The following is a 63,320-nucleotide window of genomic DNA, read 5'->3' as shown; positions in this document are numbered from 1 at the left end:
TGCACATGTGAAAACATTCAAGTTCCACCCAGCAAATTTCGATTATACACTACTATACTGTTCAGTATAGTCCCCATGTGTTACATTAGATCCTCAGATCTTACGCATCTTACAGCCAAAAGTCGTACCCTCTCACCAACCCTCTCACCAACCTCTCCCTATCTCCTCCATCTTCCAATCCCCTGCCATGTGGATGAGCCTGGATGACATTTTGCTAAGTGAAATAAGCCACACAGAGACAAATACTGCATGGTATCACTTACATGTGTAAATTAAAAAAAGTAAAAAAAATGCTAGAACCGGGAAGTAGACAAGTGGCTGCCCCTTCCTTTCCTTAAGACATTTCTTTAGCAAACTTCTCATTATAAATTCTTTCTCTGCCCCCTTTGAGATGCACAGAAATATGAGAAGTCTACATTGCCTCTTGCTGGTGTTACCACCTCTGAGCTGTAAATGCCAAGGGAGATAGCACCCCATCCCTTGGTCTCCACGCTGTGATTACCTGCCTATCCTAGAGGAGCTCTAAGTTTCATTACTTTTTTGGGGAAAGACTACTAGCTCACACAAATGGTCACCCCAATTACCAGGTAAATTTAGGATGAAATACACGTTATCAGATGTTGCTGTCAAGTCTCATACAAGTCCTCGTACTTTAAGACCAGGTATCATGTATCTTGAGAACAGGCATGTAACTTGCTCTATCTTCCGGCTTTAAGAGAAGGGCGAAATTTCTATCTGCCTTTGTGTTCTCTTCAGTGGATTGCCTGTGACATACTTTGCAGTCTGGCTTCATGCTTATTCAAGAGTAAAACTTTCTCTTAATTTTGTGCAGAGGTTTTCTGGGTTGGCAGGAGCTTTTGTTTTTAATTATTTCCCCCAACACTGTATACTTACAGATGTCTGTGCTTTACTTGTGATGAGCACTGGGTGAAATAAGTGTTGAATCACTAAACTGTACACCTGAAACTAATATTACACTGTGTTAACACAAATTTAAATAAAAACCTAAAAAAAAAAAAAAGGACATCCGTGCCTTACACAGGTTACATTTCCACAAAGAAGAACCAAGGAAATCCAAGATTGCAAGAAGTACAAGATCACGGTGCTAAGAACCGCACAATGAGTCAGCAACAGCCTTGGGCACCTGAGCCTTGCCTTGCAGAATTACGTCAATAACTCCCAGGCTGGATCAGGAACAGACTGCCAAGATTTTCGCAATTTCATAGCCACACGGACAGAAAGTTCATAAGGTTCTGCCTAATATTTAAGTGCCTACTTCATGACAGTTATGGAAGGGAAAAAAAAAAACCCAGCCCTGCTGCAAGCTCTCCAGTTTAACAAGGAGGACACCAAGATTTGGTCTGCTCACCATTTTATTCCAACACTGCCCAACACACTGCGGGCACCCAAGTATTTATTGAACAGCGGTTAACACAAGGGGAAGAGTATTCAACCTAACTTAGCCTCAAGAGTCAAGAAGAAGTCGGCAGTCACCCTCCAGTGCAGCTGTTCCACTCCTGGGTGTCCACGCCCAAAGAACTGAAGACAGATGAGCAAACGCTCGTACACAGACGTTCCAAGCAGCACGGCTCACAAAACTCAGACGGTGGAACACCGTGCATTGACACGTGAGGGCGTGAAAGGTGGTGTATCCATACGGTGGACTATTATTCAGTCATAAGATAGAAGGCGGCAGGTTCAGATCCATGCTACCGTGTGGATCAATCTCAAACACTGTGCTCAGTGAAAGAAGCCGGACACCGCAAGGCTCCATGTTGCATGCTTCCGTTTATACGAAATGCACAGAATAGGTAAACCCATAGAGACAGAAAGCAGATGGGTGGCTGCCAGGGGCTGCGGGGTGGGAGAAGGTGGGGTGACTGCCTAATGGGTTCGTGTTTCATTTGGGGTGATAAAGGTGTTTAGGGAATTAAAGGGGATGATTGCACACGGCTGTGAATGTACTAAGTACCCCCAAAATGTACACATTGAAATGATTGTATATTGTGTGAATTTCAGCTCAATTAAAAAAAAAAAACTATGAAAAAAGTTTGATGAAGAAGAAAGCATTTAAGATGCATTAGCGGAAAAGTAGAGTGTGGAGTAAGAAGGACGTTCCGTCTTAGGCTGAAGAAATGTCCCCAGAGTAAGAACGTGCCAACGAAAGGGCATGCAAATCACACTTGATTTTTTCTTTTATTAAGTTCAATTAGCCACCACATAGTACATCTTTAGCTGTTGATGTCGTGTTCACTGATTCATTAGTTGGTATCACAGCCAGTGCGCATCACACCACGCCCTTAATGCCCATCAGCCAGTCACCCCTCCCCCACCCGCCTCCTTTTCCGCAACCCTCAGGTTGTTTCCAGAGCCCAGAGTCTCTCATGGTTCGTCTCCGTCTCTGATCTCTTCCCATTCAGTTTTCCCTCTCTTCCCCTACAGTCTTCTGTGCTATTCCTTATGTTCCACATGTGAGTGAAACCATATGACAATTGTCTTTCTCTGCTTGACTTATGTCACTTAGCATAATCCCCTGCAGTCCCGTCCATGTTGATGCAAATGGCAGGTATTTATCCTTTCTGGTGGCTGAGGAATATTCCATTGTATGTATGAAAGACTAGGTCTTTCTGATGTGCATCAGGGCTGTTTAGAATCGGGTGAGCAGCTTTAAAAAGACAAGATTTAGGTCTGCTCTGCCCCCATGTCCTTAGGAATGTGGATATAATCAGTCTGCGGTGGGGCCCCACTCACAATATTTTCATCTGTTTCCCATGTAGACTGAAGGTGCTCCCAAGTCTAAGCGAAGGGTTCTTTGTTGCTCAAATATCTGCCCCCCGAGCACAAAGGAGCTGGAAGCAAATGGAACATCAGAAATAGAGAAGCCACTTGATCTACCCAAAACCTCGGTCCCACCAGTGGTTCATTCCCTAGATGCAAAAAAAGAAACCCGTTAAGAAGTTCTGAGTCTAGGCGCACCTGGGTGGCTCAGTCTGTTAAGCACCCGCCTTCGGCTCAGGTCATGATCTCAGGGACCTGGGATCGAGCCCACATCGGGCTCCCTGCTCAGCGGGGAGTCTGCTTCTCCCTCTGCCTCCTGCGTCTGCTCCTGCTTTCCCTGCTTGTGCTCACTCTCTGTCTCTTTATCAAATAGCCAAATCTTTAAAAACAACTTTCCGAGTCTGTCTCTACCTCTCCCTGACACACCCTGAGCAGCAAACCTCAAGGACCCTTGGCTCTGCTCAAAGTTTGCCTTCATCCCTCAGCCAGAGGACAACCCCTGGGATGTGCAATGTCCCTAAGCTCAGTGATCAGGAGGAAGGGGAGGGGACAGGAGATCTACACACACACACACACACACACACACACACACACACACAGTCTTGTCACTATGTCTGAGACAAAGTACTACATGTGGGCTAATTGAATTTAAATTAAAAAAAAAAGCAGACACCTATTTCTACAAGAAAACCAGCAAAATGCGGACGACAGTAGGTAACCCATGTTCCTGATAATCCAAGGATTGATATCTTTCAACTTCCTGCTCACGACCCGAGAGGGAATTTCAGGCAAGAATCAAGACAGAAGGTAATGGCAGCAGATACTAGACTAGCAATGCCAGTGCAGTAAATAAAAGTACAGGAGTGGTGTTTGAATTCAAGGAAGTCTGAATTTCAGGTAAATGAGGAAGGGTACTTGGGACATACTTAGATGAAAAAAAGCTAGGTGTTTATCTCCAATGTGGCTCCACATGATGCCAATTCCAGTTGAATTTGATTTTCAGATATGCAACAAATATTTGGGACATACATACAGTAAAAATATATATGTTGTTTATTTGAAATTCCAGATGGTGCCAATTCCAATTAAATTTTTAGAATAAATGTTTCTTGGAACATAGACAAAAAAATTTTGTTGTTTAGCTGAAATTGTAATTTAACTGGACATCCTGTGTTTTATCTGGCAACCCTATCTAGACTCAATATCATTGCTCCCATCCCTTCAAGGACGGCAAACAAGGAGGTCGTCAACACCTGATTTGTCCCTTCACTAAAATTGGTGACTCTTGTCCTAAAAACGTTACATATACAAGACTGGACTTAAATTCAGGAGGCCCACCCTAAATGTGATTTAAAAAGCACATTGAAGTGAATGTCACATCAAAGACATTGGAGAGATGGTGGGGGATGGCAGGGAGAATAAATAGGAAAGAGGAAAAAAAAATCAATGCTCAGTTACATCCATCATGGTCACTGAGCAATCAGTATTTAAGATCCGCTGCATTAATCACAACAGCCAATATGTTGGAACTGAAACATCAGTGAATGAAGAAAGTGTGATCACACAGCCCCACACAGCCCCACACAGCCCCACACAGCCCCACACAGCCCCACACAGCCACAGCAATATTACCCAGCCTCAAAAAAAGAAAAAGGAAATCCTGCCATTTGTGAATCTGGAGAACCTTACAGTGAGTGCAATAATCCAGACACAGAAAGACAAATACTGAGTGGCCTCACTTATACGTGGAATCTGAAACCATGAACCTCACAGAAGCAGAGAGTAGACTGGTGATATCCAGGGGCTGGGGGAGGGGGAAAGAGGGGTTATGATTGAAGGATACAAAGTTGTGGTCACCCTAGATGAAGAAATTCTGGAGAGCTAATGTACAGCATAGGACCTATGACGAACAATACTGTATTTTGTGCTTACAATATGCTAAGAGGGTAAGTCTTAAGTGTCCTTATCACAAAAATAGTAAGAAAGAGGATGGGAGGAAGCTTCGGGCAGGAATGGATAGGTTTATGGCCTTGACAGTGGGATCATTTCACAGGTGTATACCCATCCCCCAATGCTTTGAATTGTACACATTAAACATTAGCATTCACATGTCAAAAAAATGCCAGTATACAGAAGAGTGGTCACAAATCCAAGCAATGAAAAATGATGAGGTATCAAAGAAAGTAAAAGGATTATCTACTTAAAAATATCAATTTTGTCAGTCTTAAAAATAAACCCCAAAATATCTCAAAGTTTATACACAATATTTATGACAAAAAAAAAAATCTGCATTCCCCTCAGAGCTTGGCCCAGCCAGGACAACAGTGATCTCAAGTCCCAGGGAGCACTGAGGGCAACACAGGAGAGGCTTGAAGCTACTGGTCTGCAGACTTGCCTGACAAGGACATCCTTCAGAACAGACAGCTATTAAAACCCATCCCAAACAAAAGCAAAAATGAACTACTGGGACTTCATCAAGATAAGAAGCTTCTGCACGGCAATGGAAACAGTCTACAAAAGGAAAAGCCAACCTACAGACTGGGAGAGGATATTTGCAAATGACATAACAGATAAAGGGCTGATATCCAAGATCTATAAAGAACTTATCAAACTCAATACTCAAAAAACAAAGAATCCAGTCAAGAAATGGGCAGAAGACGTGAACAGACATTTCTCCAAAGAAGACATCCAAATGGCCAACAGACACAGGAAAAAATGCTCCACATCACTTGGCATCAGGGAAATACAAATCAAAACCACAATGAGATACCACCTCACACCAGTCAGAATGGCTCAAATTAACAAGTCAGGAAACAACAATTGTTGGCGAGGATGTGGAGAAAGGGGATCCCTTACACTGTTGGTGGGAATGCAAGCTGGTGCAGCCACTCTGGAAAACAGTATGGAGGTTCCTCAAGATGTTAAAAATAGCGCCCCTATGACCCAGCAATTGCCCTACTGGGTATTTACACCAAGGATACCGATGTAGTGAAAAGAAGGGCCATATGCACCCCAATGTTCATAGCAGCATTGTCCACAATAGCAAACTGTGGAAGGAGCCAAGAGGTCTATCGACAGATGACTGGATAAAGAAGTGGTTCAGGGGCGCCTGGGTGGCACAGCGGTTAAGCGTCTGCCTTCGGCTCAGGGCATGATCCCGGCGTTGTGGGATCGAGCCCCACATCAGGCTCCTCTGCTGGGAGCCTGCTTCTTCCTCTCCCACTCCCCCTGCTTGTGTTCCCTCTCTCGCTGGCTGTCTCTCTGTCAGATGAATAAATAAATAAAATCTTTTTAAAAAATGGTTCATATACACAATGGAATATCATTCAGCCATCGGAAAGGATGAATACCTATCATTTGTGATGAAGTGTATGGAACTGGAGGGTATTATGCTAAGTGACATAAGTCAAGCAAAGAAAGGTAATTGTCATATGGTTTCACTCATATGTGGAATATAAGAAACAGTGCAGAGGATCATAGAGGAAGGGAGGGAAAACTGAATGGGAAGAAATCAGAGAGGGAGACAAACTGTGAGAGACTTGATTCTGGGAAACAAATGGAGGGCTGCTGGAGGTGAGGTGGGTAGGGGATGGGATAATTGGGTGATGGGCATTAAGGAGGGCACGTGATAACACTGGGTGTTATAGCAACTAATGAATTGAACACTACATCTGAAACTAATAATGTACTATAAGTTGGCTAATTGAACCACGAGAGACTGTGGACTCTGGGAAACAAACTGAGGGCTTCAGAGGGGAGGGGGATGGGGGAATGGGATAGGCTGGTGATGGGTATTAAGGAGGGCATGTATTGCATGGTGCACTGGGTGTTATACGCAAATAATGAATCATGGAACTTTACATCAAAAACTAGGGATGTACTGTATGGTGACTAACAACGTAATAAATTATTATTTAAAAAATAAGTTAAAAAAAATCCCAGCAGCCCAAATTCACAGGACAGCACTGAAAGTGGTTGGGAGCTCTTGGGGGAAAGCCCTATGAGGTATTAACAAGGAGGAGAAAGATCCGTGGGAAGTCTGAGCTTGGAACAGCATCAAACTAACAACCACCAGGAGCCGGAGACCACTGCACTAGAACTGGCAACACAGCCTTGACCGAGCAGATTGCATGAGCTTACAAACCAGCCATGAAAATGCATGTTTGCAAAGCCTTCGTGCATCTTATCCACTTCTCTACCAACTCTCCTGTTAAACGCATACCATCTGCTGCTGCGAGTACAGCCAGTTCTCGTTTGCAGTCATTATGTCCTATCAAGTCAGCAGGAACACTGAATTAGCAAATACTAAACCATTGTTCCTGCAGCAATACGGGGTTAGCAGCCTGTAAGCGTCTGGTCACAGCATTTCTGTCAACCCATCAATGCATAACCTTGTTTTTTGTGTGTCTCCATTTAGGACAGCTTATTCGACACATACCGTTGATTCTTTTATACTGACCTCAGGGCCCACAGGACTGAAGGACAAACAGCTAACACAGGTGTTTCTCTGTAGGGCACAGCACCAGTCTCCTGGAGCTGAGGAACACCAAACAGCACTTTAGCAGTACGCACAGGGCACATTAACTAGTCCTGAGATCTCAAAAGAAAAAGCACGAAAATGCAAAAGACAGGGCACCAAACGGACCAGCTAGAAGGACATCTGTATAGAGGATAAGAACTAAAACAAGAAGGCAGAGCACTGGCTCATCCAAGCCCAGCTGGGAGCATTTCTCGAATCTTTCACGTTCTGTGCATGTCCGAGAAGGACCAGGAGAAAGCACAGCAAGTATTGATTTGGCGGCAGGGGGAGTTAGAAATGCATTTTAACGAACAGATGAACTCACAGATAAGGAATCCGTGAATAACGGGAAATGACTGTAACTACTATTACAGTGTGCTGAGTCTGAGACGGGATCCTGCAAGGTGCCACAAGATCACAGCCCATAGAACAAGCAAGCGAGAGAGGAAAGAGAATTGCAAGAGGCTTGAAGAATCCATCAGATTGAATCGAGGAGGGTGGAAGAAGATACGGGGCACAGTGGTCAGTGAAAACCAGAGGAGCAAAAGCTCTGGAGGGAGAAGATACAAGACTGGAGGAGGAACCCGGCGGGAAGTTCTCCCAGAACTATGCAATCTCCTGGGTCTAGAAATCAAGAAGCTTCGAGTCAGAGGACCGAGCAGCAGCCGACTCCTGCTGCTGATTAAGAAAATGCCAGTAGCAAACTCTGCCAAGCTCCCAGGAAACCACCATTCTAGTCCCTGCCTCTAAGTTTGACTCTTTTAGATACTTCTTAGACGTGTAATCATGCAGAGTTCGTCCTTCCGGGGCTGGCTACCTTCACTCAGCGTAACATCCTCCAGGTTCAGCCACACAAATGGCAGGATTTTTTTTTTTTTTAAGGCTGAGTAAAATTCTATCTCACGTATATCCCACAGCCAAGCAGCAGTTATGCGAGAATTAGTTCTAGAGGTTTGCTGTAGTGTGCAAAGTACATACAGTCAACAACTGTACATTGTGCGCTCAGAATTTTGCTAAGAGGGTACACACAAAGGACACCAACTTTTGGACCTGATGGGTAATCTACTACCTTGATTGTGGTGATCGTTCTGAGAGCGTATGCCTTTGTCCACGCTCATAAAATTGTATGTGCAGGTTTTTTTTTTAAATCAGTCATACCTCAATAAAGCAGATCTTTTAAAAACACACCAGCAAGATCCAACAGGGAGAGGAACACTAGAGAAAGAAGCCACAGAGAGAGGAGACATCACTTACCGATCCGACTTCTAATCTCACGGAGCTTCCCAAACACCCCAATTCAGAGAACCTCCCAGAAGTAGCCAGCTGCACCCCCTCCCCTGCCTGTGATTGGCCCCCCGGCCCCTCCTCAGCCTATCAGGTCTCTCCAAGCTCCTAATTTGTGGCTTCCTTCTGACTCCCTCTAGCTAGCTTGAGAAACAACCCAGGACCCAGCTGTCACACATTATCTCTGACACCTTCTCCAGGTCCAAATCATCACCAGCTGGGAAAGGGGAGTCACAAGTGGGTTTCTAGTTAAAACCCATGCTATCCTGGGGCGCCTGGGTGGCTCAGTCGTTAAGCGTCTGCCTTTGGCTCAGGGCGTGATCCCGGCATTCTGGGATCGAGCCCCACATCGGGCTCATCTGCTGGAAGACTGCTTCTTCCTCTCCCACTCCCCCTGCTTGTGTACCCTCTCTCACTGGCTGTCTCTCTTTCTGCCAAATAAATTAAAAATCTTTAAAAAAAAAAACCCATGCTATCCTGACGTGAATGGAATCTTCCACTCCAGCCAAAGGCCGTTGATGTTCCTGTCCTACCATCTGAGAGGTCATGTAGAACAGTGAAAGATAAGAGGAAGAAAGAGCCCATGAGGCCTTAAAATAAAACCACAGAGGCAACCACATCTAGTGACCATTTCTTCTCCCAGTGCCAGGAAAACCACCTGTGACAGCATTCCCTCGTACATGTGAGGGCTTTTCCACTGAAGTCAGGAACACGACGGGACAGTTTGAATGCCACTGCTACTTAACATCGTCTTGGCGGCATTAGCAGATTGAAATCAAGATTTTAGCTAACCATTTTAAGTTTAAATTAGCAATCTTAAATTGGAAATTAGGAAGCACTTAGAGAAAGGTGTAAGAATTGGAAAGAAATAGACAAAACCGTATGTGCAAATGACTTGATTGTGTATCAAAACACCCGAAAGACTCACTGGAAAAACTACTTCCAACATGTATATTTATGTCATTTTCCTACATGCTCTGTCTCTGGGTCTCTCTTTGATGGGGCCTGTTGCTTTCAGACCCAGATTGGGTCCTGGTGAAACGGAGACCCTCCTTTTGCTCAGTAAAATTACACTCCAGGTAGGGGAGACGGACAGGCGTACAAGATCATCCAATACATTTCTCCAGATGTTTTCAACGGGAAGCTACACACTGGGACTGTCTCCAGTGTCAGCCCTCTGTGAGTTTGGGAAGTTCTCCAAAACCGTAATTTTCTGAAGTGGCTTGTTCTGAATCTAAGGGGTAGGGAAGCATTTCCTTCTCAGATTGAAAGCACCTATGGGGAAGAAGCCTTGTAGCCCATTACCTGCGACCTGGGATGCTAAATGCTTTCAAAGCTGCGCAGTGCAGGAAGATGATAGGACGGTAATGTGCCAGCCCCAGCCAATGGAAGGCGTGATGTTTACTGCCTGGATCCCCAGAGCCTATTAGGGCTGGGGGCAGGGCAGACCAAGCGCTTTTCTTTCTGCTTTGGGAGATGTACTTGACGGGAAGGAGCCAGGGAGCCTAATTCCCTTTGGGGTGAGTGTTGTATTTTTTTCTCTCCTGTTTCTATCATCCGCAACATCTCACTTTCTTAGAGTTACAATGACAGACACCCAAATTCACCACGTCAGTAGGCTCGTATCAAAAATGCAAAGCAGAGCTAGAAATTCACCTTTGAAAACAACCAGCTCTGTTTCATTGATAAAATCCTTACCAATCTCTGAAACCCAGTCTTCCTGTCCCTGAAGTGAAGTCATAAATTCTCACTCTTTTTTCCCAGCTCTCAGTAGCTGAGGGCCAAGAGACTGTCAGAGCCAGCACAATCCTGAGACGGGAAAGGAGTATCAGAGGGTCTCCAGGGGGTCCAAGGTCTATGGTAGCCATTAGCTGATAAGATTTAAAAAATAAAACAAAACAACAACAACAACAAAACACAAGAAAGGTGTAGGCACAAAGAGGAGAGACAGCTAAGATTAAGAAATGCCTCGACACCACCTCCCCCCAGGTGTTCTTTGCAATAAAGATCATTATCAGTTCAGCCACATGTTCAGCTCGGCGTCTAGGGCTGGGAATGAGACTTGACTCCGACTGCTGGTTTCTGTCACAGCTTTGACTAATTTAGTTAACCTACGTAAACCTCATTTTTCTCCTTTGTAAAACGGAAGAGAAAGGATCTCTGTGTTAGACTGGAGTCACTATGCTGTGCATTAGATTGCCCAGAACTTATTCATCTTGTAACTGAAAGTTTGTACCCTTTGACCAAAATCTCCCTATTTCCCCTAACCCCAATCCCAGGCAACCCCTGTTCTACTCTCTGGTTTTATGTGTTTAACACTTAAGATTCCACAGGAAAGTGAGATCATATAGTATTTACCTTTCTGTATCTGGTTCATCCGTAGTGTTATAAATGGCAGGACTGCCTTCTTTCTAAAGGCTGAATAATAATCCATCGTATATAAACCACATTTTCTTCATCCATTCGTCCATTGATGGGCACTTAGATTGTTTCCATATCTTGGCAATTGTGACTGATGCTGAAATGAAGATGGAGGTGCAGATCTATCTTCAAGATACGGATTGCATTTCCTTTGGCTGTGCGCCCAGTGATGGGATTGCCAGATCATAAAGTAGCTCTATTTTTAATTTTTTGAGGCGCCTCCATACTGTTTTCCATGCTGGCTGTACCATCTTACATTCCCACCAGGGTTCCCTTTCCTCCACATTCTCCCATGTTGTGTTTTGTCTTTCTGATAACAGTTCTTATCAGGCGTGGTATGTCCGTGGTTTTGTCAGCATTTCCCTCGCTGGTCGTGATGCTGAGCATCTTTTCACATATCTTTTGGCCATTTGCACATCTTCTTTGGAAAAATGTCTACTTAGGGCCTTTCTCCATTTTAGTGGGGTTTTTGGTTCAGTTTTTTGTTGTCGCCATTTGTTTTTATTTTTTCGTTATGAGTTGTTGGAGTTCTTTATATATTTTGGATGTTAATCCTTATCAGACCTATGATCTGCAAATGTTTTCATCCATTCTGTAGATGGCCTTTTCAGGTTGTTGATTGTTTCCTTTGCTGCACAGAAGTCTTGTAGTTTCATATAGTCCCATTTGTTTGTTTTTGCTCTGTTGCCTGAGCTTTTGGTGTTATACCCCCAAAATCATTGCCAAGATTGATGTGAAGGAGACTTTCCCATGTTTTCTTCTCGGAACTTTACAGTTTCAGGCAATATATTGAAGTCTTTGATCTCTTTGGAGTTAATTTTTGCATACAGTGTAAGATAAGAGTCCAATTTTGTTCCTTTGCATGTGGGTATCCAATTTTCCCAACATTTATTGAAGAGATTATTCTCTCCCCGTTGTATGTTCTTGGCTCCATTTTCAATTACTAGTTGACCATATATGCATGGATTTATTTCTGGGTTCATGATTCTGTTCCATTGGTCTGTGTCTGTTTTTACACCAGTACCATACTGTTTTGATTGCCATAGCTTTATAATATAGCTTGAAATTGAGAAGTGTGTTGCCTCCAACTTTGTTGTTCTTTCTCAAGATGGTGTTACCTATTCAGGGTGTTTTGTGGTTCCATACAAATTTTAGGATTATTATTACTATTTCTGTGGAAAATGCCATTGGAATTGTGATAGGGATTGCATTGAATCCATGGATTGTTTTGGGTAGTTTGGACATTTTAATAGTATTGAGTATTCCAATCCAAGAGCATGGGATCTTTTCATATATTTCTGTCTTCATTTTTTTTTATCAATGTCATATAGTTTTCAGCATACAGATCTTTCACCTCCTTGATGAAATTTATACCCACATATTTTATTCTTTCTGATGCAATTATAAATGAGATTGTTTATTGAATTTCCTTTCCAGATATTTCATTGTTAATGTATAGGAACACAACTGATTTTTGTGTATTTATTTTGTATTCTGAACCTTAAGTGAATTTGTCTAACATTATTTTTGGTGAAGTCTTTAGAGTTTTCTATTTGTGAGATAATGTCATCTGCAAACAGATAATTTGACTTCTTCCTGACTTGGATGCCTTTTGTTTTCTTTTTTCTTGCCTCTGGCTGGAACTTGCAGTACTATGCTGAATAGAAGTGGGCAAGTGGGCATCCTTGTCTTGTTCCTGATCTTAGAGGAAAAGCTTTTAGCTTTTCATGGTCGAGTGTGATGTTAGCTGTGGGCTTGTCATGTATGGCCTTCATTATGTTGACGTACTTTCCATTCACACCTAATTTGTTGAGAGTTTTTATTGTGAAATGATGTTGAGTCTTGCCGAATGCTTTTTCTGCCTCTACTGGAATAATCATATGGATTTTATGCTTCATTCTATTGATGTGTTATATTGTATTTATTGATTTCTGTTGAACCATCATTGCACTCCCAGGGATAAGTCCCATTTGGTCATGGTGTATGATCATTTTAATGTGCTGTTACATTCAATTTGCTAGAATTCTGTTGAAGATTTTTGCATCTATGTTCATCAGATATTAGTCTGTAATTTTCTTTTCTTGTAGTATTCTTATCTGGTTTTGGTATGAGACTGATGCTAGTCTCATAAAATGAGTTTGGAAAGGTTCCTTCCTCTTCAATATTTGTAAGAACTTGAGATTAGTATTATTCTTCTTTGAGTGTTAGGTGGAATTCACCAGGGAAATCGCCTGGCCCTGGGCTTTGCTTTTGGGGGAGATTTTTGGGTGCTGATTCCATCTCCTTACTTTTAATGATTTTTTCATGTTTTCCATTTCCTCATGATTCAGCCTTGGTAGTTTGTATGCTTCTAGAACTTTATCTGTTTCTTTTTCTTTATCCAGTTCGTTGATGTGTGATTGTTGACAGTGGTCTCTCATGATCCTTTGTATTTCTGTGGTACCAGTTGTAATGTCTTCTCATTTATTTCTGATTTTTGAGTGCCCCCTCTCTGTTTTTTTCATGGTTATTCTAGCTAAATGTCAATTTTATTTATCTTTAAAAAAACCTCTTAGTTTCATTGATCTTTTCTAATGTCTTTCTGGTCTTTATTTCATTTATTTCTGCTCTGATCTTTACTAATTCCTTCCTTCTGATAACTTGGAGCTCAGTCTGTTCTTCTCTTCCTAGTTCCTTGAGGTGTAAAGTTAGGTTGTTTGAGATCTTTCTTTTTTCTTAATGTAGGCTTTTTTGCCCACCTATCAGGAATGACAGAATCCAAGAGTGTAGGTGAAAGTTGAGTGCTTACTTAAGCAGCGGTGGTCATCCACAGGGGCCTTCAAAGGTCCAAAACCATTGCAGTGAGTCAAAGGAGATAAAACATTGAGTTGGTGCCCAATACATCATGACTTAAGGGAAGTATACAGGAAGTTCTCAGATGTTGGGGATAAGATTTAAAAGATGGTGACAATGAAAACTCAGAGAAGCAATTGTATGTGGCAGCAGGTTGGCCAAGAAGTGAGCCCCTCTCCTGCTGGTAATGTCATTGTTTTCTTTCTTCTCCACATTCGACTTCTTGCCCATGATAATCACGAAGGAAGACAAAAGGAGGATGAGATGGTGGATGGAGAGGAATAACATGCCTCTGATTCCAGGCACTTTTTATAAATTCCCATTGATCCTTTAAAATAACTGTGGCATAGATGTAAGCCCCAAATAGTTGTTAGCTATGATGTGCCAGCCACAGCTCCAGATGTACCTGTGGATTTGTCTCTTTGAAGGGGGGGGGGGTAATCAGAAGGGCGAAGGAAGCAAGAGAGACTATGGACTCTGAGAAACAAACTGAGGGCTTCAGAGGGGAGCAGGGTGGGGAATGGGATAGGCTGGTGATGGGTAGTAAGGAGGGCACATATTGCATGGTGCACTGGGTGTTATATGCAACTAATGAATCATCGAACTTTACATCGGAAACCGGGGATGTACTGTATAGTGACTAGCATAATATAATAAAAAAAATTATTATAATAAAAAAAAAGATTTGTCTCTTTGAGAATCCTCACACCCCCATCAACAGGTATGCTCTGGTCCCAGAATCAAAGATCAGAAAAGAGACACAGAGAGGTGCTGTGATTTGGCCAGTTACCTTGCTAATACATGCCATCAAGAAGAAAAACTACAAAGTGGATCTGAGTCCAAACACTAAGCCTGAATACTGGACAGGCCCCTAGGTGTTTCCACAAGAGAAAGAACCTTGGGGGGAAGGAGCTAAAGAGAGTACTGGTACATGGTATGCTCTACCAAATATGGGTTAGATAAATCTGTCCTCTTGGGTGGGTTTTCATCTTATTTTATTTCCGTGTCTCCACAGGTCTGGTCTGTTCTCTCTTCCAGTTGGTTGTCTTTATCACTGGCACTAAGGTTCTAGGTCTTGAGTGAAGATGAGTGATGTGAATCTGAAGTCTGGCCCTGTTTCCTGCTCTTCCTCCCACTCTTCTTGTTCTTCCTCCAGCTCTTCCTCTCGGTCTTCCTCCTGTTCTTCCTCTTGCTCTTCCAGCTCTTCTTCTTCTTGTTGTTATTTAGTCTCATCCTTGATGTCCTCTGCCTCCTCCAACTCCCCTTTTGAAAATGGGGTCATGCTGTACATGGTCTATTTAAGCAAGGAGGAGCTACAGACATTTAAGCAGCTTTTAGTGGATGAGAATCCCAGGCCTGGCTCTGTCCAGATCACCTGGGACCAGGTGAAGACAGCCAGATGGGGAGAGGTGGTTCATCTCTTGGTGGAGTTCTTTCCTGGACGGCTGGCTTGGGATGTGACTCATGACATCTTTGCCAAGATGAACCAGACAGAACTGTGTCTTCGGGTACAGATGGAGCTAAATGGTGAGTAATAATCTGGTACACAAAATGGGAATGGGGGGATGCCTGGGTGACTCAGTCAGTTAAGCAGCTGCCTTCGGCTCAGGTCATGAGTTCAAGTCCCACATCAGGCTCCTTGCTCAGCAGGGAGCCTTCTTCTCCCTCTACCTGACACTCCCCCTGCTTGTACTCTCTCTCACTCTCTCTCTAGCAAATAGATAAAATCTTTAAAAAACAAAAACAAAAAACAAAACGGGGATGGGTTTGAGTGTCAAACAACTAAATACTTCACTGGCTACCCATACTGGCCACCTGAACAAGAAGGCAAATAATGGAGTATGATGATGACTCTGTCCCCAAAAGTCAAAGACCACCGCGTTAGCATAGTTTCAAAACACTTAACCAGATACTGCTTATGTGGTATCTATAGATACGTTATCTTCATTATTTACGGATTCCATGTTTGTGAATCTGCCTACTGACTAAAATGTATTTGTAACTCCAAAATCAGTAATTGTGGCACTTTCATAGGCATTTACAGACATGTAGGTTGGAGACAAATCGGACACAGAGGTTCCCAGCTGCCGTTGAATAAAGCAGTGCTCTGCCTTCTCACCTGTGCACTCATCCTGTAAACAAGCGTCCCTTCCAGTCTATTTGGTGCCACTTTTTTATGTTTCTGTGTATCTTTTTGGCGATGTCGCTATTTAACCTGTCCCCCAAGCATAGTGGTGAAGGGCTGTTTAGCGTCCTAAGCACAGAGAAAATATATGTGTTGGGTAAGCTTCATTCAGGCACAAGTTATAGTGCTGTTGACTGTGAAATCAGTGTTCATGAATCAACAATATATATTGAATAAGATTTCTTTAAACAAAAAATGTACGTAGACCATGGTTATGTATTGAAGAGTCAAAAATGTTGTAAGTGGGGGCTACAGGAATAACCCTGTATTCACAGGGGAGCAGTACTGGCTAATCGAATATTCACAGTAATTTTATAGAACATAAATAGCATGAGTAAGAAAAATCAATGACTATATATGTATGTGTGTGTAGATATACGCATGAATATTTTCATATACATACATATAAAGGTGTACACACATAGATATATGTGCACATACATAGATGTTAAAGTCTGCATGTATTTTACATATACATATGCATGTGTGTTTGTGTATATTGCTCCCTCTGTGTTTGGCTGAGCTATAGATTTATGTTATTGAATACGTCTTTAGTACATTCTAAAGCAGCACCATTTTCTCACTTCTAACATCATGTGGAGTCTAGGCAATTTTCTTCTCCCTTGACTAAGATGGTGAGAGAATGAAACTCTGAGATGCTGTGGCTGCTCCTATCCTGAAAGGGCCTATTGCTTCCACGTGGCTTTCCCTGTCCTGTCAATCATTCCAGTGCAATAGTCTCCTTTCCTGTCTCTTCCAGACATTCTACCCAACCTGGAGCCAGAGGACTTGAACCCAAGAGAAACGCCAGTGAATCTGGAGGAAGGAGAATCTGGTATGTGCTGGCATTGTGACAAAGCCAGGAGGAAAACGGGCTGTAGGTTGGGGTGAGAAGCTTCGTTCCTGGGGCAAGTTAGATTATAAATTAGTATGTCAGTGTCTCTTCTATGAATCAGAATTTAAGAAAAAAGAGTAGCTGTGGACGCATCTAACTCAGAAGTCCAGCCACCAGCCCAGCTGGAGGCATTGAGTGATGTCAATGAGACATCGCTTCTGTCCTTCTCCTAGCTCCCTCTTCTTCTATGGGCCTCAGCCTTGAGTGGTCTCCCCTACCACAGTGGCCATCTTGGCCACCAGCTACCTTACACATACATTGTACCTCCTTAGCCCCATCAGCAGAAAGAGGAGTATTTTCTCATTTCTCCAGCACTCATCCTAGAACTGACTCAGCTGAATGAACTGAGTTCACGAGCTCAACAATGAATGAAATGATGAAGCAGTCTGGTTGGTTAAGACTGGACCACATACTTCAGAGAGAGCTTGGTGGTAGCGCCAGCCACAGCCCAACAAACCAAGGGTGGCAATGGGTGGTTCTCCACAGAATCGTTGGAGTGCTTTTGCCAGAATGGGAATGGTTCGTAGGCAAACAAATATAGCAAATACCTTAATCCATCCTCTTCCCCACTCCACCATCCTGAAGCATCAAAATTTGGGTTCTAGAAAGAACCGAAATCATGTTCATGTGAATCGAGTTTGTACTTCTCAGTCAGGTTGTGTGAAGAGACGAGGTCAAAAAGAGCTGAGGGTCAAGGGCAACACTCAAGTCTCTTATGAAAGCACACAGGAAGTGGGATGTGGGATCCCCAGTTCCAGCCATAGCACAGTTAGACTTCACCTGTTCAACAAACACTGGGAGGCTGATGGTTCTGACACCACAGTCTGAGCCAGAGTTGTGAACTCTACTTCAGCTCGGAGATGGCAGGATGGAGGCTTAGAGATTCTGTGACTTGCTTACCCCCTCCTACAGCTTGTCAGTAGGCAGATCTTCAACGCGTAGTAAGCTTCCTCCTGTCTATCAGCTGGAGGTGGAGGGAATGAAGTTGGAGTCAGGCATCATGTGTAGTTCGTAAAGTATCCTGTTGAGGGGAGGGGAGAGACAATCACAGGTTGAGATAAAGGCCGTGACAGATCCTGTTAATTCCCTACCCCACAGCTCATGTGCTGACAGAATCCAATTCATTTAGGGATAAAATGGAGCCATCCCTAAGGGAAATACTTTTTTTCCAGGTTTCCTTAAAGTTGGGGTTAACCATCCGATGGCGCTAGGCCACGAGATGTAAGTAGAAGCCTCCTGAGTGCTTCTGTTTGTACCGATGGAAGTGTACAAGAGCTGTGAGCGTGTCCCTCCTCCCCACGATTCTGCTTCAAAGACGAATATAACTTACGACATAACGATAGCATAACCACAACAGCGATCTCCTAGTCATGAGGCAAGAAGTATAAAGAACGTGCTCACAGAAATGTGGTGTTACTTGGCCCTGAAGCTGCAGAACCACCGGGCCTATTTCAATAGCTTTACACAACCCCCCCCCATACTTCTTAAGTAAAAAGCAGCCCTTCTCTGTTTAAGCCCCTTCAAGTTGACTTTTCTGATGACTCGCAGCTTTTTCATTGGTGCAGCACTGTCAGGAAAAGAGCGCCATGCACGCAGGCGTGTCATGGGGCTCAATGTAGATGTCAAGGCTAGTTTTCTTTTTGTTCGATCGGTTCTCATAAATAACTCTGACACTGTACCCTGTATTTCTCCCATCTTGTTAATCTAGATAAAATACAGGAGTACAGACTGCACATGATGGATGAGTATTCCACGATACGGATCATGACCACTTGGTTTGGGAGCCATGTAGACTTCTTCTACCAAGACATAGAGAGACACGAGAGATTCTTACCATGTCTTTTTCTTCCGAAGAGACCTCAAGGTAGACAGCCCAAGACTGTGGTCCTACAGGGAGTTGCTGGGGTTGGAAAAACAAGCTTGGCCAAAAAGGTGATGTTGGAGTGGGCAGAAAACAAGTTCTACCCCCACAAGTTCTGGTGTGCTTTCTACTTCCATTGCCGGGAAGTGGTCCAAGTGGATGAGCAGAGCTTCGAGGAGCTGATTGCCTGTAAGTGGCCCAGGGTACAGTCTATCGTGTCCAAGATTATGTCCAAACCAGACCAACTTCTGCTCCTCTTTGATGGCTTTGAGGAAGTCACACTGACCCTCACAGATAGACCAGCTGACCTGAGTGACGACTGGAGCCAGAAATTGCCTGGGTCTGTCCTCCTGACCAGTTTGCTGAGCAAAAGAATGCTTCCTGAAGCCACCTTACTGATCACGCTGAGGTTCACGTCCTGGAGGAAACTTAAGCCCTTCCTAAAACGTCCCTCTTTTATAACACTTACAGGGTTTAGTATGGCGGAAAGAGCCAAGTACTTCAGAACATATTTCAGAAACAAGAGGGAGGCTGATGAAGCCTTGAGTTTTGTCATGGGAAACACAATTCTCTTCTCCATGTGTCAGGTCCCTGCAGTTTGCTGGATGGTGTGTTCTTGTCTGAGACAGCAGGTGGAGAGAGGGGCAGACCTTGCACAGGCATATCCAAATGCCACAGCTGTATTCGTCCAGTATCTGTCTAGCTTATTTCCAAGCAAGCCTGGAAGCCTTCCCAGGAACACTCATCAGAAACAACTGGCAGGTCTGTGTTACTTGGCTGCAGAGGGTATGTGGAACATGCGATGGGTGTTTGACACGAAAGACCTTGAGCAGGCCAAGCTGGATGAGACCACTGTTGCTAATTTCCTCCGTGTGAATATTTTTCAAAGGGTGGCAGGTGACAGAGACCATTATGCCTTTGCCATCATAAGCTTCCAGGAGTTTTTTGCTGCCTTGTTGTACGTTCTGTGCTTCCCTCAAAGACTCAGAAATTTCTGGGTGTTGGACCGTGTTCAGATCACACGCCTGATAGCATATCCCGGAAGAAAGAAAAACTACCTTGCTCAGATGGGGCTTTTCTTATTTGGCCTTTTAAATGAAAAGTGCGCTTCAGCCACAGGGAAGTCGTTTGGATGCAAGCTGTCCCTGGGTAATAAGAAGAAGTTGCTGAAAGTGGCAGCCCTGTCGTATGAATGCAGCCCACCAACCCTGCACCACGGCGTCCCACAGCTGTTCTACTGTCTGCATGAAATCCGGGAGGAGGCATTTGTGAGTCAGATCCTAAGTAATTGTCAGAAAGCTGCTTTGATCATCAGCAAGAAGAAAGACATGCAAGTGTCTGCTTTTTGTCTTCAGCACTGTCAACGATTGCGGGAACTAGAACTGACTATTACCGTGACCGTCACCCAAGTGTGTGCACTCAACCCGGATCCCCTCCATTCCACTGAGTGAGTGCTCTCCTCTCTCCTTTGCAGCCTGTGCTTCCCAGGAACCTTGCCTACCATCCCCCAGGCATTCAGGGTGACCAGCTATCCGGAGGCGGTCCCTCACACATGGGACTTTCAGGATTAAAACCAGGACAGGAGGTGCTCCTAGGATGCAGATTTCCATGCTAAAACTGGGAGAATCCTGGAAAAGCAAGATGATTTGTTTACCTTCCTTATCTCTGTTCTGCATGGCCTCCCCTCCCTTATATGTGGGCACCTTGCTTCACCTGTCACCCCCACTTTTGTGTATCCCCAGCTTGTTAGTCTCTAGGGAAGTGCTGTCCAAGGGGACTTTTTGTGATGCTGGAAATCCACTAGCTATGTGTGACTCCTGAACACTTGAAATATGGCTAATGTGACTGAGGCACTGCATTTTAAATTTTATTTAACTTTAATTAATTTAAATTTGAATAGTCACGCATAGCTGGTGGCCGCCATACTGGGCAGCGCAGCTCCAAGGGAGATTGCCTTTCAGTGTAAAAACATCGCTTCCATCTTTAACTAGGGAAAAAAGAACTGAAAACTACATGTCTTCATCAGGGGACTGTCACATCTCCCTCCTTCTTTTCCTACCAAACACCTTGAAAACACTCTTTCTATTCACTGTTTCTTCCCTACTCCCCCACTGTGATCTGAAGTGGGTGTTCTGGATTCCTGGGCAAGAGCTTGAGTTTTCCAGCTCGTCCAAGGACCAACTAACCGTGTGTCTTTGGACAAGGTTGCCTAACTTTTCTGGGTCTCTGTTTTTTCATGAGTAAATGATTTTAAAAATATAGTAAAATAGTACATACCCCGCAAGGTTTTTGTGAAGATTAAATGAGATAATATGCATGATACACAAAACCTGTTCCAGCCTCTAGTTCCTACCAATAAATAGAAGCTATAATTACTAATGTGACTCTTATTCCAACCACTCAACTGAAACTCCCTCAGAAGAGCTATACTTAAACAAATATAGCAGATTTCTTTTTCTTAAGAAGTGACTACTCATTTTTTCATACAGTTTTCATACTGGTTAATATTTATTTAGCCTTTGCCTTGTACCAGACACAGTGCCAGGTATTTTTACTGTATGTGAATTATTCCTTTTAACGTCACCATTGGACACCATGAAGTGATGGAAGTCTGATAGTTCGTAACTCATCCAAGGTCACACAGCTGGTTGAAGCTAAGACTTAAGCTGAAGTTGGACCTCTGGTGGCTATGATAAGGAGCCAAAAATCTAGACTGACCCCTGGGATTGGAGTCACAGGAGGGAGCACAGCCCTTTCTGCTGCAAAATTAGAGTGCTTCCCTCATTCCTTAGTTGCTCTGTGTAAAGGAGCCACAATCTCTTCCAGACACATGTTCTTTTTCCATGAAAGCCAGCATAAATCTTAAGCACGCTGCTGGGTTGCTGGCGGGTTTATTTTAAATATCATGTATTAGTCTGATATATGGCTAGATAAATAAAATGGACCTCTCCTGAAGTTAGGAGACATCTAGGTTCTGCTCTCTGGGTCGTCACATCCAACGATGCCCCATCTTCCTCCGGCACATGTGAGTTTCTCCAGGGCAGAGGTAAGCAAATTATTGCCTGGGAGCCAAACCCAGGTTGCTGTGTGTTTTTGTAAATAAGTTTTAATCCGATTTCAGCCATGCATGCCTGTGCATATGTTCCACTGCGGCAGAGCTGAGAGGTTTCCACAAACTGTTTGGTCTATGAAAGCTGAATGTATTTGCCAGCTGACCACTTACAGAAGAAATGTGCCGACCCCTCCGCTAGGGTATATTCTTAGAAAAGGAATTGCCCAATCACACGGTGCCCACATCACATCTTTACATCACCGAAAGCACCAGATTGCTCTCCAAGCAACCTCAGTATCTCGTGGGTGGGATGACGGCACAGGACAGACGATTCCATGTCTACTTTGAAGTTGCATGAGCAACTCCAAACAGCTCAGTGTTGCATATTGTTTTTCCCAACAAAGACCTCAAGAGTCTAACCATCTTGATATAAGTCTGAATAATCTTAAAATCTAACATTAGCAGAACTCTTAAAAGGTGAGAAATTTCCTTTGTGTTGGTCAGTCTGCTGATGACTTTTGGGGAAGTTCTTAAAGGGAGTTGGTATATTTATCCCAGCTTTTCTGGAGCTATAATTGACCTATAACCTTGTGTACATTTAAGGTATATGATGTAGTGATTTTATATATGTACACATTGCAAAAGGATTATCACGATAAGGTTACTTAATATATCCATCACCTCACCTAGTTACAGTTTGTGTGTATGTGTACGTGTGTGTGTGTGTGTGTGTGTGTGTGTGTGTGTGTGTGTGGTGAGAACTTTTACTCTTAAATGGCTTTCAAATATACAACACGGTATTGTTATCAATAGTCACCCAGCTGGACTGTACGTCCCCAGAATCTGTTCGTCTTATAACTAGAGGTTTGTACCATTTGACCATCTGTATCCTCTTCCCCCACTCCCATTCATGGAGTTAGTATTATTTTTATGTGTTTGCATTTAAAATGGGTGTAAAAAGCACATGGCTTTATTTTATGGGATTTCATTTTAAACAAAAATGGCATGCTAGTGTAAGAAGTATTCTGAAATTTTCTTTTTTTTCATCTAATAGGCCTTAGAAATATTTTAATGTCTGTGTACACTTTCTTCGGGTGGTGTACTAAAGTCTTCTAGGTGTCCTGGAGATTATTAAACCAGTATCCCCTTCATTTGCTTGGCAGTCATTTCCAACTGTCTAATACAAACAGCATGAAACAACAATCCTCACGGTGTCTCTTGGCCGGCCTCTGAAAAGACTGCCCTGGGAAAACTGAAAGGGAAAATTAGCAGGTCCTTCCAGAGTCAAAATACATCCCATATTGGTCTAGCTGTGGATTTTCTTTTCCTGCACTCACCGTGCTAGAAGAGATTAATTTTTCCCTTATTCTGCTCCTACATAGACTTTTTTCTTTTTAATAATTTTATAAGCAAAGAGTAAGAATATAAGATACAGATATAATTCAATCTCTGTCCCCATAGAAATCCTAAGTGATTAAAACAACAACTCACTTTCTTCCTAAGTCAAGGGAAAATCTAGGCATCCTTATGTAAGGCCACAGGTCTTCCTGGAATAAAATGAGAAATCTTGCAATGATATTCCTGGGAATTTTTTTTTTAAATGAGAGAGTCTTACTGGAGTCGTAAAGGTGGTCTGTAATCACAACCAGGGTCAGGAACATCAGCCCTGGGTTTACAAGTAGGTTTTCTCAAGTTCGGTCTCTGACGACGAGTTATGCTCTGTTTTCTCCCTTGCACATAGACCAGAAAGCAGCGACCAGTGTTTTCTCTGGTGGCAAGACTTCTGCTCCGTGTTTAGGACACATGAGAATCTGGAAGTCCTGGCTCTGACAAACACTTCTATGGAGACCGAGTCAGTGAATGTTCTTTCTGCGGCTCTGAGACATCCTGGGTGTAAACTGCGAAAACTAACGTGCGTATAAAACAGCCCCTGGTTGGAAGGAATTGCATGGAAAGAGTCTGTTTCCCATCCCGTTTTTCTACCCCCTCCCTGCTCACAGAGACTTGCAGAAAGCATCCGTGTGTGTCGTTCCCCCTTTGCAGTCTTACTGAGACAGAACAGACAAACAGCACTGTGTGAGTATTAAGGTATGCGGTGTAATGACCTCACATGCATTTACTGCAAAACGATCCCCGCAGTAAGTTTAGTTAATGCTCGTCACCTCCTAGAGCAGCTGAATGTTTCTCTTCCTTGTGGTGAGATCGATCACCTCTCTTGGAGACTTTCCAATACACCACCCAGCCGTGTGACCCTCTGTCTCAGGCTGTACGTCACGTTCCCAGTACTTTTGCGTCTTATACCCGGAAGCTTGTACCTTTCGGCCACGTCACCCAATTCCTCTGACACCAACAGAAACTGATCTCTTTTTCTGAGTGTTGGGTTTGTTTGCTTTTTTTGGTTCCACATATCAGTGAGATCGTTTTTCCAGAAAGAACGTACAAATGGAGGTTCCCCATTTCACAGATGAACAAATTGGGGCACAAGGTAATACAGTTGATACATAAAATACAGATTTTTAAAAATGTTTTTATTTAAATTCAATTGACCAACATATAATACATCATTAGTTTTTGATGCAGTGTTCACTGATTCATTAGTTGTGTAAATCACATCACCTGCTGTCCTTCATGCCCATTATATGTGTCATCACATCACCTGCTGTCCTTCATGCCCACCACCCAGTCACCCCATCCCCCCCCACCTCCCCTCCAGCAGCCCTCTGTTTCCCGAAGTCAAGAGTCTCTCATGCACGTCTTGGCTCCAGAGTCCGTTCTCCTAACCACTACACCATGCTCTCGATCTCTGGTTTTTAAGATCCAGAAACCCAATAACTCATCAAAATTCCATGAAATAGCCCACTGGACATCATGTGGCCCCTAGCCAGTGTCTGACCAATTGTTTCTCCTGTTACTATGACGACTATTATTAGCTCCCACGTACTGAGAGGCTACCGTACATCTGTGCAGAGCCAATTACAGGGGTCGTGTGTATTAATTCCCACACCCATCTTAAGGAAAAGGCATTATGCACTCTCTCTTGTGGACCCGAAACCGAAGTTTAGGGGGTAAGTGACCTACAGAAGGTCACCCAACCAGAGGCCACGGTGAGCTGAGGACCCGGTTCAGACCTCACAGAAAGGCCCTCAATTCATAGATGAATTGAATCTAGAGCTGATTAGGAAATGGGCAGATTCTGGTCAAAAGGTACAAAGTTCCAGGTGGAAGATGAGTACGTTGTGGGGATGTGGTGTTCGGCGTTGTGGGGATGTGGTGTTCGGCGTTGTGACTGTAGTCGACAGTCCCGGATGGTATACTCCAAACTTGCTGAGAGTCTGTCTTGAGGGTTCCCATCACAAAAGAAATGATAACTTTGTGAGGGATGAAGTGTTACCCAATGCCAAGGCAGTGATCGTTTTGCAATATATTAATGTATCAAATCAACATGTCCAACACCTTGAACTTACACATTGTTTTGTGTCGATCACATCTCAATGAAGCTGGAGGACAAACTAGCCACCTCGACTGTGGTAATGGTTTCACGGGTGTATGCATATATCCAAACTCATCAACTTGTAATCATTAAAATATAATAGATGCATTTATTGATGTACTGTTTATACCTAAATAAAGCTGCTTTTGAGAAAAGGACTAATGAGCTGATGAGATCTTATCGTAACGAGGCACTGCTTACCTCCCCAGCTTCAGATGCCTGCATCCTTCCATGTTGAACGAAGACTTAATCCAAGTTTTGACTGAAAACCGGTATCTGAGATACTTGGAAATACAAGGCACAGAAGTGAGATGTGAGGCCATGGAGTTTCTGTGCACAGCCTTGAAATGCCCCCAGTGCTCTCTGCAGTGTGTAAGGTAAGACAAGCCCGGGATCCAGAGATACCCTGGCGCCCAGACTGTTCTTTCAGAGGTGGGATTACGTGTGCAGTGTTCCTGTTACCTTTCTTCTGATCTTGTTGCTGTTAGTTTTACTCGGCTTTTTTTTAAGGTGTACAGTGTGACGATTTGATATACATACATTGAGAAATAATCACCACCATCAAGTTCATTAACACACCTACACTTCACGTGGTTACCATTTGTGGGGAGGGGCATTTAAGATCCACTCTCCTGGCAAATGTCAGGTATATACCAAGGTCCTGTCCACCACAGCCACCGACCTGTGCATTAGATCCCCAGAACCCACGCATCTTACAACCAGAAGACCATCCTCTCCCATTTCTCCCACACCCCTGCCTTGGCGACCACCATTCACTCTCCCTCTCGTGCTCTACAACTTGACCATGTCCTAGGTGTGTCTGAGGTCGGGAGACTAGAGCCCCGGCGGTGAGCTTCACCACCTCGTCCTGGCTCGCTGGAGGTGATTGCTAAGAATGCAGGGAGTTTTGTGAGCTGATTGTCAAACAGCATTATTGAAAAGTTAAATCATACAGACTTAAAATTATATCATATGAGAAAACAAAATTTAATAGATCATCAAAACTCATCACCTCGTAATTTCTTTACTGTACTATTATCAACGCCAGGGTGCAGCAAACTCTTTCTCTGAAGGGCCAGATAAGTATTTCCAGCTCTGTGGGCCACACAGTCTTTGTCCTGGCTTTTCAACGCTGCCGTTATAGGGCTAAAGTTTCCATGGCCGATAGGTAAATGAACGGATGTGGCTGTGTTGCAATGAAACTGTATTATTATTAATTTATTATCTGCTAATAATACCACTTATTAACCCCTATTAATAATTTATTAAGAATTATACAATTTGTTAGTAACTCTTCCACTATATAATTTGCTGATGTTTATTATGGGCACTGGGATTTGAATTTCATTTAATTTTCATGTGTCACAAAATATTCTTTTGATTTTTTTTTAACCATTTAAAAAGTTTTTTTAAGTTCTTAGTCCGCAGGCTGTACAAAACCAGGTCGCCAGGAGACCTGGCCCACAGCCAGTTTGCCAACTCCCAGCGTGCGTTCCTGAGGTGGTTGCGTTTGTGCGGTGGGGTGTTCCTGCTGCACGTTCAACGACTCCACGTCGGTAGATCAGCCACCGTGGGAATGGTCACACTAGACACCGGCAAACACCACACATCAGGGCTTCTTTCTCCAGCATCAGTTTAACACTTACCAGCACCCAAGCACTTCGCATCCCCACCAGCCTTTCTGTGTGTTACGTCGTGCAAACGAAGCTTGTGCAAACTCTTGTTTCCCACCTGCCAGCTCTGGTCCCTCACACCGGTCAGAGCTGCGTGGAGCCTGGAAGGCTCGGGTGACCAGACCTGGAGGTGGTTCAGCGCAGTAGTGGGTAAACGTTGACCTCAGATGGAAGCCTAGCTTGACAAGATGGCAGCTGTGATCTCATGTGACTCCAATCTCAGTTCTTTGTCTTGAAGATTGTTTGACAGATAAATGTAAAAAGAAATTGTATTTATTTCAAGGGCTGAATTGAGTCCCTGGTTCATAGATAGAGCCCAGTTGTAAGCCGATGCCAGTTGGTTATGGCCCCAAGTGTCTATTATTTGATACTTTGTGACTGAGATGTTGAATTTGATCAAGCTTACCAGCTGGAGAAGATGGAAATCCTCCCTGGAGTCACTCTTGTGTGAAGAACAAGGATGTGGGATGGTAGGCGGGATCTATGTGGCTACACGGTACCATTTTCCCCAGGAGCTCAGGCTCGGCATTTCTATGTGGCCTCCATAGGTTGGAAGACTGCTCGGTTACCCCTAAAAGTTGGGTTGATCTTGCCAGGGATCTTGGAAGTAACAAACACTTGAAGACACTAATGCTAAGAAGTAGCTACCTGGAGACATTTGGGGATATTGCCTGTCAGTGGCCCAATTGGAGAGGCTGTCGTAAGTTTTTGTGTTGTTGTCATGACTATTGTTCACTGGTTTGGTGAATTGAGTGCTTCTGGGAGAAGAGCAGTAATGGAGGAATGTGTGCCAACTTAAGTCTCGTGGCTGGCGTAATTACATAGACGGGTCCATGAAGAGTCGAGGCAGGAGAGAGAGTCTACGTAAAAGTGCACATTTATACCTAATACCCTGGAATACTTGAGCCGGATGTATCTGTCATCCAGCTTATGACCTAGAACCTCACCAGTATTGTTTTCCTTCCTCACAGGTTACGTGGATCCCTGCCCCACCCGTCATGGTGGCGGTCTTGAACTGGGCTCATCAGGCCCCTCACATGTGTATTCTTTTTTTTTTCTTTTTTTTAACGATTGTATTTACTTATTTGTGAGAGGGACACAGAAGGAGAGGGAGAAAGTGACTCCCTGCTGTGCAGGGAGCCTGATGCAGGGCTCGATCCCAGGACCCTGAGATCATGACCTGAGCCGAAGGCAGACGCCCAGTGTACTGAGCCCCCCAGGCGCCCCTCACACGTGTATTCTTAAACAGAGCACCACACAGTTTCGCGTTGCTTTGAATTTCACATAAGTGGCCTCAGATAGTGTGAGTTCTTTTTCTGACCAACCTACACTTTTGTGCTTGGTTGTTTCAGAAGCCCATCCCTCTTCCGTGCTGAATGATAACAATTGTGTGACTATGCCACAACGTAGATGTCCGTCCTCCTGCCGCTGAGGCTTGGGCTGTTCACATGCACACACGCACAGGGTACACACACACGGTACACACACGCACACGCTGTGAGGAGCTCTCCGGAAGTGGGGTCTCCGGGTCACGGAGAACATCCAGATTCTATTTTACCAGCTTGCGTCCACCGTCTTTGCACCACTTTGTAATCCCGCCAGCAGGTGGATGCCGCTTCCTGTAACTCCGAGTCCCCATCTGGCCCTCGTTACAGTCTGTATTCTCCCCACTGTCTTTGCCAGTCTGCCGAGCAGGGGATGGTGTCTCGTTGTTTTAACCAACATTTCCTTCATTACTATGAAAATGTTTCCATGACCTTAACCATTCATCTTGGTTTCTCTACTATGAATGCCTGCCCCTGTCCTTAATGCATCTTTTTAAAGCATATATATATATTTGCGTAAGCATTTATTTTTTAAGCTTATGAAAGGCTGTCTCTCCCAGGCCACCCCGGTATCCGTTATGTATTCCTTAGTCGTTGGTGGTCTCTTTCCCGTCCTTCTAATCCCCCTAAAACTGTTTTCCGGACCCACATCTCCTTCACCCCCCTAGCCTCCCAGGAAGGCTGCTACCCTCTTCTTGAGGACTTGGAAGCCCTAAGAGGTGGTAACAGAGGTGTGCTGAGGCTTTCACACTGAAAAAGGAAAGCCCAGATGGCAATGTTCATCTCTCCGTACCGGACAAAGAAAATCTGGTCATACACATGAATTAAAGTGCATTCCATCTGTGTGTTTCTGTCCCCCAGATTGGAGAATTGTGATCTCACATCGCTTATGTGTAAAAGTCTTAGCTCTTCCCTCAAGAGTAATGGGATGCTGACCCATCTGAGCTTGGCAGAAAATGCCTTGAAGGACGAAGGAGCAAAAGAGCTTTGCAGTGCCTTATGGCATTCTACGTGTCCTTTACAGAGGCTGGTGTGAGTCCCAAAATATCCTCTTCTTAGGGATCCCTGGAGTAGAACAGAATGACTGAAGAAACCTGTTGTGTGTGTGCACATGATCTCAATCACGAAATTTTTAAATGATTTCCCTTAGGCATCAGTGTGTGTGACACTGTGATTTATAACCTAAGAAATGTATATTTGGTCTTCTTCCCTGTTTCTGGCACAGAGCTCCCCAAACCCTTGGAAATACCTCAGTGGTGAGAGCTATAAAGGTGTCTTTTATTATGTTAAGGAGGTGGCTTTTGGAAAGCACCCCAGGATGGGGGGGTTGTTGCCCCAAGAACCAGCCTTGTGATTAGAGGGTTAGAACTTCAAATCCTTCCCCCTGACCTCTGGGGAGGGGAGAGGGGCTGGAGGTGGAACCAGTCACCCGTAGCCAATGATTTAATTAATCGTGCCTGTGTAATGAAGCCACCATATAAGCCCCAAAGGACGGGATTTGAGAGCTTCCAGGTGGGTGAACACGCGGAGATGCGGGGACAGCAGCTCAGCTGGAGAGGACACGGCAGCCCTGTGTCTTCTCCCCATGCCTCCCCATGTGCATCTCTCCCATCTGCTGTTCCTGAGTTCTACCCTTTTCGAGTAAAATGGTAATCTAATGAGTAAACGGGTTTCCTGAGTTCTGGGAGCTGCTTCAGCAGACTAACCGAAGGCAAGGAGAGGGTCATGGGAACCTGACTGGTGATTGGCATCCTGGGTTGGAGAAGGCCCTGGAACGTCGCGGTTACAGAATCAGAGCCTGGGCTTGCGGCTGGTGTCCGAGGGGAGTGAGGTGGGGGATGCAGTCCTGTAGGGCGGAGCCCTGAACCTGCACAATCTGATGACCTGTAGACGCTGCCAGAATTGAGTCAATTTCTCTGGCACTATTGTGTCTGAGAACTGTTTCTCAGTGTGGGGGACCCCCCTATAGGTGTTGAAATGGGACTCAGAACACCAACGTAGGGTGCTTCTGTCTATTACTAACAGAAAATAAACTCAGACGGTCTTAAACCGTAAAGAAGTTTGCTAGGTCATAAAACCGGAAATGGAAAAGTGGCACAAAGTATCCCCTGCACCCATTACTCTTTCAGCTTCCCGATCCTGGGATCGAGTCCTGCATCAGGCTCCTTGCTCAGCGGGGCGCCTACTTCTTCCTCTGCCTGCCCCTCCCCCTTATTGTTCTCTCTCTCTCTTTCTTTAACAAATAAATAAATGAATAAATTCTTTTTTTAGAAAGAAAATTACGGTAAATGAAAGAAACCATTTTTTTTTTTAGATCTCTTTGAGATTTGGATTTCAATTCCTTTGGATTAATATCCAGATAGTGGTTGCTCGAGTTGGGAGTGGGCTGGGGGAAGAAATTAGGAATTAAAAGGGTACAGGGTTCTCATTTTTGGGGTGATGAAAATGTCCTAAAATTGTGGCAAATGTGCACCTCTATAAATGTACTAAAAGGTGTTGATTTGTACAATCTAAATGGGTGAATGATATTGGTGACGTTAGTAATATTCTGATAACGCTGTTATGCCAAAAAAAAAAAAAAAGGCAGGAAAGGAGTAAAATCTAAAGGTGTTTTGGTTGGTTTCCTTGACACGTGTTTCTTCACAGGCTGAGAAACTGTGCCCTGACCGCTGCCTGCTGTCAAGACATGGCCTCTGCTCTGGATAAAAACAAAACTTTGAGAAGCCTGGACCTTGGTTTTAATAGCCTGAAGGACGATGGAGCCATCCTGCTCTTTGAGGCCCTCACGAAACCCAAGTCTGGCCTCCAGATTCTGGAGTAAGTTACCCCGTCTCTTCTTTTGTGACAGTGGTCTGTAAAATTCTCTGAGCAGAATACGGGAAAGGGTCTTTGCACTTCTGGATTTTTTCCCTCCATTTAGGACTGGGCAGCTTCGGTGCAGGGTTCGGAAAGGGATTCGTCAGACTGGGAACTTCATCTGGGGAGTGGTTAGAAATGCAAGTCATTGCAGTGTTTGCCTTTCTCTGTCTGGCCTATATCATTCAGCCCAATGCCCTCAAGGTGCGTGCATGAGGTCACAAATGGCAGGCTCTCCTTCTTTCTTAACAGCTGGACAATATTCCATTGTGTGTACATACCACGTTTCCTTTATCTATTCCTCTGTTGGTGGGCATGGAGGCTGTTTCTGTGTGGCAGCTACCATGGGAAATGCTGCAGGGAAAGAGGGTGCAGCTGTCTCTTGGAGATCCTGGTTCCAGTTCCTTGGATGGGGACTCAGAGGCGGGGCTGCTGGGTCGTGTGGTGCTCTAGGGCTGAGCCTGCCGACCCCTCAACCTTCCCCCCCGCCCCCGTGGCTCCCATGCCTGGGAGGAGGACTCCTGCACGTGGAGGACCACGGGTCTAGGAAATAGTCTTCCATTCAGCAAAAGAAGTTTCTTTGTTGGCTGTGGACGGATACCTGACGTAGCCGGTCTTCTGAAATCGACGTTTGTACTTAGGGATTCTTTTTTATACGTGATATTTTGTCTTCTTCTCCTAAATGGTCTCTATGCTAACATGCATACTAGCCAGTGATTTGACAAAAGTCCTCCTATTTTTAAATCTTATCATGGTTACATTAATTATTTAGGAAAGATTTGGAAGCATCTCTTCTCTAGTGATCAGTGGATGAAACTCTTTTGCCTCTTTTCTGCCCACATTTTCTGTTCTCTATTCGTATAATCTGCGTTTGAAGACTAGATCATTAAAATCATTGTTTTATGTTATATCTCTAATTTCCTAGGATTAGTCCTGATAATGGATTTCATTTTTGTTGATAATCAGCTACTCTAAGGAAATTCAGTGTTCGCTATAACTCATGATTCTTTTTTTGGGGGGGTGTGCATGGGTGGCTCAGTTGGTTAAGCACCCTACTCTTGATTTTGGCTTAGGTCAAGATCTCAGGGTCGTGAGACAGAGCCCCATGTCGGGCTCCGCTCTCGGTGTGGTGCCTGCTTGAGATTCTTTCTCCTTCTTCTTCCGCCCCTCCTCACACGCTCTCTCACTCTCTTTCTCAAAAAAAAAATTTTAAGATTTTTTTTCAACTTTCAGCACGTGTCAACTTTATTTTTGTACAAGAGTCACGATTTTACCCTTTTATTTATTTATTTTTGTTCTTTGTTTTTATTTTTTTATTTTTCATTTTTAAGTAACCTCTACGCTCAACTTGGGGCTGAAACTCGCAACCCTGAGGTCAAGGCTCCACGCTCTGCTGGCTAAACCAGCCAGGGGCCCCAGCTCACGGTCCTTTCTCTCCAGAAATTTAATCTTGGGTTTTTAAACATTGATTTATATCTCTTTGATTGAGTGAAATCTTTTCAAGAATGGAATAAATTTCCAGACGAGCATTTATGTAGTGTCCTCTAAGCCTTGGCTTGTGTGAGACCTTTTTAGATCTACTTTCACTGATGAGCAGTAATTTGGCTGAGTATAAAATTCACGGCCCACCCCCATGCCAAACTTCCTGATCTAAAAACCCCCTAGATTTCATTATGTGGAATTCTAGTCTTGTAGAAAAGCCATCGATATCTTTATTTTTCCCAAGAAGAACCCAGACTTCTATTGCGTATTCTCTTCATTAAAAAAAAAAAAAAAAGTCCTCACATGGCTGCGGGTCTTACTTATAGTAAGAATTGTTTTAGAATGACTCTCCTCCTGTTGAAATGATTTACGTGACTCTGATCCAGGTTAAGGAAAGTGTGGGTGGGCGCACCGAGGGGGCACCAGGTGTCTCCCTGAAAGAAATGGGGTTGGGACCTTATAAATGCATGCAAAGCTGAACGCATGCCCTTGCATTTGGGTTTGGGCTGCAGTTTCCAGCTTGTCATTGATCAGCTAGGGAGGTGCACAGGGTGGGGGAGGCAAGCCACTGGAAAGAAAGCAAAGGCTGCCCACGCAGGAGACACAGGGACCCCCAGGGCCCTCTGTCCTGTCTGCTCTGCATTGCTTATAATAATAGCCTTGCTCCGAGGGAGACTGCACTCTTCCAAAATGGGACCCAAAACCACCCCCCCTCTGTACCTTTTGCTCACCTACTCACCACTTCCTCTCTAACGCCCGCTCTGGATTGGCGACACGTGGTGCTTCTGTGACGCAGCTCCTTTCTGGAGCACCCTCTCCTGTTTGCCATGAGCACTGCGGTGAGCGCAGAGGGACCCGAACCGCTGGCACACGAGAATGGTGAAACCAACCATGCTCCTCGAATGTATTTACTTGGTGACCTGTCTCCTCCCCCACCCCCAATCTGTGATGAGTTCCAGGAAGCCACGGGTGCTGTTCCCCTCACTGCTGTGTCAACAACGCCCAGGGCAGTGCCTGGTATACAAGTGGCGCTAAATAAATATTTTCTGCTAATGTGCAGAGCTAATGCACAGTGACGGTTTCTGAAAGAGGTTATGTGGCTTGTAACTCCTGGGCGTTAGGACTCACAGCCTACCCTGGACAGTCACCCAAAGCCACAGGAAGCAACTGATACAGATACAGCAGTTTCTCCCAACGTGTCTGGGAGGAAACGTCTCGTTCCAGGGGGTGCGATTTCTAGGGTTCGCATTGGCTGCGCTCTCCGATGTGGGGCATGGCAACTTGTCTGCTTCCACCCCACAGGCTGGAGCAGTGCCTATTCACGTCTGACTGCTGCCCGGCTATGGCGTCCATGCTTCTCCACAACCAGAGCCTGCGGTACCTGGACGTGAGCAAGAACGACATCGGGCTCAGGGGCACGGTGCTCCTGCGGGAGGCCTTCCAGCAGCGCAAGGGGGAGAAGGTTGTTCTGTAAGTCTCCGCTGGCTTCCCTGGGCAGAAACAGCCGCCCGCGCAAAGCTGCTCGTAAAGAGGCAAACTCTGGACCCAAAGAGCTAGTGCAGATGTCGCTAGTGTCCCTCTCTCATTTCCTGGGGATTTATTTTCGCCTTGATGTGGCTGATCAGACCCGAGCGCCTGCTTGTGCGTGATGGGAAAATTGACCTGGATTCTCCCATCTGATTTTATTATTTTTTAAAGATTTTATTTATTTATGTGACAGAGAGACAGCCAGCGAGAGAGGGAACACAGCAGGGGAGTGGGAGAGGAAGAAGCAGGCTCATAGCGGAGGAGCCTGATGTGGGGCTCGATCCCATAACCCCGGGATAACGCCCTGAGCCGAAGGCAGACGCTTAACGACTGCGCTACCCAGGCGCCCCTCTCCCGTCTGATTTTAAATGCTTTCTATCCTTCACCTTCCACCCTCTTCTTAACTGATTAATGCCACTTACCGGCCGGCCGTGTGACTGTGAACAAGTTCCTTTACCTTTCTGAGTCTGTTTGCCCGTCTGTGAAACGGGATGGCGGCTTCCTCCATGGAAAGGTGAGGCTGGAAACGGAGCGTGTCTACAAAGCACAGGGCCTGAAACCACGACGTTCTCCGTCAGAGCGGCAGATTCAGGGTACAGGTTGTAACAACACCTGGAGTGTTCCTTATCTGCTGCCCTGTAACAGATTACCTCAAAGTTTAGTCACGTAAGGCGACACACATGAACTTCCTTATAAAATTTCTGAGGGTCAGAAATATGGAAGCGGTTGGACTGGGTGGTTCTAGTGCCTGGTCTTCCCTGAGGCCTCAGGTAAGCCCCCGACTGGAATTTGACGGAGACCAGATCAGTTTCCAGGCTGACCCACGTGGCTGTTGGCAGGAGTCCTCGATGCTCCCTGTAGGGCTGCTCCTGACAGCGTGGCTGGCTTCCTCCACAAGTGAGAGAGAGAGAGAGAGAGAGAGAGAGTGAGCACACCCAAAGAGACCCCGGCCTTTGATGACTTCCTGTTGAAAGTAGCGCCCTCCACTTCCGCCTTACTCTGGTGGTCACGCAGACCAACCACGGTCCAGTGAGGGAGGAGACCCCCCCCAGAGTGTGAGTCACAGGGGGCAGGATCCCTGAGCACTCAGTCAGTGGTGGAACCGAGGCCCCTGGCCTCCATCCCTGACTCCCGAGAGCAGCACCGTTGGGCTCGGTCTGCTGCGTGGGACCAGAGTGGTCTCCGGGGTGGTGAATTTCTGTCCTCGGGGTTCTGCGTACTTCCCTAGGACCGCAAAAGAAAACCAAATGTGAGCGATCAAAGCCTGATTCTTACCCTCCACAGGGAGACGAAACAGAATTATGCCCCCAACATGGCGATGAGGCTGGAGGGCCCAGTCGTGAGGAACAAAAGCCTGAGGATCGTACAGGACTGGAGTGCTGACTGCTGGGATGAGGCAAGATGGTTAGAGTGATCCAGTGGCCCCCTGGATATTTTCTCCCTTGGGAAATGTTGGCTTATTCTGTGGGCTGTTCTGAGTCTGGAATGGTCCAGTTGGTTCTGGAAAATGGTGTGGGGCATGACCTCTGAGCATCTCCCTTGGAGATGCCGAGGGCCATGTGTTAGATACAGATTACTCACTGAGTTGGGGGCGCCAGCCCGCCTCCAACCCTGGCTTCCAGATGTCTCTGAATCTGTCATGCAAACATTGTCTCAGAAATATCTGACTGGCCTTTGAGGATGTTGGAAGAATTTAATTAAAAATGTGTACATGCATGCAGTTTGAAAACTTTTCAAGTGTTATTTATTTACCAGTAGACTAGTATATAAAACTGTTCAGAAGGAAGACATCTTGGGGGTGTTGGGCTAGCTCTGTTGGTGGAACATTCGACTTTTGATCTCGGGGTTGTGGGTTCAAGCCCCATGTTGGGTGTAGAGATTACTAAAAAAAAAAGTATCCAGGGGACATTTCCAAGGAAGATAACACAGCAGGGGATGGAAAAGGGACATCACCTCGTGGTTTTTTTTTTAAGATTTTATTTGTTTATTTGAGAGAGAGAGAGAAAGAGAGTGGGAGGGGAAGAATCTGAAGCAGATTCTGATCACAGAGCCTGACGTGGGGCTCGATCTCACCACTCCGAGATGACGACCTGAGCCGAAACCAAAAGTTGGTCGCTCAACCAACTGAGCCACCCACGTGCCCCTCACCTCATGTCTTATTTTTTTTCCTCTCCGATATAAGCATTTATTTTTTTATTTTATAATAATTTTTTATTATGTTAGCCACCATACAGTACATCCCTAGCTTTTGATGTAAAGTTCGATGATTCATTACTTGTGTATAACACCCAGTGCACCATGCAATACATGCCCTCCTTACTACCCATCACCAGTCTATCCCATTCCCCCACCCCCTCCCCTCTGAAGCCCTCGGTTTGTTTTCCAGAGTCCACAGTCTCTCATGCTTCATTCCCCCTTCTGATTACCCCCCTCTTTCTTTATCCCTTTCTTCTCCTACCGATCTTCCTATTTCTTATGTAAGGAACTCTTTTAAAAAATTAAGTGTGATGCCTAAATTTTTAGTGTGTTCAGTCCATTAATACAACAGAACAAGCTAAAGGAGATGTTTCTCGCACACGCAGCAAGCTGAACTAGAGCCTTGCTCTAGAGAGTGGTCGGTCCCCTGCATGGTCCATCTTGTGGTCCGCAGGACATCCCCTCCGACCTCATGGGCAGGGACTGTACATCACAGGGCAGCTCTAACTATCTTCCAGGTCTAAACTATGCCATTCAGGATTGAAGTATTAGGACAGCATTTGAAACTCAAGGATCTAGAAGCAGCTGTACAATTTTTTTTCTGTTGAAAAATCATCTTTTTCTTCACCAAATAACGAGGAGGTATTACCTGCGTTGGTTTCTCCGCTCTCCGAAAGGGTTTCGTTACAAAGGTCAGAGCAGTTGGGATCCTCAACCCCACCCCCACTCTCACCCCATCCTTAAGGGGTAGAAAAAAATAAAGGTCCGTCAAAGTCAAACTCTCCATTTCGAGTTTGCTTTAACGTGTTCTGCAGGGCCCGGAATTTAACGGCTGGAGCCCATGGTGCGGCACCACCGCTAGAACCCACAGTGAATGAGGTGTGCCCGGGGGCTGTAGGCTCGGAGCTGGGCAACGAGTGCCGGAGAACCCACCCACTGACATGCTCCCCAGGAGGCCCAGGAGACAGCCCTTTGCTAAAGCAATGGGCGAACGTGCCTCGGGAAGAGCCAAGCTTGAAAATGACAATATCCCCAGACTTTGTGGGGCGGCGTCTTACCTGGGGGGCTTCAGCCCGCCAGGCTCCATTGGAATAGGGTGTGGCTCAGGTGTCAAGGGGTTTAAAATCACCCCAGGTGATTCTAATCTGGGGTGAAGTTCAGGAACTCCTGAAGTCGACGCTGTCTCTTACCACAGCTGGTCATGGTTTGCAGTAAATCAGCATATCACACGTGGCATAGCTTGAATTTACACAACTTGTCAATTATATCTCAAAGCTGCAAGGGACAGAAAAGCTCTGGGAGACCACCGTTACCGTGGAGACTCACTGCACAAGTCGCTGTATTTCTATAACCAGGACGGACACTTTGGAAGGGGAGAACGTTGGAGAACGTTCTTCTGACAACAAACAGGAATGCTTACTATGAGTTCACAGGGAATCCAGATAAGTCTTAAGGAGAAAGTGGATTGAACCGACAACAGCAGCGGTGTTAGACAGTAGTCAAGGTCGTGTGAAATAAAGACACACGCACAATTACTGCTGGGGACAGCCCAGTGAAGGCAGGCACAGGTGCGCTGAGGGGCCGGCAGCGTCTTCACCCTGAGCCTAAGGGCAGGTGGGGGGCAGCGCATACGGGGCCAGAAAGCAGCTGCTCCACATTGCTCCTGGGTCTGGCCATTCCGAGCCCAGGGCAGCCAATGCGGAGCGCCAACGTCACTGGCCCAGGATTCGCCAAAGACCATCACCGTGGTTGCCCGCAGGCTGGGGGCTGTTTCTGGCTTGGTAGGCGAGGAGAAGAGTCGGTGAGTATTTTATCCCGCCTGGTTCCTAGCGCCTTCCTCTCTCTTTTCTTTCTCCATTACTGATTCGGACCTATTCCTTGAGCTCTGCTCTGTGCCCCCACACTCTCCATGTCAACTAGCCAGAGCCCGAGAACCAAAGACATGCTGTGGAAGAAGGAAGTGTCCCATTTCCCCCATTTTAATAAAATAGTTTTCATATTCACTTAGGATACGTTCCTCAGTGCTTCCCAGCCTCTAGGTCTAACTAAAGACTCTTGACTCCAGGAAACAAACTGAGGGTTGCAGAAAGGAGGTGGGTGGGGGGATGGGGTAACTGGGTGATGGGCATTAAGACGGGCACATGATGTGATGAGTACTGGGTTTTATACGCAACTAATGAATCATTGAACATTAAATTAAAAAAAAATGGGGCACCTGGGTGACTCAGTCATTAAACGTCTGCCTTCAGCCCAGGGCGTGATCCCAGGGTCCTGGGATCGAGCCCCGCGTCACGCTCCCTGCTCTGCTGGGAGCCTGCTTCTTCCTCTCCCACTCCCCCTCCTTCTGTTCCCTCTCTCTCTGGCTGTGTCTCTCTTTGTCCAACAAGTAAATAAAATCTTTTTTAAAATAAATAAATAAAAATATTAAAAAGATAAAAAAATAAATAAAGGACAGAGTCGAGGCTGCTGTGGCTGGCTGCAAGCTCAAGATGGGCTGATGTCCTGCCTTGTGGGAGTTCGGTGGTGTCTCTGTGTTTCTTGTGCGAATTTTATGTTAGTTATGGCTTACAGTTATTGAAATGCCGTGCAGTCCTGAAGGTGTTCTTCACTGAGTGAAGAAGCTGAGTCACAGATGAATTAAACGGCTTTGCCCGGGGTAGCAAGGGGTGAATCCATGTTCAGAAGGGCGGGAGTCATCTCCAGCCTGTCATCTCGACTGCTTCTATGGGATCGTTCAAGGCCCCCATGCAGAAAGCTGTTGCAGGTAGAGGTTATAAAGCATAGAGACGAAGGGAGAGCTTTGGTTAGTTTTATTTCCAGAAAATAACCTTTACCATCACTCTTGGTTTACATTCTTCCAACCCACAATCTGGCGTCTCGGGGAATAATGTCCTCACCTTCTCCCCAGTCCCTCTCAGTTTTACAGCGGAAGGCGTCCATCTGCCTATCCCAGGCTAGTCCTTCCACCTGGGCTCTCCTCCTCCCTACTCCGTTGGGTTTGATTACCAGCTCCCTCTCTGCGACGTATTGGAAGAGGTGGAGCATTCGAACCAGGCTGTGTTAAAATGCTTTTTCCTAAAGCAGAGGGAGCTGTTCACCTTGACAGAACCTCAGCTTTCGACTCCGTGAAGTGAAAGCTGTAATACCCTTTGTATACTGACATTACTTATGGAAAGTTCTAATGAGTTGCTGTAAGTTGTCCAAGAAGGGGTTTAGAAAAGAATAAGTACTCATTTAGGTTTTTTGTTTGTTGCTAGTATCTTTACTTACTCTTCACTCAGAGCATATAAACTGTGTCAGTCCTCCCATCCTAAAAATAACCTTCCTGAGACCCCTGCGACTTTTGGGACTTCTTACAGCCATGGTTCTCTTCTCGTTCCTCTGATTTCTCTAGTGATTGCTTTGCATGGTAAGGCAAACATTTAATTCGAATCACGTCTACAGTGTTCAGGTGTGCCAATCTGGAATTCATTCTCTTTTAAATGAGCTTTCCATATTCATTTAGTAACTTAACCAAATAGTTGAGAGATTTGGTGGTGGGGGGGGTTCTTTTGTTTTCAACCTCCATGTATCCAGGTTGTTTTATGTTGGGGGGAAAAACTAGGAAATTTTATTTTATTTATTTTTTTTAATAATTTTAATTTTATTAGTCACCATACAGTACATCCCAGTTTTTGTTAATTTTTTTATTATATTATGTCACCATGCAGTACATCCCTGGTTTTTGATGTAAAGATGCAATGTTCCATGATTCATTATTTGCATATAACACCCAGTGCACCATGCAATACATGCCCTCCTTAATACCCATCACCGGCCTATCCCCAGTCCCCCACCCCCTCCCCTCTGAAGCCCTCAGTTTGTTTCCCAGAGTCCACAGTCTCTCATGGTTCATTTCCCCTTCTGTTTACTCCCCCCTTCATTCTTCCCTTCCTTCTCCTACCGATCTTCCTATTTCTTATGTTCCATAAATGAGTGAAACCATATGATAATTGTCTTTCTCTGCTTGACTTATTTCACTTAGCATTATCTCCTCCAGTGCCATCCATGTTGCAGCAAATGTTGAGAAATCGTTCTTTTTGATAGCTGAGTAATATTCCATTGTATATATGGACCACATCTTCTTAATCCAGTCATCTGTTGAGGGGCATCACGGCTCCTTCCACAATTTAGCTATTGTGGACAATGCTTCTATGAACATTGGGGTGCATAAGGCCCTTCTCTTCACTACATCTGTATATTTGGGGTAAACACCCAGTAGTGCAATGGCTGGGTCATAGGGTAGTTCAATTTTTAACTTTTTAAGGGACCTCCACACTGTTTTCCAGAGTGGCTGTACCAACTTGCACTCCCACCAACAATGTAAGAGGGATCCCCTTTCTCCACATCCTCTCCAACATTTGTTGTTTCCTGCCTTGTCACTTTTTGCCATTCTAACTGGTGTAAGGTGGTATCTCAATGTGGTTTTGATTTGAATTTCCCTGATGGCTAATGATGTTGAACATTTTTTCACATGTCTGTTAGCCATTTGTATGTCTTCATTGGAAAAGTGTCTGTTCATATCTTCTGCCCATTTTTTTATTTGATTATTTGTTTCCCGTGTATTGAGTTTGAGGAGTTCTTTGTAGATCTTGGATACCAGTCTTTTATCTGTAGTGTCATTTGCAAATATATTCTCCCATTCCGTGGGCTGCCTCTTAGTTTTTTTGACTGTTTCCTTGGCTGTGCAGAAGCTTTTTATCTTGATGAAGTCCCACAAGTTCATTTTTTCTTTTGTTTCTCTTGCCTTTGGAGATGTTTCATGAAAAAAGTTGCTGTGGCCGATGTCAAAGAGGTTGCAACCTATGTCCTCCTCTAGGATTTTGATGGATTCCTGTCTCACATCGAGGTCTTTCATCCATTTGGAGTTTATTTTTGTGTATGGTGTGAGAGAATGGTCAAGTTTCATTCTTTACCAATGACATTTTTCAAAGAACTGGAACAAACAGCCCTTAAACTTGTGTGGAACCAGAAAAGGCCCCGAATCGCCAAAGAACTGTTGAAAAGGAAAAACAAAGCTGGGGGCATCACAATGCTGGATTTCGAGCTGTACTACAAAGCTGTGATCACCAAGACAGCATGGTACTGGCACAAAAACAGACACGTAGACCAATGGAACAGAATAGAGAACCCAGAAATGGACCCTCGGCTCTTTGGGCAACTAAACTTTGACAAAGCAGGAAAAAACATCCAGTGGAAAAAAGATAGTCTCTTCAATAAATGGTGCTGGGAAAATTGGATAGCTATATACAAAACTAGGAAATTTTAGTTTAAAATTTTAATTGCTCTGTGGTTAGGATGTAACCTTTTTAACACGTTCTTATAAATAAGTATTTTCCCTTTTCCAGCAGTACAGTCAGTATTCTCCATCAGTGTCATATAGGGACGTGCGCGAAAGTTGATGCTCTTGAAAGGGCTCTGAGAAATCAGCACACAAACGTCTCCCCATTGTCAGTAATGTTTACCTGGCTCCCTCTCCCTAGCTTTTTTTTTTTTTCTTTTTTGGTCTTTCATAGATGGGTAATGGTAAGAATTGTGTTAGTGAAATACATTTCTAGTAGCTTCTAAAATGACTTTTAATGGCGGTAGTATTTTGAAAACGCAAACCATTTGAGAGGGCATAAAGTGGCAAGTGTCCTGTTGCAGAAATTCTCTGCCTTTAGTGCCCAGTTCTTGGTCACACACTTCGAAGAATGAAGCGGTAGCCCGGAGGAAGGGTGGTGGGCAGCAAAGCCAAGTTGGAGTAATAGTATAAAGCTCATGGGGAGGGAGGGGGCCCCAGTGCGTTGCCCTTGGAGTTTATAAGTTTAGGGAGTTTTATGAGCTCTTTTGCGGAACTATCTTAAGCAGTCAGGGTGTGCTGGGTCGTGCCAATCAGGGCTCTGGTCACGTATCTGTCTACCTAATAGGTTCATGTCCATGAGCTGATGGTCTTTTTTGGCTGACATCTGAGAGCTTATGTCTTAACTGCCCCTCGTGATAGTGACAAATGCTTTATGGTTAATTGTCTTATCCAGGACGTTTTGCAGAAGTCATTTCTGCAAAGGCTACAAAAGGGGACGTCAGTGCTGTTGGATCTTAGCTGTCCTGACTCTGTATTTTCTTGTTGGGGCCCTGGCCTGACTACCTCACTGTCCAACTAACTCCTAACACTTCCCTCGGCCTGGTTAGCTCACCCTCCCTACTCAACCCACTTTCCGCTCATAGATCCTGTGTGCGGGCACGGGGTGGGATTGTGTGAATGTTCTAAAGACTGGGGCACCATTTTGTGCTGACTGAGCATTTTTAAGGATGCAGGGTGCTTAATTGCTTCAATTAACCCACGTGTTACGGATCAATGGCCTTCAGTCTTGCTGTTACACACAAGCCTGTATCTAATAATATTTGCGTTACAAATGCACAGATCTTGCTAAATTGCCCCCCCGAGAGATGGCCCCAGTATATGCTTCCACCAAAAATGTAGGAGCGCCTTTTTCCTGCACCGTAATGAAGCAGGGCATGACCAAACATTATGGACACTGCCAGCTTGATGTCAAACATGGGACATCATTGGAATTTTTATTGATCAGATTATTATTAATTATATCATTGATTTCAAGTACATTTAAAAGCCATATCCGGGTTTTTTTTTTAGTTGTTTATATCCTTCTCTCATTTTAATAAATTGAACTATTGATCATTTCCATTGATGGAGAGTGCCTTATATAATGGAGTCTTTGTCATGCGTTTCAAATTTATTTGTACCGGTTCATTTCTCAGGCGAGCCTTAATATGGCTTTTTGGGGGCGGGGGAGGAAGGGTACTGAGTTGAATGAATTTTTGTCATCTTATTGGTCTTGTTTCTACTATTAAGACATTCTGTTTCATCTGCAAATTATTTTGTGAGGTGGGAATTCACGAACATATATATTTTAAGAGGTAGCATGACTTCTGCTGTCTTAGACCCTAGGAAACGGTGACCCCTCATGGAGGTCACCACCTAGCCGAGACATTAGTGAAGTCATTTTTTTCCCCCAAATGTTCTTGTCTATTTTTGGCTTCTTCTAAGAACTTCAATGAGTGCATAGTCCCAATAAATATATCAGTAGGACTTCTTGAGTGATATCATATTGATGACTTTCAGGAGAATTGACTTTTGAAAATAGACACTCTGTCTTTCCTCATCAAGGTTTTTATCAGGAGGATGTTAAGGCTTTCAAAACAGACACTTCACTTTCCTAAATAAATCTCATTTTTATCTCTTAGTTAATCTGATCGCTCATCGTGTTTCCTGCCTGGTTATTAGGATTAGCATGGGATTTTAGTGCTCGTTTTGGCAGCACATATACCAAAAATAGGACTAGGATGGGGTTTTATATCTCGGATTGGCTACCAACTCAATTCAGTGATGACTTACAATTTATGATGGTTTTTCAACCCACCTACAAAGGTTACTATTTCATCTTTCTTTGTCACTTTTATACTTCCCATTTTTTTTTATCCAATTGCTTTGCTACAGAAAACATTAAATAGTAGTGAAGAGAGTACAAAACTGAGGAGAGATGCTCAGTCTCCCTCCCTGGGGTCAGCAAACTCCTCCCTGGGGTCAGCAAACTCCACCCTGAGGGCAAAATCCAGTCCGTCGCCTGTCTTATTGGAAACAGCTTTCCTGTTTATCTATGGTCAGTGGCAGCCAAGCTGAGTGGCTGGGACAGAGAGCTAATGACCCACAGAGCCAAAAACAGCCAGCCCTTTGTAGAAAGTCTGACTTCTGTTCTGACTTTTTTTTTTTTAAACAAAGTTCCACCACTAAGTATATTTGCTGGAGCTTTTACTAGCAGATAATTTGGTTTGTTGAAGGATGCCTCGTTCTGGTTTGCAAAGCATGTCTCCAGACTATTTAAGCATTCATCAAGACCGTGTGATTTTGCCGCTTTATGTTTCTGCAAACATGGAACTCCACATTTGTTGCAGAGCCAACGTCCCTCAGTTTTGTCAGGATCGCACTTCGTTTACCTGCCTATGTGTGGCTCTTACGGAGAATCTGTCTTCCGGTGCATGCGTGCTTGCATGTGTGGGTTTTTTTAAGCCTTTTTCCAAATCCGAATTCTCACTGCTCACGCCCACCCGTTTATAGAACACAGACTTTCTACTAGAGAATGATAGTCTATTTCCCGAAACAAAAATAAATGTAGTGGTGTGCATATACCTTCCAATTAGTGTTTTTGTATTCTTTAAGTGTTTTTAGTCTGACTCTATGCCAGGTGCTGTTTGGGGAACTAGGGATAAGGGCAGCAAAACATCCCAGAGTTTATATTCTCATAACAAGGTAAATAGATATAATGTCAAGTAACTTTAAGTCTATGAAGAAGTGTCACCCATGAATGGGGTTCCTCTGTGTGTTTCACAAAAGGAACAGATAATGTTGTTTCTAGTGAGCTGACGAGGTTGATTGTATGAACTTGAGAATTTGATGCAAGATCCTCTTTTGAATCTTATTCTTTCACAGGTACCATTTCTCCATATTATTAAAGAATCCACTTTTCCGTCAAAACCTGAGCTCTGACTTGCACTAAGATGAAAGAAGCCAAGTTACCCTCCTTTTCCAACTATGGACTGCAATGGTGTTTCAAGCAGTTAAGCAAGGAAGAGTTTCAGACATTTAAGAAACTGCTCATGGAAAATGCTTCAGAACTGGCAATGTGCTCCTTTCCATGGGCTGAAGTGAACAATGCCGGTGTGGAACATCTCGCCACCCTCTTGCATGAGCATTACAAAGAATCTCTTGCCTGGAAAATATCGATCCACATCTTTGACAAGATGTACCTGCCCACACTCTCTGAGAAGGCAAGGGAAGAGATGAAAAGTGAGTAAGACTTGGGGCAAACCTGGGGGTGGGAGAGAAGGGAGGTGACCTCAAGCTCCCATGGGAATGGGGAAGGTATCCTTGGTCACTGACTGGGTCCACCTCCATGGTGTGAGTCTGAACTGTGAGAAGTCACTCATTAGTCTTCCTGCCTGGCTGGAAATTAGAGTAGTTTCCAGCCTGTGAAATAAGGAGAAGAAATGAGTAGACAGACCCAGACAGAATTTGGTTGAAGTTTGTAGACAGGATTTGGAGTCCTAGGTGCTAAGCTTGAGCTCTGCACCTTCCACTTGTTCTGTGTGTGACTTTGGGCAAATCCCCTTTTACCCTGACCCTTGGCTTCCACATCTTGGAACAGTAACTTAGATGCTTACCTGTGCTGTTGCAAAGACTCAGTAACATAACGTATACAAAGTGGTTAACAAAGCCTCGTTCATCTGTTGAGAGCCCCGGTGGTTGTACAGGGGGTGTCTCCCATATTTCTTGCCCCAAGCTAAAGGACTAGAGCTCAAGGAACTCTTCTAAAGACTGATCTGGTCTGACTGTTGGTGTCCATGTTACTGCAATGTACTCAGATCAAATCGTGTGATTGGCTTAGGGAATTTAAGAGAAAGGTAGTAGAAAAAAACAGCCTTCCTTTATCAGGAGGAATTCTTCTCTTCAACTGTTGACAGAAAACTTAGAGTCCCAAGGGTGAACAGTCAGATCGGCCCTACAGACTACAGGTACACCATCCCCGAGGTGACTCGGCATCCATAATTGCGAAGGACTTAACGAGAAGCTATTCTTTCTGAGCTTCAAAAAAGCTCTGTGTGTTGGGGCGCCTGGGTGGCACAGCGGTTAAGCGTCTGCCTTCGGCTCAGGGCATGATCCCGGCGTTGTGGGTTCGAGNTGTGTGGAAAACATGTTGAGAATATTCACAGGAAACGAAGACTATAAAATTAAAATGATGGCTGACCTAGATGAGGCACGGTGTGGAAACCGCCCTGCCATCCAGTCTCAAACACACCAGATGAAGTAGGTTCCCCGTGGCAGAGGCTAAAACAGAGGTTCCACCAAGGTCTACAACCTGACCACATTCACGAGCTAACGGGCGACAAAGATGAGACTCGTTATTTAACATGCCTTTAAATTCTCATGGGTCACCCGCCAAAGAGTTATAGCTTCCAGTGCAACAGGGAAGAGGGATAAATGGGTGATTTTTTAAAATGGTGTCGAAAAAGGAGAGCTTCCTGTTCCACACCAGAGGGAAATGAAGGCTAGAATCACTTTCCAGAAGAGGGAAGTTCAAGCTGAAACAAATATGAAGAAAAGCAGCTAGCCAAGCTCACCGGTTATGATAGAGCGGAACACACTGAGCAACACAGACAGCATTATGAAGCCTTTAACAAAGAAGTTGGCTAGACCATGGAGACAGGAGGGAACAAGGCAAGAGATTCATATGGGGGGGGTGGTAGACTACAAGTCCAACAGCACAGCATCTTGAAAATAAATTATTTTATATAATAATTTATATTAAAAATAATAATAGCAAAGCAGAAGCAAGTCCTTTTAAAGGGGACAGGGGTAAAAATAATCCAGTTAATCATCATTGCCGAAGTGTCGTGTGGTCCAGAAAGTCATGACTAGACATGGGGAGACGAGCTAGGAGGCCATTCTCGTACCCCATGGGAGAAAGAGTGGTGTCTTGGGTCAGGGTGGCAATGGCTGTTAAAGAAAGTAGAAATGCAGTCAGAAGATGTTTCAAAGCAGACACACTGCTTTTGTAGGACTTAATGCAGAGAGCGGATATGCCATAACGGATGATGCCCATGTTTCTGGCATGAGAAAGTGGGTGGATGGGGCTTTTGGTTTTTTAAGATTTTATTTTATTCCTTTTGAGAGAGCACAAGCAGGGGCAGCGGGAGAGGGAGAAGCAGACTCATTGCTGAGCAGGGAGCCCGATGTGGGGCCTGATCCCAGAATCCTGGGATCATGACCTGAGCTGAAGGCAGACGCTTAACTGACTGAGCCACCCAGGCGCCCCAGTGGATGGGGTTCTATTACCTCATCCCAAGAAACACTGAAAGAGATGTTTTGCAGCAAGTAGACTGGAGAAAAAGTGCTCAGTGTTAGAACTCGTAAGTTGGACACCTCTATTTGGACAATTCACAGGCCTCTAGTGAGTAGTTAACTAGCTAAGTTCAAGAGAGGGGCTGAGGATGACTCTTGAAGATGAACTCTTGATAACCATAATACACTGCCTCATCGTGTGAATTACCCAAGGCCAGACGGCAAAAATGGGACTGGACTTTACAAGTTCAAACTCTGAGCGCTCTTTATGACAAGTCTCTGTTGCTTCACTGTGCTGGTGGCCCTGGAGGATCTGACTGCATTGTCTGCATTGCAGCTAGTCCTGGAACAAACTGAGATCCTGAGGCTTGTCTTGGTTCCCCGCAGTAATTTGGGCAGGAGATGCTCTCACCCCTCGTCTGGGGAATTGCTATGACTTTACTGAGACTACTGTGTCCTGTCCTCTCTGTTGCAGAATATTCACTGACTGAAATACCAGAAAATTCTACACGAATGAAGAACGACCAAGAACCAATCATGAAAGAAGTGCCAGGTCAGTGTAGACGTGGTGGGAAAATGGATGTGTCTAAAGCCACGTGGTGATTAGTTAGTGGCCCATCCAGGACTCAAACCATGACTTCTGATAGTCCAGTGTTCTTTCCAGTCTGGCATCCTGTTGTTAGCTGATTGTCCTGGGTTCTGAGGATCTAGTAATCGTGGTCTTTCTTAATCTAAGTCCAAGAGAACTCTGTGATCTTAAAGTTTTCTTACAACTCTCTGGGTTCCCATCTTCAGTCTGGGCAACTTCATGACTTTGCCAGGACAAGCTCCACCTAGGGATCTGTTTTGGAGGCTTTGCTGGTGAGATCCAGATAGCATGAAACCACATTCAATACAACTCCCCACATATTTGAGTGCTGGTGACATGCCAGCCCCTGCTCTGTGTACTTATGCTATATCCGTGGACAACGTACGTACAAATCCCCTGCATTTATGAAGCTCATAGTTCAGCAGAGGAAAAGGGAGACCAACAAAAGGGATCAAAGCAGTGAAGCCAAAACAAAGAGGGAAAGATGCAGGCTTGCTCAGACAACATGCATTCCCCCTGTTACCCACACTACAGCCTAGTCACTTTTTAGTCTGACTCTTTTCTTTCTCTACCTTCCGTCCAATGAATCAAAATCCTAGGAGATCTACATCTGAAATATAACCCATTTCTATGTGTTCCTACCCATACCCTGTATGAGAATCATTTCCTTTGCATCTCTTATCTGGTTCCACTCTGGTTATATGCAATCCATTTTCCATACAATAACAACCAAGGTGATCTTTCCAAAATTTACATCTAATAATTGACTCCTCTGCTTTAAAAATGCTCAAGTGGTTTTCCATTACATTTGTCATAATTGATTGTATCATTTCTTAAATATAATTTACAAGACTAACACCACCATTAGGGCTATTCCTCAAATACTGTAAGGTCATTCCCACAACACCTAAGTCAAATATGTACTTAGCCACATTAGGAAACTATTTTTTAATAAGTAGACGTAATGATTATTCTCGATCAGTGGTAGCTATTACATGCCAGAGGCTGTCCTATTCCTCTACCAAAACACCCGATTTAACCTTCAGAGCAAACCCACAACATAGGAACTACTATCCCAGCTTTACAGACAAACATACAGAAGCCCGTAAGCCCAGCAAGTTGACTAAGACCTCATAAGTGACAGAATTCCCATTTAAATCCTACATCTGACTCCAGACCCCCTTGGTTCTTATCCACCAGCTTTTATCCCTCATTTTAATGTCTTGTCTCAAGGTCCCCAATGAATTAAAAAGCAGGAATGAGACCAGAACCTCCTATCTTCTGATTTTGAATCAAGTGCTCATTTTACATACCGTGAGTCTCTCTAGCTGAGCCAGCGGCTGCCATGTTTCAAACTGGTCCTGGGATGTGGGTCTGTGCCCTCTCTGATTCGGATACTCACGTAATTCATCCTTCCTCTCTTTTTTGCAGGAATTCCACAAGCTCTAGAACAAGGTGGTGCCACAGCAGCAGAGACAAAAGAACAAGGTAAAGAAAACGGATTCACCTTTTTTTTTTTTCCCCAATCCTGGAAGGAAGCTGGGTGAAAACCAGTCTATGGAGTTTGGGTGGCAGAGGAGTCCATGGTCCCTTTGCTCATCAGTCTCTTTCCCAAGAGCTCTAGAATCATCGCCAAGGACAGAGTCACATATGCTCGCTGTGATCATAGACAGTCACTGGGTATGAAGATAAATTCCAAAAACCTGAGATTCCGGTGAATTTGGGCATCAAGCACAAGTTCGTTTGACAGGTGCTAAATATAGAGACAAGCATAGGCACGTGGTTTGTTCAAAGATACTTGGCTAGTGGTGATCTTTTTTTTCCTCAATTCCTTCTGTCAACCTTTGTTTGGTGGATACCACCATCTGAAGAACAGTGACAGCAAGATGGTGGTAAAATATCTACATATGACCATGTAGACTTCCACGTTGACCAAACCAAACAAAATACAAAATGAAGATGAGGTCCCGGCTGCCATGATTCTACGAAACAGCAGTTGGCCAGTCAAGGAGGTGACAGCAGGCTTTCCTGACGAATGTCACTTGAGCCTTTTTTATTGAGCTGTAATTCATGTACAATGCAGTGTGGGGTTTCTTCATACGTTCACCGAGTTGGGCAGCTATCACCATTCTCTTATTCCAGGGCATTTTCCTCTTCCCCAAAGAAACCCCAAACCCATGGTCACTCTACATCTCTTCTTCCCCAAGCCCTATGCAACCATCATACACTTTCTGCCACTATGAATTGGCCTGTTCTGGATTTTCATATAGGTGGCATCCTACAAGTGTGGTCTTTCATGACTGGCTCCTTTCACTTAGCGTAATGTTTTCTGTGTTCGTCCACGTTGTAGCACGTACCAGCACTTGGCTCATCTCTACTATCCTGTTCTGCAGATAGACCACATTTTCTTTATCCATTCATCAGACGATGGGCATTTGGGCTCTCTCTGCTTCCTGGCTATTGCAAATAATCCCGCTATGAACATTGACGTACAAGGAAGTGCTGATGGATGGAAGTGCTTTGACTTCTGAGATATTTAATACAAGTTGCTGTTTCAGGTTTCAGAAAAAAGTTTCAGGAGTGGCTCCCACCTTTCTAGTTGGACAGTGTGATCGATGGTGATGCCAGGAGTCACTGACTTATTTGACTTTCAAGCTGGGCTTTTGTTCCACCTCTACGACCTAACCTATATTAGTCTTGGGTGCATTATGTAACCTTTCACTGGACAAACGCTTGAAGACCCAGTAGTTGCCAGAATTTTCCATTTTCAGCTGGGATGAGTGGTAATAAATACCAATATCGATGGCCTCTCTAGAATAATTGCCACAGGCCAGGTGCTGGTCTCCAGGTCTTATGATTATGCCGTGGCACCTACACTGGTCTCATAAGGGAGGTATTAATATCCCCATTTCATAGATGAACAAACCACCATAGAAGGGGAGACGGGGCTAAAATTAGGTTTACGGAGAAAGCAATGAGCCAAACATCAGTTCCAAAGGAAGTTCACAAATAGAAACTTTTTTTCTAATTATCACTCATAGGAAACTTATGAGAAGGAGTTTCTGGTTGGAGGTAAAACATGAGTTTTTGATGCATTGAATTCGAGGTCCCTGTGGGTGGTGAGTTTGACACATGAGCCTGGGATCTTGGGGAAGAAGTCGGTGCCACAGAGGGAGATTTGGAACTCTAGGTCACAGATGTGATTTGAGTCATGGGAGGAGATGTGGCCGAGGAAGACCTGAATTCAACTGCAGACTTACCGTCCTGGGGCTGCCTAACCTTTCTGAAAACCTACACCCCAGGAGCATAGTCTGTCCTTTGAGGGTAATGCATCGGTCTGAGCTCAGCAAATAGAGGTTGTTCAGATCTCAAGGTCTGCTTCCTGTGGTCCTTAAAATACAGGTCTCTTAATACCTGTCCCTGATACACAATAATGGAGTTTAAGATTTAGAACTTCTCGGGGCGCCTGGGTGGCACAGCGGTTAAGTGTCTGCCTTCGGCTCAGGGCGTGATCCCGGCGTTGTGGGATCGAGCCTCACATCAGGCTCTTCTGCTATGAGCCTGCTTCTTCCTCTCCCACTCCCCCTGCTTGTGTTCCCTCTCTCGCTGGCTGTCTCTATCTCTGTCGAATAAATAAATAAAATCTTTAAAAAAAAAAAAAGATTTAGAACTTCTCTGTAGAGACTTTATGTAGAGACCATTACTATGGCCTTATATACCTATACAGAGAGAGTCTTGCTCCTTTCTTTAAAGATAATACTATTACCTGCAAATGAAAAGACCCAGGATTGGAGGGGTTTTTCATGGTACTGACTACCTATCAGACGTCAGAGACTATCGAAGAGGCTGGAGGTATGGAGATAAAGTTGTTTCATGCAACTTAAATCACAGTCTAGGGGCTAGACAATAACGGGATGCATAAAAAACTGCTGTTTCAGAAAAGTGCTGGGATAAAAATAAAACCAGATCATGGGAAAGAATTATGGTTTGTAATGACAATGGTGACCATTAATCATTTCTGCCAGGCCCTGTGCAAATAAATTTTGAAGGCACATTCTCTCTTTCACATCCTCTTAAAGTGTTGTGATAAATATTTATCTCATCGCCGAGGTGGGGAAACGGAGGCTCAGAAACTGACACCATACAGTAGAACATGGAATTTCAAGCAGGATCTGTCTGACTTCAAGGGCCGTGCTTGCCTCTTCAGGCAGAGTACGATCCCCATGTGTGGAGGTCTTTCTCCGCGGTAGCCCAGAGCTGCTGGAGATGCACGCCTGTCTCGCAAGCCTAGAACTCAGGGCCACGGCGCACACATCCTCAGCTCCCCCAAGCCTCTCTGTCTTTCAGAGACCACATTGGAGTGTTTGGCGTAGACTATTCATTTAACAAATACTGGAGTGTCCGCAGGGTCGAGGCATTATCATAAATAATAAAGACAACGGTAAATAACAAAGTCCCCGCGTACAGTCTACTAAGGGGAGAAAGACAGTAAGCCAACAAAAACGTAATGTGGCAGGTAGTAAGCGCTGAAAAGAAAGATCGGGCCAAAGGGACAAACAGAGCTAGCTAGCAGGCTGTTCATAAGCTTTGAGGAAGTGATCTCTGAATGAGGGGGGGAGCCAGTTATCAGCACACCGCTAGGAAGGAACAAAAGACTGATTCAGGGTCCATTGATTCTAGGTCCAGGGTTTTGGGGTTTGTTCTGTTTTGCCTTTTCCTAAACTCCAGACTTTCTTCAAATGTTATTTCCTGTTTTTCTTCTCTCTTCAAGCCCTGTCCAGCTTGGGCCATGGAGGTAACATGGGGGACTACAAGGGCTATGTGATGACAAAATTTGCTACAAAGTTGGATGAATACCCTGGTTTTCAGAAACTTGCCTCTCACTGTCCAGAAATGCAAACGTTGCTTGCTGCTTTTGATCCAGACCAGAGGGGCTTCCAGCCTCACACTGTGGTTTTGCACGGAAAATCAGGAATCGGGAAATCCACTTTGGCTAGAAGGGTCCTGCTCTACTGGGCACGGGGTGAACTCTACCGGGGCATGTTCTCCTACGTCTTCTTCCTCCGTGCCAGAGACATGCAATGCATGAGGGAGGCCAGCTTTGCAGAGTTAATTTCCAGAGAGTGGCCAGACTCCCAGGTTCCAATGATGGAGATCATGTCCCAACCAGAAAGGCTCTTGCTTCTCATTGATGGTTTCGATGACCTGGACTTCGCCTTCCCAGACGATGACACTAATCTCTGTGAACACTGGGCGGACAAACAACCCACGTCTGTTGTGATGTGTAGCCTGCTGAAGAAAGTCCTGCTCCCTGAGTCCTACCTGATGATCACCGTCAGAGACGCGGGCATAGAGAAGCTCAAATCTGTGCTCACGTCGCCCCGTTACTTGTTCGTTGGGGGCATCTCCGTGGAGAAGAGGATCCAGCTGCTCCTTCATCACATGAAGAACGAGCATCAGAGGACGCAAATCTTGCATTCGGTGGTGGACAACCACCCCCTGTTTGACGAGTGCCAAGTCCCTGTCGTGGGGTCGATCATCTGCGAGGCTCTGAATCTGCAGGAGGCATCGGGAAAGAGCCTCCCCCCTACCTGCCAGACCCTCACGGGCTTGTATGCCACTTTTGTGTTCCATCAGCTCACTCCACGAGATGCATCCCAGCGCTGTCTCAACCAGGAAGAGAGAGCCGTCCTGAAGAGCCTGTGCCTCATGGCTGTGCAGGGAGTGTGGAACAGAAGATTTGTATTTTATGGAGATGACCTCAGTGTTCACAGACTCCAGGAGTCTGAGCTCTCCGCTCTGTTTCACATGAACATTCTCCTCCAAGATGGTGGCCACGGAAGGTGCTGCACCTTCCCACACGTCAGCCTCCAGGAGTTCTGTGCTGCTCTGTACTACGTTCTAGAAGGACTGGAAATGGAGGGGAATCCCTACCCCGTGTTGATGGAGAGCCTGAGGACTTTGGTGGAGCTCAAAGAGATCAACTCCAATGCCCACCTGCTCCAGATGAAGCGTTTCTTGTTTGGCCTCATGAGCAAAGAGGTGACGGGGGCTTTGGAAGTCCTGCTGGGACGTCGTGTCCGCCTGGCCGTGAAGCAGAGGCTTCTGAGCTGGATCTCTCTGCTGGGGCAACAGGCCAGCGCCCCCGCCCCACCAGACTTGCTGGACGCCTTCCACTGTCTTTTTGAGACTCAAGATGATGAGTTTGTTTGCTCGGCATTGAACGGCTTCCGCGAAGTGTGGCTTCCGATAAACCGCCGGATGGACTTGATGGTGTCCTCTTTCTGTCTGCAGCGCTGTCGGTATTTGCAGAAAATTCGGGTGGATGTCCATGAGAGCTTCTCGAAGGATGAGTTCACTGACGCACAGACCCTCATTCCCCAAGGGTGAGTCTTTCATTTTATTCTTTTTTTTTTATTTTGCCATTTTAGTCTTTTTTTCTTCCTATCTTTATTTTTTTATGTTCAATTGGCCGACATATAATACATCGTTAGTTTCGGATGTGGTGTTCAACGATTCATTAGTTGCGTATAACACCCAGTGCCCATAACCATATGTGCCCTCTTTTTTTTTTTTTAAAGATTTTATTTTTTAGAGAGAGAGCACAGCAAGGGAAGGGGGAAAGGGAGGAGAAGCAGATTCCCCACCGAGCAGGGAGCCCGATGCAGGACTCGATCCCAGGACCCTGGGATCATGACCTGACCCGAAGACAGATGCTTAACTGACTGAGCCACCCAGGTGCCCCTTCCTTCCCATCTTTATGGAGATATAATTGATAAACAAAAATTGTACATATTTCAGATGGACAACTTGGTAAAACAATCACCATGATTAAGCTAATTAGCATATCCATCACCTCACATAGTTACCATTCTCTCCTGTGTGTGTGTGTGTGTGTGTGTGTGTGTGTGTGTGTGTGTATGTGTGTATGCATGCGTGCCACATTGTCTTTACTCATCCCTCAGCCATCAGTGGACATTCAGGTTGTTTCCGTATCTTGGCTGTAGGGAATGATAGTGCACAGACGTCTTCAGGGTCCTGATTTCAGTGATTACTGGATCATACAGTAGCTCTACGTTTACTTTTTTGAGCAACTTCCACACTGTTTTCTGCAGCAGCTGCACCATTTTACACTCAAGGGGGAGTTAGGTCTAAGGGCAACCCCACTGAAGATGTGGTAACCCCACATCACCTCGGTAGGTACCCCCCGGGCTGTTACGACGTTCGGGAGGCAGGGCGGGTGAGTGTGCGTTCAAAGCACAAAGCAGCATCACTGAATCGGCCTCGGGACCTCCGAGGCCATCCCCGTGTCACCATAACAGACTGGTTTCTCTCCCCCGACACTGTCATGACAGTTGCTCGTGTTGAACCCCATCCCGTGGAAGCCAGTGTTGATCTCCTTCTCCAATGTAGGATGCCCACGAGGACCCTTGCCCATGAGTGCTGGGACAGTCTCTGCTTTGTGCTCGGCACCCACCCAAGCCTGCGCCAGCTCGACCTGAGTGGCAGCGTCCTGAACGAACGGGCCATGAAGACCCTCTGCATCAGCCTGAGGCAGCCAACATGTAAAGTAGAGAGTCTGATGTAAGGCTATCTGGCCCCCCGTACACGCCCCTTTGTGTGCCTATGTCACTGCTCTCTTCTCCTGCCCACCGGAAGAGACCCATCTAAGAATGTGGGTGGAGGGGAGAACTGCTGTGGAAGATAAAGGAACCAAGTTCCCAAAAGCTCACAATAGGGAGAAGCTAAAGACACTGTGAAGGGATTATCGAGGCAGGTTCATTCACTCTGGGTATTGAAGGATGAATAGGAGTTGGTTAGAGACAAAGTTGCAGGGAGCTCATTGCAGGCAAATGGGTGGAGCGTGAGGCCATTGCAAGATCAAAGTACTTGACTTACGGGAGGCTTTCAATCAGTTCTTAATGCTTTTAGGGTCATTAACAAGGTAACAAATATTTGAACACCCAGTAAGGTCCTGGGCCTGTGGTAGGCCCCAGGGTACTCACCAAGCACCTGGAGTAGGAGGGGAAGCGCTAGTTCTGCCGCAGACAAAGGTTCTGTTCTGGACTCTTCCCTCCAAGACCGCTAGTAGCATATGCGACACCCAAGACTAGAGCAAGTCGCCTTCTCCATGCAAACATCTTCCCCTTCTTGCCTCTTCGATCTCTTCCCTCATTCGTTTCCGTAAGCTGGACTGTGCCAGGGAGCCTGGCAAGGCCAGAGTCTTGACAGTGCCCTGTTCACCTCCATCCTGCACCAAACCCCTCCACCGGCTTTACCCTGGTGCTTCCCCCAGGAACTCCTGCTCTCAGCCCTTGCCATGCGGCGATGAGCCTGTCTGTGTCATCATCGTATTTGGAATACAGCAGTAACGCGTCATAATGGTAACGAGATTCGGTGTTACGAGGGTTTTAAGTAAATCCTCTGATGCCTCTTCAACTTCCTATTTCCCTAATTACTCACAAACTTCCCATGCAGTGACATGTATATATTGGCAAACGACTGTTTTTAATCCAAATGGTGTCACGATACATACATTCTTCTGACATTTGACCTTTTTCTTCAGCCTGAACTTGACCATATCTGTTTATAGTTCTGTTCTTTTTAAGATTTTAAGTAATCTCTATTACAGTGAGGGGCTCGAACTCATGACCCCGAGATCAAGAGTCACATGGTCTTCCGACAGAGCTAGCCAGGCGCCCCTGTGCTCTGTTCTTAATGGATGACTGTATGTCATTCTTCAGCATAACTCTCTCGTTCAGCCCTTTGTTGAGTGTCTCTCTCCCCATGAGATCGAACTCCGTGGGAACGTGGAGAATCCGCATGGCTTAACACTGTTTCCAGGGCCTGATGCATCCCAGATGCTCGGGATTGTTGCTTTCAGATTAAATAAACGTGGGGCCCCCAGCTGGCTCAGTGGGTGGAGTGTGCAACTCTTGATCTCGGGATTATGGGTTCGATGCCCACATTGGGTGTAGAGTCACTGACAAGATGTTAAAAATCTTTGAGATTACATAGTTGCAAACAGTGACAGGTAAGAGAGCTGGAATGGGAGAAGAGGGGAACTGGGAAAATCGGGATAGAGCTGTCACCTGTGTCGCGCGCGTATTTTCTGCTTTCTCTCTGGTAGATTTAAAGGGGCGCAGGTTACCCGGGGCCTTCGTCATCTCTGGATCACTCTCATTACCAACCGTAATATTAAATACCTGAACTTGGAGAGCACTCACCTGAAGGCTGCGGATCTGACGATGGCCTGCGAAGCGTTAAGACACCCCAACTGCTTACTAGAGTCTCTGAGGTACGTCCTGGATGTGGCTTCTGCATTTCTGGTTTTGCCACTGTCGTCTTTCCTTTTTAAATCCTTGTTCACAGCAAGCTGCAAACCTATCAGAGAGAAGAGGGCAATCTGGAGGGGATGGTGGTGGTTGTGCAACTGTGTGTAGGCACTCCACGCCTCCCCTCTGCACGTACAAGTGGTCAAGGTGATAAGCTTTATTACACATCTTTTACTACGACGAAACTGTAACTTTCCATGTTCATAAAGATAATAAAAAAATTAGGTGACAGGAACCCTTCGGGCAATTCTCTTGGTGTTGCATCTTACGTGACCACAGTACGTCAGACCCAGGATGTTGACACGAATGCGTGGATGTCCTGTGTCCGTCTGTCATGAGTAAGATTCATAAAACCACGCCATACCCACAATCGAGTGCCAAAGCCCTGTTCCCTTTTCCAGCCACACCATCCCTAATCCCTGGAAATAACGGATGTTTTCCATCTCCATGATTTTATCATTTGGACAATGCTTAACAAGTGAAATCATACAGTATGTCCCTGTCCTAAGATTGGCTTTTTTCCTTTTTTTTTCTTTAATTTGTTTTGGTGGGGTGTTTTTGTTTTTGAGAGAGAGAGAGAGAGCGCGCGCGCAAAAGTGGGGGGAGGGGTGGGGGAGGGAGAGAATCTTAAGCAAACTCCACGCTTAGTGTGGAGCTGGATTTGGGGCTCGAGCTCACAACCCTGAGATCGGGACCTGAGCCAAAATCAGGAGTCCAATGTTTAACTGGCTGAGCCACCCAGGCGACCCCAAGATTGGTTTTTTTTCAATCAGTAAATGCCCCTCAGATCCATGACCCATGCTATTCTGTTTGCAATCGCACGCTCATTTCTCATGCTGAGTACCACTCAGTAGGCCGGATGCAGCCCGGTGAGTGTAGACCTTGACCTGTCCAGGGACGTTTCGGTCATTTGCAGTTTGGGGCTGTTACCGTGGTTTTGCAGACCCTGGGCATGTGTCTTGTCGATTAGACTAACTTGGTCTAAAGAGACTGCTACCGGATGCTTACGGTACGCTTGAGACAGAGAAGCTCTGTTTTGAGCTTTAATTGACACAGAGCAACTGCGGACCAGCATTTCACTTTGCACCACACACATTTTTGCTCTGTAAACTGCGAGCTGCCATCCCAAGCCAGGGTCATCCAGATGACGTTCTGGAGAGGAAGACAAACAATAAGCAAGTGCAAAGAGTCCTGAGAAAGAAGGAAATCCTGCCATTTGCCACCACATCTCTGGACCTTGAGGACACTATGCAAACTGAGATAAGTCAGAGAAAGACAAACACCACATGATCTCACATATGGAATCTTAAAAAATGCTGAACTCATAAAAACAGAGTGAAGCGGTGTTTATCAGGGACTGGGGGGTGGGGGAAAGTAGAACTATGTTGTTGAAAGGTACAGACTTGCAACTAGTAGGTAAATAGGTCCTGGAGACCTAGCATACGGTATAATAATTATAGACAAGAAACAGAAAACTTGCTAAGAGACTAGATCTTAATTATTTCCACCACAAAAAAGAACTAATGATGTGATCTGATAGAGATGCTCATTAATGCTACAAGGGCAATCATACTGCCTTATATAAATGTTTCAGATCAACACGCTTATACCTTAAACTTATGCAATATTTTTTTATTTTAATGTTTTTTTATTATGTTAGTCACCGTACAGTACATCCCTGGTTTCTGATGTAAAGTTCCATGATTCATACTTGCGTATAACACCCAGTGCACCATGCAATACGTGCCCTCCTTACTACCCATCACCAGCCTATCCCATTCCCCCACCCCCCCTTCCCTCTGAAGCCCTCAGTTTGTTTCTCAGAGGCCATAGTCTCTCATGGTTCATTCCCCCTTCTTTTTTTTTTTCTAGAAGAGTTAGAGTTTATTATTGAAGAGCTCCCCTTCAAGGGGTGAGCCCATGGTTAGCAAGAGCTCCCCTTCAAGGGGTGAGCCCATGGTTAGCAGATACTGTGCTCCTTGCACACCCCATCTGTCCCCCCACCCCAGGATCTAGCCTGCCTGCAGCTCCATTGTATCTCCTGGAGCCTGGCACAGTTTTTCAGTAAACATGTTTCCGATGAGTGAAGATAGAGCCTAGGCTCTAGCTAGACTGGGCCATTGTTTTTTCTAGACACGCTCTGCATTTTTCTGCTTCCATGCTGTCATTGATACCTGGAGTGCCTCTCCCAGTCATGGCCCTGTGGACTTGGGGTTGGAGTTATTGGTGCCTTGTCTTACGCCTCTTAGAAGTCAGTAGGCTCCTTGTAGGCATCAGCTCTGCTTTCTTCATTTTTGAAGAAACACTGCATCTGGCACATTATACATTAATGGTTATTGAACATTTGCAGTGATCTCAGTAAATGTGAGTTACTTCTATTTGCTTCTTTAATGCCCATACACCTTTATGAAACAGGTATGATTAGCCGCATTTAACAGATGAGAAAACTGTAGCTTTAAGAAGTTGAATATCATTGTCACTAGAAAGTATGTTCATTCCCCCTTCTGATTACCCCCCCTTTCTTTATCCCTTTCTTCCCCTACCGATCTTCCTAGTTCTTATGTTCCATAGATGAGAGAAACCATATGATAATTGTCTTTCTCTGCTTGACTTATTTCACTTAGCATTATCTCCTCCAGTGCCGTCCATGTTGCAGCAAATGTTGAGAATTCGTTCTTTCTGATAGCTGAGTAATATTCCATTGTATATATGGACCACAGCTTCTTANGTTGTATATACAGACCACGTCTTCTTAATCCAGTCATCTGTTGAAGGGCATCTCGGCTCCTCCCACGATTTAGCTATACAATATTACATGTCAGATATACTCCGATTTTTTTTAAAGAGCAACTATGTGGTGATGTCGCTATGCATGAAATAGTGCTGCAGAGGGGGATTCAGGTGGGGTGGGGCGGGGCGGGACAGGCACAGTTCAGTAAGGTTGTGAGCCTGGCTAACTCAGTAGAGGTGACATTCAGGAGACCCGAATGAAAAATTGAACCACATAAAGATGTGGGGTTGGGGATGAGGGGGGTGGTGCAAACACAAGGAAGAGCAAATGCTCAGACCCTGAGCCTACAGCCAATGGCTTCCAGAAGTCAGCAAAACGGCCAGAGTCGCTGGTGCACAGGGAGAGGGGTTGTTTTGGGGAGAGAAATGAGAACGTGTTTCACGTTGTTTATCTCTGCAGGTTGGATCACTGCGGGCTAACCCCTGCCTGTTGCCTGGTGATCTCCCAGATCCTTGTTACATCCATCAGCCTAAAATTTCTCAGCCTGGTGGGAAATGAGGTGGCAAACCAGGGCATAAAGTCTCTCTGTGACACCTTGACAGCCTCACAGGGCACCCTGCAGAAGCTGGTGTGAGTTGCACTTTTTTCTGCCAGGGCTCCTTTCTCTTAGACGATACGGCCCAAATGGTGGGGAAACGAGGGAGGGGAATTAGTGGGTGCCTAAGCCAAGGGTTAGAATGGGAGTTCTGACCCCATGGGAATACCCCAATATGGAGGTACTAAAAAGAAAAAAAAAGACCCAGTAAAAACATCTGTGTCTTTTCTACCAAACTGAACAATATAAAAATCTAGGAGAGAAGCCAAACGCGTAGAATCAGAGAGAAGAACGTTGGCTGCCAGGGGCTGCGGCTGGGGCGAGAAATGGGGAGAGGTTGGTTAAAGGGTACAGACATACGGTTAAAAGACAAGTTCTGGGGATCTCTAACCATTCTGCTTAGAGTTAGCAGTGCTGTGTTATATACTGGAAAGTTCACCAATGCCAAAATCCAGGAGCCTTAGCTTATGGCCGGAGCTGCTGTCTATGGCGCCCTTGAACGCCAGGCTCTGTGCTGAGTGTTCTTTTTTTTTTTTTTTAAGATTTTATTTATTTATTTGACAGAGATAGAGACAGCCAGGGAGAGAGGGAACACAGGCAGGGGGGGTGNCCTGATGTGGGGCTCGATCCCGTAACACTGGGATCACACCCTGAGCCGAAGGCAGACGCTTAACCGCTGTGCCACCCAGGCGCCCCTGTGCTGAGTGTTCTAGTCCCATTAGTGCCATCTTCACAACCTGCCAGGTAGGAATTATTTTCACCCCATTCGCAGATAAGGAAAACAGAATCCAGGAGAAGGGAAATCTCTTGTCTAGAGTCGCATAGGGAATAAAAGGCAAAGCTAAAACATGAGCTCCAGTTTGATACCTAAGGCTTGGAAATCTCCCCCTTGATGACCTACAATCTGGGCAAAGTTGTTTCCTCCACCACTCCCAAAGCATGCCGTGTCAATAACATCCCTCTTTCATGGGGAGTTTGAGTCTAAAGTCACAGCAAAAAGTGAAAACAAAATGGCACAAATTACCCTTTAAAGTTCTGAGGGGGGAGCAATCACATTAGAAGCCAGCATACCTTCGTTCTCTCAGTCTGTATGGGAGGGAAAAAACTTTCCCTCTAACCTCTTAGGTTCAATGTCTGAGGCCTGCAAATTAAACTGATGATTTTTTATAGCTGAAAGGGCACACATATTTTATTGGTACTACTTTTTTTTTTAATGTGCAGGGAGGCTTCCCAGAAAAGATGTGAGAAACCCAAAGAAGTGGTTAGACTCAAGCTTATATATCATTTTAACAAAGTTAAGCTAAATTGTGGAGAAGTGATTAGATAAAAGGCGTTTGGAGCTTCTAGGGGCTGATAAATTGTGGGTAGGTGACTAGGAAGTATATGAGGGGACCTAATGGTAGATAAAGGTTATATGGCGACTCATCTCCGTGCCTTGTCTCTGGTGACAAGGGTCATTCTCTTGCTGGTACCAAAGAGAAAGGACACATGTACAAGGGAAATGCATGCCCTGTTTTTACGCAGATGGGGGAGAGCACAGAGCCCTTCCTGTGTCTGCTTTTTTTCAGTTACTTTCAGCTTAAGTTCATCCTTATGCCAAAATGGCATATTTCAGGCTTACATATCTGAACCCCCTTCTAATCCAACCCAGCCAGCATTTCTTCATCAAAATAAATCGCCATCAGCAATATGGAGCAAATGCTTGGTTTTGCGCTGTTCTAAGCACTTGAGATGTGCTAATGCATTGAACTCTGCCAGAATCCCGTGACAGAAGTACTATGAAATTCTTGTTTCCAAGTGCTGTTGTGTATTAAGCTTGGAGGAACAGATGGAATAGGAAGGTCACCTTCTAAACAGGGAGGTCCCTAATCTCGGCCACACCACACACTGTAGCACATGTGAGGAGCAAGGACACCTGGATGGGAGCAAGGTGGCCTTGTCCGTGTGTCTCCCCTTGTGGGTGACAGCAGATCTAGTCACCCCCAACATTTAGAATATCGAGGTTGGGTTTGCAAGTTAAATGCAAGACACAGTGTGACATCACCGCGTGTCTGCAAGGGCTTGGTCAGTCTTGGGGTGGCATTTCTTTCCCTTCCTTGCAAGGGAGGGAGGGAGGGAACCTCCAGAGTAGACCTCACCCTTTCCTTCCTCGGCTCTCTCCTCGCAGACTGGGGAACTGCGGCCTCACAGCTGCCGGCTGCCAGGACCTGGCCTCAGCCCTCATCAGCAACCAGAGTTTGACTCACCTGTGTCTGTCGAGCAACAGCCTGGGGAGCGAAGGCGTGAATCTGTTGTGTCGAGCCATGAAGTTCCCCAACTGTGGGCTACAGAGGCTGATGTGAGTCCTGCGCGCGTCCCTGGGAGGTCTGCATTGCTTTATTACACACAGCACGTACCATTCGCCAAGCTGAAAGCAGTGCGAGCACAGTTGTCACCACGAAGGGAACAGATAAGGGCTGCATCCTTAAGATAAGGAGCCGATGTCCTCCTTCCGTGGAAAATTCCATCTCAGCCCATTTTCTTACAGTGGGAAGTCGTCGTTCATCCAGATACAGGCAGTTCTCGTTATTTCTTGCAGTTATGTTCTGTAAAGTCACCACAGACACCAAACCACTGTTCCCGGGCAGACAAGGGTTGGGTTCCTGCGAGCCTCTGGTCCCATTGTCACCAACCAAACAGGACATAACCTGGGGTTTCTGATGAAACACCCCTTGTTTAATACGTATTGTTGACTCGTTCACCTTGAGCTCAGGGCTGA

The 63,320-nt window shown here is 45.2% G+C and overlaps 2 protein-coding genes across 2 annotated transcripts in view; both read left to right on the top strand.

The window, feature by feature from the left end:
* Positions 1 to 10,067: 10,067 nt before the first annotated feature.
* NLRP8 (NLR family pyrin domain containing 8) lies at positions 10,068 to 35,882 on the top strand. Its single transcript, XM_019793532.2, is given in 12 exon segments — positions 10,068 to 10,101; positions 14,850 to 15,361; positions 16,780 to 16,854; positions 18,623 to 20,222; positions 23,569 to 23,739; positions 25,527 to 25,694; positions 27,539 to 27,651; positions 27,654 to 27,690; positions 29,177 to 29,347; positions 30,962 to 31,132; positions 33,956 to 34,123; positions 35,465 to 35,882. Coding segments are annotated over 11 exon segments (3,246 nt in total). The 5' UTR covers positions 10,068 to 10,101; positions 14,850 to 14,919; the 3' UTR covers positions 35,595 to 35,882.
* A 9,048-nt stretch (positions 35,883 to 44,930) lies between these two features.
* NLRP5 (NLR family pyrin domain containing 5) overlaps positions 44,931 to 63,320 on the top strand; it is a 66,430-nt gene continuing 48,040 nt past the window's right edge. The window contains exons 1-8 of the mRNA XM_034639488.1: positions 44,931 to 45,260; positions 47,788 to 47,865; positions 49,333 to 49,389; positions 52,673 to 54,287; positions 55,315 to 55,485; positions 57,032 to 57,199; positions 60,427 to 60,597; positions 62,730 to 62,900. Coding sequence (XP_034495379.1) covers positions 44,972 to 45,260; positions 47,788 to 47,865; positions 49,333 to 49,389; positions 52,673 to 54,287; positions 55,315 to 55,485; positions 57,032 to 57,199; positions 60,427 to 60,597; positions 62,730 to 62,900 — 2,720 coding nt within the window. The 5' untranslated portion in view covers positions 44,931 to 44,971. The remainder of the gene's footprint in view (positions 45,261 to 47,787; positions 47,866 to 49,332; positions 49,390 to 52,672; positions 54,288 to 55,314; positions 55,486 to 57,031; positions 57,200 to 60,426; positions 60,598 to 62,729; positions 62,901 to 63,320) is intronic.

The sequence above is a fragment of the Ailuropoda melanoleuca genome, chromosome 12 (genome assembly GCF_002007445.2).
Source record: "Ailuropoda melanoleuca isolate Jingjing chromosome 12, ASM200744v2, whole genome shotgun sequence".
NCBI classification, from domain to species: Eukaryota; Metazoa; Chordata; class Mammalia; order Carnivora; family Ursidae; genus Ailuropoda; species Ailuropoda melanoleuca.
Note: the sequence above shows the minus strand (reverse complement) of the source record. Positions and strands in the feature narration are given on the sequence as shown.